Below are 72089 nucleotides of genomic sequence, written 5' to 3' on the forward strand. Positions count from 1 at the left end.
CCAAGACTTGTAAAAGTCTCACTACATGGCCAGGAATTCATATTTCAGACACACACAGCATGGTGGCTCTCAAGATAAGGCAAACACTTTGAAAGAGTTATTTCAATGGTTTTATTGCAGAATCCTTCAACGTCTACAACAAAAACATCTACTGGATAGTTCAACAACAACACAAGCAATTATGCATTTGCAATAAAATAAAAGTAATGGGTAGAGGTATTCAACAACTCAAGTGCTTGTGAAGGCCAAAAAAGTGGAGAGAGACAATGGAATACGCTAACTATAGGTGGACCAAGAGAATTTGATTTATGTCACAACATGTACAAGAGATCCCTAATGATTTAATAGATCCTTTACAAGTCACAAGTCAACATATCACCAGCTCCTATAGATATTGCAAAATAAAAAACTCTTTCATCGACAACTGCAGGGTCTTCAACAACAACTACCTCTTTTTTCTTCACCCCTTCTTCCTTACATTTTGTAGCTGGCACACTGGCATAAGAAAAATAAATATCCATATTTTTGGTGTTAAGAAATTGAAGCTTCAAGATTACATGGAGTTCTTCATTTTCAGATGCTTCTGAGTCATTGGGAGGTTCCTCAGTCCCCATAGAATCCTCGCCAAGAAATATATCCTTGGGCTCTGCAAAGTCCACATTTCTCTTCGAGGAACCTCTCAACAGCCGAGGTGGTATCTCTTCTGCTTCTTGTTGACCAAAGACAGTCTCTGGATCTATTCTTTGCCTCCTCCTTCTGTGAGATCTTAATCCTCACAAAAACATAATGCATGCAGTAATAGGTAAGTATTTTTACTAAGAAGGTTCACCAACATACCAACATACCATAGGCACACATATAAAAAGAAAAAGTAATGCATTCAAATAAAATGAGGTAGAAAATATATTACAAGGAAGGTGTTTTCAAAACTAGCAAGGTATTTGTCTCTTGTTTTGCTGGCATACATATGCTTTTAGAGGATTCTATGTGTGTGTGTGTGTGTAATCTCTTAGTTACTATCTCCCTCTACTATGCTCTACGGCATGAGCAAGAAAATCAACATGCAAGACAATCAATGGATTGTAAACGCATTGACGTGCACCATGGGACAAACAAGGGAACCTCCTCTATCTCTCAATATTTACTCCAACGGCGCGTTTAGAAGAGTACAACAACACTATGCGCATCCACGCGTGCCATGGGACAAAAATGAAAGCTCATAGATATCTATGACATACATAAGAAATCCTTATGCAAAATTGCAGCAGAACCATACATTTTTGTTACCTTTTCCTGGGCTTGGCATGGCGATCTTGCAGATATGAATACTTCAATGGTATATGGGGCACACTTCTAGCCTGGTATTTATCTTCCCTGTGGGAAGTACCTACAATCAAGCCTTCTTTATTTCTCTCTCTCTCTCTCTCTCTCTCTCTCTCATAATCTAAACAATCATGTAATCGTTCATGAACAGTATTTCAAGATTACATTCCTCACATGTGTGAAAGGTCTAATTATATGTAGTGGGCATTTAATGTGTCGTATAGTTTCAATAAAGAAGTCAATTTTTCACTTTATTGCGTGTACTATATTCTGGTGGCGTGCTTAGTCTAGCACATCAGAGAGAAAAAGAGAAAGGGAGAGATAGAGTATCCTGGAGAGAGAGAGAGAGAGAGAGAGAGAGAGAGAGAGAGAGAGAGAGAGAGAGAGAGAGAGAGAGAGAGAGAGAGAGAGAGAGATAAGTGGATAATCTATGGGAGGAGAAGCCGGGTTGGGGGGGGAGGAAGATGGAAAGATAGAGAACTCAATTATCTATAAGGAAGTAGCACTATGGCGCTCGGGGAAAACTCTTTTGATCACAAAAATCCACCCGTGCTCCATAGTGCTACTTCCTTTTATATATTTATATATATATATATATATATATATATATAATATATATATATATATATATATATATATATATATATATATATATATATATAGAGAGAGAGAGAGAGAGAGAGAGAGAGAGAGAGAGAGAGAGAGAGAGAGAGGCTATAGTATTACAAGGAAATGGCAAGAACTAAGGCGACTAATAGGAAGGTAGGCAAAGCTCTAGGTTTGGCTGGTAAAGCAAGGGGAAGGTCTACCAGTAAGAAGAAGAGACCTCAAAAGCCCTTGAAGATTTTGAAAGCTCCAAGGATAAAGAGGCTACAAAGACACATCAAGCTGTTTAAGGAAATTAGGAAGGCTCAAGAATGCATTGAGCTTCTTGTATCAAAGCTTCCATTTCAGAGACTAGTTAGGTCAATATGTGAAGAGGCATGTTTTAGCATGATGAGGGGAAAACCCATTGCAATGTTGGCACTTCAAGAGGCAGGAGAAGATTTTTTGCTTGAATACGTCAATGATATAACTATTGTTGCAACACATGCACACACGGTAACCATTATGGACAAGGACAATGAAACCTTGAAAATAGTAAGGTGGAGATATGATAAATTGCTTCAACCCAACGAGTTTATAGACAATAAAATGAAGGAAAATTTTCTTATTCCTTCATCAAGACCACAGTCGGAGGTGAAGATTATGGAGGTCACCTATGATGTGAATACGAGGGCCAGAGCTCAACAGGAAACCAACATGCAGAGGAGATGAAGAGACTAAAAGAGAAAGAAAAAGCAAAAAATTCTTTAGATGAGGAGACTGCGACACAAAGCACACTCCCATATGGACCCCCCCCCCCCCCCTCTCTCTCTCTCTCTCTCTCTAAAAAAATGACACCTAGCGGGCGTGATCGGGGACCCTCTATATATTAAGTTGCGGACCCGCAGGGAGAACTATTTTGCCTGAGTGGCCCACACCCAAGGGGTCTACATTTCAAAGATACCTATAGCTTGTGCGTTCAAGAGGTATTTTTAAAACCCCTCTTCAGACACACTTCATCACAAAGTAAAAGACCCCTCTTCCTTCATAAACCTACAACTTTTTATAAGTTTTCAATTTTAAAGCCCCTCTTGTACATGTAATTCTGTAACTGTTCGGTATATTAAAAACCCCTCCAAGTGAAATCGCGTGCTACACTTACATATTTTAAGGTGGACCTCTTGAGAGACCGCAGGGAAAACGTAAAAGCCCGATGGGCTTTTGTGGGTTTCTAGGTTTCTCTCAATCGGCTTGTTAGTGATCATGTTAAGTGTGGTTATGTAAATATGTTAATAAAACCCTATGATCACACAAAATTTAATGTAATTACGTAAATATTAAATCCCTGGAGCCTTCAATGATTCTATACATGTCCATAGAAGCTACTTTTACCAGGTCCAAAAACAAAGTTATATTCTTGAAGAAAGAGACACGACATCAATTGCCCAATCTCAAAAGAAGAAGAAAACACGAAGGAAGAGATCACAAAAAGCAGTGAAGTCAGCCAGTTCACCTCAGTTCAAAGACCAATATAGGGACTGGTGATGACCCCGTATATATGAACGACGCTGAAGAGGATTCTGATTCAGGTGAAACCATGGAGATCAAAACGACCACTAAGATAGAAACCAAAAGCAAATCACAATTGCACTAGAGGACCAAGCTAAAATGGCTTTTATAACCGAATTTGGAGTGTTCGCATTTCGTGTTATGGATTTTGGCTTAACCAATGCCCCTGCTACCTTTGAAGGATTAATAAACACTACTTTTAGAGGATATTTGAGGGAGTTTTGTGAAGCTTTCTTAGATGACTTTGTGTTTATTCCTCTTGGAACGAACATCTATCATGCTTACAAAAAGTGTTTGCGAAGTGCAGATTGTATTGCATCTCCTTAAACCCTTTCAAATGCCAATTTTGGGTTAAACATGGAGTCAATTTAGGACATATAGTGTCCAAAAGTGGGATTTCCACAGATGAAAGCAAAATTAAATCCTTGTGGAATTTCCACCAGCTACAAACTATAAAGGAGTTCAAAGGTTTATGGTCCATGTTGGTTATTACCGACGGTTTATTTTAAACTTTGTCGAGATAGCTCGTCCTTTGTACAAGATTCTTATTGAGTTCCACTGGACCACGGAGTGTGACCATGCTTATGAGTCATTGAAAAAGACCTTGACTGGCACTCCTATTCTATGAGTGCCCGATTAGGATGTAATTTTCCATGTGCATATTGATGCATCAAACTTTGCTATTGGGTGTGTTCTAGCTTAATGAGGAGAACATAAATTGGACTACCCCATTAGCTTTGCAAGTCATCAATTGAATGATGCCGAGAGAAACTACACCACTACAGAGAGGAAAGGTTTAGGTATGATTTATGCAGTGAAGAAATTTCGCTACTACCTTGTGTTTTCTATGTGGATCATCAGGCCTCGTTGTATCTATAAATAAACCTTGTTCCATGGGAAGAATTACATGATGGTTTTTAATTCTCCTTGAGTTTGATTTTACCATTGTGGTGAGACCTGGTAAAAGACATGTCATGGCGGATCATTTGTCTCACATACCCAATGGTGAATCCCCTACTGGAGTCGATGATGAATTGCCTGATACTTCTCTATTCCTAGTCCAAACCATACCTGAATGGAGTGAGAAGATTGTGAACTTTCTAGTTAATGGTTTTCCACCCAAAGAGCTTCGTAAGGACATAGCTCAAAAATTGTTAAAAGAATGTGAACCTTATTCTCTCATTGCAGCAACTCTCTACAAGCTAGGAAAGGATGATATTCTTAGACGTTGTGCCCGTGAGGATGAATATTTATACATACTGCAGGAAGCCCACATGGGTATAGGCGAAGGATATTTCTCAGGGGAACTAACAGCTAGAAAGGTGTTGCAATCAGGCTATTTGTGGCCTACCTTATTCAAAGATGCATCACTTTTTGCAAAAGGATGTGATGAATGCCAACATTACAAGATCACACAATGAAAGGATAAGATGCCCTTACATCCAGTTAAAGTGACTCAACCATTTGAAAAATGTTGGCCCAATTAGTCCAGCAGCTTGTAGCACTCAATCTCGGTATATTATCGTTGCTACTGACTATGTAACAAAGTGGACGGAATCCAGGACGACAAGTAAGGCTGATGCAAGGTCAACTGTCAAGTTTCTCTTTGAGAACATTATTACAGGATTTGGTTGTCCCTTTGAGATTGTGAGTGACAATGGCACTCATTTTATAAATGGAGTGATAAAAGAACTCACTACCAACTTCGTGATAGCTCACCATAACTCCACACCTTATTATCCACAAGGAAATGGCCAAGTTGAGAGCACCAACAAGACCTTAATCTCTATCTTGACCCAAATAGTGGAAGCTCATCGAACAGATTGGGATTTGAAGCTGACTTCAGCCCTATGGGCTTATCGTACTTCTTACAAAGTGGATATTAATTGTATACCATTCAAAATGGTATATGGTCAAGAACTAGTTATGCCATGGAAGTTTGTAGTTCCTAGTCTGCGTGTAGCTTCATAAGAAGGTTAGGATGGTAAACCTTTAGTTGAGCGCTTATATATCCTTGAAAGGATAGATGAAGAAAGGCAATTGGATGTGCAAAACACACTTGTGGAGAAAGATAGGAGAAAGAAATGGTTTGACCGTTATCTAAAGAACAAGGATATCAATGTTGGTGATAAAGTCCTTATGTATGGAGTGCGTAACAAGAAGAAAAAGTTGAAGTATGCGGGAAAAGGACCATATAGAGTATGTGAAATTACCCCACAAGGGACCATTTGTGTGGAGACTCTTGATGGAGTTGAAACCATTGGATTCCTCAATGGGAGCAAATTTAAAAGATACTATGATCCTTTAAGCCAAGAGGAACTACGTGCCATCCATAAAAAAAAGGCAGACAATGCACAAACACAATTGAAGAAGATACAAGCTCAAGATTAGGCTAAGAAGCGACAACAACGCATAAGCCGCCAACGAGAGGCTAACCTTGGAGTTACACATACATTCCACGTTGAAATCCACGAGGATTGGTTGGACTCTAACACACCTCTACGATACCCTATTGAGCTAAACAACACCTATGGAAAAGTACTATATAACGCCTTATTGGACACGGGTGCTAAGTATAATCTGTCATCATATGGAGTGTGGTGTCAATTGGGAAAGCCACATCTATCTCAAAGTATTATCCAAGTCAAGGATATCAACAAGAAAAAAAATGTGATTTTTGGAATTTGGCACACTTCTGTCAGTTATGAAAATGGGGTTGTAGCTCAAGACTTTTTGGTCATGCCTATGGGAAATATGGAGGGTAATATAGATCTAGGACGCACGTGGATGATAGCTACCAAATGCACGATTGATTGGGGGACAAGGGGTGTGACAACGCAGAAACCAACTCTTAGCCCTGCCACTCAAGCCATAGTCCCTGAGATATTGCCTCTTAAGGAAATAAAACCCAAAATATGGGAACTATGGAGGGTAATATAAATCTAGGACGCACGTGGATGATAGCTACCAAATGCATGATTGATTGGGGGACAAGGGGTGTGACAATGCCGAAACCAACTCTTAGCCCTGCCACTCAAGCCATAGTCCCTGAGATATTGCCTCTTAAGGAAATAAAACCCAAAATTGCATGTGCAAGAGGTTGAACCATATGTCCCCATAGCCCAACTCTCTAGAGTTTCAACTGATGTAGTTGAAATACACAAGATCCATCATAATATAACAAAGAAAACATACAAGTGGGTCCCTAAAGCTTCTTTAGCGACCATAGCTAGTGCTAAAAGACAGGATCCTGGTAAGAGACGTCCCACTCACCCCAAGAAATGTAAAGAAACGTTGCGTTGGATTCCTAAAAAACTATTGGAAGCCCAAGGCTACTATGAAGGAAATGATAAATTTGGGTGCCAAAACGTAAATTGTGCTCTTACTTGTCACCTGGCTCATGTGAGCCCAATCTTGTAGCTCCAAAACAAATCGACGATCACGGAAAGGAAAAAATCATAGAATGCTACACACCCGCTCCCAGCTAGTTTGGGTACCGAAGAAAGAACAATTTGTTCCACCTAGCTTAGCAACAGGAAAGTCAAAGGAAGATTCTTGCTCTTCATATAGTTCCTATACGGAAATAGAAGCTTCGTCACAACCTCCACTCGCCATTGTACATATCCATACAAACAAGGAATAATTTGCACCTCCCGTTGTAAGTTCACCACCTACAACAACGTTCCAAATAAAGTCATGGGAGAGTACCTTACCACACTTGAAACTAGATGAAATGCCTAGGGCGGACAAAAACTATTGGTCAAAGTCTTCACCCATAACAACTTGGAACAATTGGTTTCAAAAGGTGACGGCATCATTCCAAAAGGTATGATCTACCCAAGGAAGGGAAAGTGTTTGCTGACATCATCATTCACTTACTTCCCTCTCAGCCTTCCTCCCTGACCTCTCAATCTCCAATCTTAGGGAATGTATACATAAAGCCTTATACTCACAAAAGACAAAAAAAGATAACAAATAGTAAAACAGCAAGAGCAACTAGCAACCAGAGATCACCCTATCAGATCCTACACATAAGTCCAAATTCACCATGTCACATCAAGCAGCACACAAAAACAACTCTTATGTTATAAAGACCTAACCAAATCTATCTGTATTCTTAGAGATGGCTAGTTCACTAGAGGCATGTGCTTCTAGTTTTGATGAAAGGTACCCTTTTTATTTTTCTCAAGTGTTTCACATCTGCTACCCTGTACTTTCTAGCGAATGGGACTTGGTAGAGAGACTTACGTGTGAGAGAAATTTTGAGGAGTTAAAATGGCTGATACGTCTATGGATAACTAGTGATCCCTACCCAATAACCAATGTTTCTCTAGTGGCACATGATTATTATTTTGGACAAGATGGGTATCCACGCATAGCGAGGTTCTTGATTAACACGCTTGCGCAAGAGGATGATGAACAAGAAATAATAGAGACCGAGGAAGACTATGGCCTCATGAAAAATGATTTTATTTATCTAAATGATGAGGATAGAGACCTAGCCTTATGGATGCCACCCGGTTTATATAATATCCTCTTTCCTTGATTCTAAAAGGGACGACAGATAGGTAGGTTAGGGGGGGTTAATTTTATTTGCGAGTTAATCAATTCGTGTTTTTTTGCTACAAGTGATGCTTTTTCGAGTTTATAGAAGCATGGATTCCAGTCATATGTATGCTCTCTAAGGTGGCGTTGTGGTATGTTAAATAAGTACCGAGGGAAGGAGAGAGAAGAAGGATTAGACGGAGAGAGAAAAACATACTGTGGAAATAGAGAGGATCGGGGTGTGAGAGTACCGACAACGAGAGAGAGAGAGAGGAGAGAGAGAGAGAGAGAGAAGTGGGAGATGAGGGGGAGAGAGGAAAGATAGGTTCAAAATGAAAAAAGTCCGGCTAAAGTTTGGGCAAGAAGGTTCTCAAGCCGGTTCAAATTATTTCATTTAGTAACTTGGTATAGAATTGTTTATGTGTTGGTTTAATGTATATATTTTATAAATATCCTACATTTTAATTGAGATGAAAGTGGAGTTTTGTTGTGAAGAAGGAGTTGTGTGCACGTTTTCTACTCACATGTGTGTGTGTGTGTGTGTGTGTGTGGAGAGAGAGAGAGAGAGAGAGAGAGAGTGGGAGATGAGGGGGAGAGAGGAAAGATAGTTCAAAATGAAAAAAGTCCGGCTCAAGTTTGGGCAAGAAGGTTCTCAAGCCGGTTCAAATTATTTCATTTAGTATCTTGGTATAGAATTGTTTATGTGTTGGTTTAATTATATATTTTATAAATATCCCACATTTTAATTGAGATGAAAGTGGAGTTTTGTTGTGAAGAAGGAGGTTGTGTGTACGTTTTCTACTCACGTGTGTGTGTGTGTGTGTGTGTGTGTGAGAGAGAGAGAGAGAGAGAGAGAGAGAGAGAGAGAGAGAGAGAGAGAGAGAGATTTCCTGTTCATATGCGTGTGAAAAGGTTCCAAATCCGGGTCCACAAATAATGTTTTCCGAGCCCTTAGAGAGGCAGTTTGTGGTGGTTACTCATTGCACTATTATATGCCTATAGTATTCATAGAAGAATAATAATCATAGTGTTTCCCGAGCCCTTAGAGAGCAGTTAGTGTTGTCTACTCATTGCACTTTTAGATGCTTATAAATCTTATAGGGGAATAATAATCGTAGTGACAAATCATGCATATTTTATTGCACACCCCACTTGCACACCCCACTTTAAAAGTTAGTGGTGGAGTAGTAGACAATTATAATATTCATATTGACAAATCATGCATATATTATTGCACGTTCCAATTTAGCAGTTAGCATATGCTGCGTGGGACCCCTCATGTCACTAACACATGCCACTCTTCATCACTATCAATGCTTTTTGAGAGCATGGTGCTTTAGCCTATATATAAATGTTACAAGGCAAGCACCATATGCTGCACAAGTGAATCGGAGGTGCTAATCAAGAGAGATTTTTTCATTTTCCCTGTACTTATACAATGCCTATAGGATATGCTAGTACTGGTAATGAGGTAGTTGCAAAAATCCATGAAGAGCTTCACAAACTCCCCCCCAACGCACCCCTTGAAGAAAAGAAGACGTTTACACAAAGAGAGCGTGACACAAACAAGGCGATCCGGATGTTCAACCACCTTAATCGCACTCGCAACACCGGAGACCAGGAACTCAATGATGGCTTTGAGACAATGCGAGAAGCTCTGGGCAAGTGGGAGACATGGGGGTACATAGATAGCTCTCGAAGGGCCGCTTTACAGGCGGAGATTGACCATTTGCTTGTCTGCAAACGCACAATCAACCTGGTCGACATCTCTGGCTCTAATGTGGTAGAAGATTGAGGCAAGATTTAAATAATTATGCACTAAATAATATAGTTAAATAAATATGCACTAGCACATGATAAATTGTACTAGTGTGATGCAAGTTGTACTGTGTGTGTGTGTGTGTGTGTGCAGGTTTGATTCCCTACGTAATCATGTAAACAACTTATTTTAATTATATGATGCTTATTTTAACTATATGATGGTGTTCCACTCTTCAGTGCCTTGGCGAGAATAATTCATATGTCTCTGTCTGACTTATTATTATTGAAGTAGCTGTGATACTTTTAATCGGCCTGGTCTACTAACACATCTTCAAGATCTGTCATAATTTAGGGTATTGTTGATATCTTGTAGCTAAACTAAACCATCAAATGTAACTACAAGCTGTTTGAAAGCCAAAAATGTAAAGAAAATCTATGTGAGTTTTTTATATAATGCAAGAAAAAGATGAGCATGTCTTTAGTATTTACCCTACTTTTAGTAGAATATACTTTCCTGTCCATGTAGGTGTTGTTGCAAACAAGGATGAATGCCTAATAAGCCAATTTGAAACTAGGAATCTAAAAAATATTGATGGTTGTACTTGTTTGGGCGAAGACCTCAAAGTAATGAAACACGCATAGACTCTTGCATATAAAATAGTAATTAAGAACACTTTACTAAGTTGAAGAACTGCATACATACATAAACACACACGTATAAATAACTATATATATTGTATAAACAAGTACTTAAAAACACTTTACCGAGTTGAAGATCTCCTTACATACATAAACACACACATATAAATAAATAAATAAAAAAGATATTATATATATAATTTAAATATTATATATAAAACTATATATATTCTTAGACCGACAGTGTAAAGAAATACTGACAAGCAAATGAAATTTTGACAGCATAACAATGTGAAAAATAAAAATAAAACCATTCCATACTTGCTTCTGTGAAAGCTTGCCTAACTTTTGTTAAGCTTTCCTATTCTATACTTGCTTCCGTGAAGGTTGCCTAACTTTTGTGTATACATGAAACCATGATTATGTTTCTAAACATGAACAAAAAGCATGATTATATTCACAAGCAATCAAAATTTCGACAGCATAACGGCGCGAAAATACAAACAACAAAATTTTCCATTCCATACTTGAATTCCGTGAAGCTTGACTAACTTTTCTGTATACGTGAAATCATGATTATGTTTTCAAACATGAACAAAAAGCATGATGATATTGATAAGCAATCAAAATTTCGGTAGCATAACGGTATGAAAATTCAAACTAAAAAATTCCCATTCCATACTTGCTTCCGTGCAGCAACAAATGCTCACGGGAAGAAGAAATAACATAAGCAAAAAAGCATATGTTGGTATATTACTTTGGTAAATCCAAAGATCTCAACAAACTTCTATCTAGTATAATAAATATGAAATCATGGCTGAATTGATAAGGACGATCAACACCAACAACATGTCTTCAGTAATACCAAAAAAGTGGCACCCAAATACCATGGTCACACATCGTTCCATAAAAATCACAACTAGAAAAAATGATAGATAATACCAATGTTGATGTCAATCAAGGGCAATGTGATCCGGGCTCATATTGTTGCCAATCAGTCTCCTCATCACTATCTGCATCAACTGCTGAAATAGCACGTACACATGGAGCCTTGAAGCGTGAAAAATGTTGATGGAAGACCTCTGGATCACTATCTATGCAGAGACAGTGTCTAGACAACTCAACGCAAAAATTGCCCAAGCCACCACATCCAGAAAACATATCAACAATGTAGGTGTGCTCCGCAGTAAATGTCCGCACAAGCCAGCTAAAAAAAGCAAAAAATATGCGTATTTTTACTTTATGTAATATAGTCCAATAACCCATAGTAGGAAGCATATATTCTTACCGAAAGAAGTCAAGGCTACACTCGGCGGCACCTCTAAGAGCGTGTCCTCCAATGTACTCTCCGTCGACGTGCTCCACCAGTATTCCGGACTTGGCATCGAAAGAGTTGTTGTCCACGCTCTCTCCATCTCGTCGATCGTAGATAGGACGTTGACCCTTACGATAAAACAATCCTAGCAATAGTGTTTCCACCTAAAAATTACAACTAGAATGTGATCTAATTGAAGAAAACTACAAGCATGCTTTTCAATCAACAAATAAATTTACTTACTCTCTCAATCTCAATGGTCTTTCGCACATAACCATCGGGGATCAAAATAAGGATGGTGTGCATCATTTTGAATCCCATCTGGATGGCATGGCTAGACACAATGCCAAAGTGATCAGTGGAGCTTAGGGTGATGTACCACCCATTGTCTGCCACATACTTTGAAGCTATTACGGCCACTTTCTTACTTAATTTTCGAGAGAATTGATTCCATGGAGGGACCTGCATAATACGCATCGTTAATTTAATTAAAGTTCCAAAACTATCATAGACTGTCCATTGTGGTTTTGAAGGATGCATACCTCGTTCTCTGAAAAATTTTCAACTTTAAAGTTTGTTGGAAAATCCGCAAACAAAAGAGAGGCCACTTCATTGCTCTTTTCCCCATCAACATGGGCTGAATGAAGAAAATCCAAGATCCTGCATACGATCAAATAAATGTATTTCAAACATCATTCAACAACACACACCACACATAGTTAGTCTTTCTTTTCACATGTGTTTACCATTTCTCATCATCGAGAGAAATTTTGTAAACATCTAGCATGTTCCCAATAACGTTCACATCACAATCTATGGAAGGCACTGCATAATCAGAAAATAAAATATTTCATCAAGAATTGTTGAGTAGAAAGAAAGTGACAGCTAGATATCTATACAAGCAAGTTTACCTGTGGAGCCTTGAGCACCTTTTTGGTTCTTTTTGGGAGACTTATTGGGCTTCTTGGATCTAACAAAATCCAATCGTTTCTTTATAGAGGAGATTGTACTATTGTTTACTCTTTTCGAAGAGGTGGCTTTCTTGGAAGCTGAGCCAATCTCCTCAATACCATTTTCATTTCTTTCAAGAACGTGCTCTAAAGCAAACAAAAATATATTTCTCACAAACATAATCTAAATAGTATGAGCACTTTAACAATTTTGTAGTTTTTTAAATGCCAAAAATAACCTTTATTAAGTTCCCTTCATCACGTGGATAGGTGCCTCGAGTGTAATCTAGCCACCAAGGGCAATACTCAATTTCCCAAGCAATCAAACCATAATCTCTCACCATAGTGGATACATACACTCCTCACAAGAGAGTTCCCTCCAACTTTCAACAACAATTGGCAACTTCGTAAAGCTGAATTAGCATCTAATAAAATGCAGTTAACTTTATTTGAGCTCCTTTCCTAAGTGACTTTTTATTATACAAAACTCTAAGTAAAAAATAGAATGACAACCATAAAGATATCAATTGTATTACCTGAATAATACTCTCCTTGAAGATTCCATAAGCTCTGGAATTTTTTCATCCGACTCTTTTGTGTTGAGCTTACTCCAAAGCTCCACAAAAAGCTTTATCAATGTGGTCCCTCAATTGGTGATGAAACCATGCTTCAAAGCCCTCCGGCATTTCTTCAATCATTTTCCCTTTGATCCTCAAGCATTGCTTCAAGATACTTCCCCAATACACTCTTTTCGCAAGTACATTCTAAATTTAATTGGCACTAATATAACGCTCAGAGAAGTAACATCATCTACACGGCAATGCATCAAAGAGTGCAATATTTCCTTTTTTCTATAGAGCAAAACAATAAAAAAACCATAAATGCATTGATTCATTTGATGATTTCATGTGTTTTTTATCCAAAAATTATTACCTCTCTGGTGATATTTTAGAAGTTGCCAAAGAGTGGACTTTGTCTCTTGTAAGGCCCACTTGATCCTTTTCTCTTATCCAATTGAAGTTAAATAATAAAGAGAAGAACCCTTGGCCATTGGCGGGCGGGTTGGCAATGGCCAACATCTATGTTATATTAGCACGAGATCAAATCAAATCAATTTTTCAATCAAATATATCAAATTCAAATGACATGTCAACTTACAATTTAGTAGGAAATTCAAACATAAACGGGGAGAAGAGAAAGTGTTTACCTTATAAGCTCTTTCTTTGAATATTTTTTCTATTCTTCCTCGAGCAACAATTCCTTTTCTGGCAGTGAAATCGAGGGATCATTGATCTCTTGCATCTCTTTGATAAGAGACAAGTCAAAGTCTTCCTTTTGTAGAGCAAATGAAAAAAAAAAAGTAAGAATTTTACAAAATAATGTCAAGCTTTAGAAATTACATAAAAAGTGTACTTTAAGGCAAAAAAATTACCTTCTATATGAGCATTGCTAATAAAAGAGCAGGAGCGTTGTACCAACTCCTTTAGATGCCTTCTTCTCACAAGCAAGCTCTACCTCTATCCATCGAATCCAATCTTGGGGAAAGTCTTTCATTAAAGAATCTTTGCTTGCCACAGCCAGTTTTTGGAACAAGAAGATCTCCTGCCCAAAATTTGTGCTCAAAGTGGTTCTACCAATCCTAAAACCACAATATCTTAAATTAAATGGCAGTAGAATGACATCGATAAAGTAATAGCAATAACGTTCAAAACAACAAATGTGCTTACTCATTTTGAGAGCGCAAAGCTAGCATAAGCTCCCCCTCTGCACTTCTATCAACAAGACAAATTGACATTTCACAGAACAATGTCTCCACTTTATCATTGAAAATTCTACAACAACCAAAAAGAAAATTAGAAAGCATAGAGTAATACAAGTCAACTTTACATTAAACAAAAATGAAATCACTTACGTGTTTTTATTAAGCGCATCCAAGTTTTCAAACGGTGATTACCATCCCAAACGATAAATTTTTTTCCCCTTAAGTCTTCCCACTCAAGGGAAGGGAATTATCAAAATCATCGCTTATTTCTCGCCAAATAGGCCCCCATTCATCTTTGTCTAAGTCGGAAACATAATGTTGATCATGGCCTGGCTTCTTAAATGACACAAGAAATGGAGCTCCAAGCACACTATATCCAGACATCTCAAACCTTTTCACCAAGCCCTCAGTGCCTGGACCCACCGCTCTAATGGCTTCATTTTCCATCGAGGAGAGGAGTTTCCCCACCTCTCTTTACATAAAACCCTCTACAATCTCCTCTAATATTCGACCATGAACATCCTTTCCAAATACTGTTGGATGATCGGGAGTTTAGCAACAATTGTTGTTGCTTCAGACACGCTGTGAGCCACCAATTCACCTTGTGTAGCATGAATATCTATGAACACCTCTTCTTCATGCACATCACTCAATATATCCTCTTCTTCATGCACATCACCCAAAATATCTTTATTTCGATGGACATTGGAAGAAGCAATGGAAGATCGTGCATTGGCCCTATGCCCTGTAGTGCCAGATCTTAATGTGTATCCTACTCCTACAAGCAAAAAACAATAAGAACACAAATAGTTTAGTGAGTATGATGAGACAAAAGAAAAGAAAACAAATAGCTTAATGTATTTGAACTTACTTTGAGAGATACTTGTCCTGCCACGTTTAGATGGTGTACGAGCCATAATCTATTAACCACAAACAACAAAAATCTTCTTAGCAATGACAATACAAATATAAAATTCTAAATTTCGGCAGCATAACGGCGTAAAATGCAAACTAAAAAAAAAAACCATTCTCAACTTGCTCATGGCAAGGAAAAAAACAAATCCACTTTGACATTTGTATACCTCTTCTCTACAACGATCTGTTCTTACATCATTGTAATTGTTACTGTAAGTGTGTATGCAAGTGTGTTAAAGTGTGTGAATGCAAGTGTTTATATGTGTGTGTGTGTGTGTGGATGTATGCATGATTGTGTGTGTGAATGTAAGTGTAATATGTGTGTGTCTTTATGAATGATTGTGTATGTGTTTGTGCTATGTATGCAAGTGTGTTGATGTTGTGAATGCAAGTGTTTATATATGTGGGTGTATGTATGTATGTATGTGTGTATATGCAAGTGGATGTGTGCATGATTATGTGTGTGTGAATGTAAGTGTAATATGTGTGTGTATGCAAGTGTGTTGATGTTGTGAATAAAAGTGTTTATATATGTGTATGTGTGTATATGCTTGACAATACAAATATAAAATTCTAAATTTCGGCAGCATAACGGCGTAAAATGCAAATTACAAAAAAAACCATTCTCAACTTGCTCATGGCAAGGAAAAATACAAATCCACTTTGACATTTGTATACCTCTTCTCTACAACGACCTGTTCTTACATCATTGTAATTGGTACTCTAAGTGTATGCAAGTGTGTTGATGTGTGTGACTGCAAGTGTTTAGATGTGTGTGTGTGTGCAAGTGTTTTTGATGTGTGTGTATCACTGTGTGTGTGTGAGTGTGTGTGTGTGTGTGTGTGCGCTTACCTGAACACGCTCGCCCGATCCACCGGAGGAGGTCCAATGGAAGCTCCATTGGAGCTCCTCCATGCCTTGAAAGGCATGGTGAGAAAGCAGCGCACGCGTTGCCCTCTCACCATGCCTTTCAAGGCATGGGGGAGCTCCAATAGGAGCTCCATTGGACCTCCTCCGGTGGATCGGGCGAGCGTGCGCAGGTAAGCACGCACACACACACACACACACACACACACACACACACACACATCATTTGATAGAAAATCTACACACACACACACACACAGTACCTTGTCTTCTCTTGCTCCTTCTTCTTCACAGCAAAACTCCACTTTCTCTTCACTCCACTTTCATCTCCTTCTTCACAGAAAAACTTCACTTTCACTTCACTCCACTTCAATCTCAATTAAAACTCCATTTAAACTTCACTCCACTTTCATCTCAACTATTTTTTTTTCACACACACCATATATTACAAAAATGATATTGTGGTATAAACACTCACACACACACATTCATTCATTTATATATATATATATATATATATATATATATATATATATATATATATATATATATATATATATATATATATATATATATATATATATATATATATATATATATATATATATATATATATATATATATATATATGTATACACACACACAAAGATATACACAAAATGGATTCATATATATAGTTTTACTAAAAAAATACTATGTTTTTTACACACACACACACACAACCATATATTTAAAAAAATAATTGTATGTGTTTGTGTGTATAAAAAACGTAGCATTCTTAAAGTTAAGTCATGCACACACACACACACACACACACACACAAAATGTAAAAACTATGTGCACAGTTAAATATCTTATGTGCACATACACTCAACTTAAATATCTTAACTTAAAAAAATGCACATACACTCAACTTAAAAATATCTTAACTTAAACTATGTGCACATACACTTAACTTAAATATCTTAACTTAATAAAATGCTACGTTGTTTACACACACCCACAAAATCATTTATACACACGCACAGTAATGTATATAACTTAACTAAAATAATTATATATACACACTACCAAAAACACACACACATATATATAAAATGGCAAGATGGAATCATATATATAACTTAACTAAAAAAATTCCTACGTTTTTTATACAAAGTCAGTCATATAGAATGTTACGTTTTTTATACACACACTCCCACAATCATATATATATATATATATATATATATATATATATATATATATATATATATATATATATATATATATATATATATATATATATATATATATATATATACACACACACACACACACACACACATACACAAAAGATGAAGACACTATTAGACTGCATTAAATGCAGTCCTTGAACCACCATTTAGAAATTAATGGCCCCTCAAATTTGATGACATATTCCACTGCACATACATTCAGAACCGTCATATATTAAATGCACTTCTTCAATTATGATTTTCATTATTCTTTGAGCCGTCACAAGATCTTACGCAACTGTCTTTTCGTCTACCTACCAATCTTTCACTTTCATTAACCTTCACATCTTTCATTAACTTTCACCAGTTTCATTAACGTTAACTTTATCTTTAACTTTCATTAACCTTTACCACCTTCACTTAATCCACCACAGTTTTCTCGCATCTCCACCCTGTAATCTATTGCTTGAGAGAATATGTCCAACATGAAAGTAACAATAACTTGGAAGGTTGGTGGTCAAATAGTCAACCGCGACATTCAGTTGAAGGGTAACTCATTGTTGCTTAGTGCTTACTATTTGCAGAGTTTGCTGCCTCCATCTTGCCATTTTCAGTCACTATCTGCTCTTATTGAAAGTGATTGTGGCCTAACAAAAGTCTTGCTGCAACCACAGTGGGATATAGAAGGTCATCAGCATTTCTTAATAGATGGTTCTTTTTCGAGCTTGTTTGAAATGCTTCATTCAGACACATTTATACAGGTATCTGACAATGAGAAAGGAAATGACAAAGAGATATCTGAAGATGTTTTAATCATTGTGCATCTTGAAAGTAGTGGTGACGATATAGGACAGCTCAAAACTCATTCAATCGTCATTTGGATTCAACAAAATCCAGGGGCAAAAAAGTTAAATGATCTGTTAACATTATGTGGAGCTCCTTTGCAAGTTGCTGAACTTCCACAACATTATGATGGAAATTTGTGTTTTGAGTTACCTGCGACTCAGGATAAAACAAAACGAATGACAGGGATGGAACAACGCTTTGATGGTCACTTGTGGACTCGCCCATCTGTGACAACCATGGCAATAGCATGCACAATTCGTATAAGCCACTGTTTGGCATTCATGCAGTGTAATTATTCAACGTGTCCTCATTATATTAAGGAACAAGAATTCAATAGTAGAGATTTTCATGGATATTTGGACAGACAGGTGAAAAAGGACTACCTTGCAATGGAAGAGAATACAACAATAACTTGTCATTATTGTCAGAAGGTTGTTACTTGTGTTGCTGCTTGTCCCTGCAAAATCTATTATGTTTTGCCTAGAGATGGTACAATGTCGCGACTGGCAATACATGTTGGTAAACATTGTCATAGTGTTAAGGCAGGTACCTCTAGGGCTGCTATTTCAAGAGTGCGGAAACTCGTAGGTACAGTACTAAAAATAGAAAAGGGTGGCCCAAGAAAAATTCAAATGTTGGTGGCTCAACAACTTGTTCTTCACTCCTTGATTGGTGAGGAAGCTGAAGCTACATCCGATGTACAATTCAATGATGTTTTGGAAGAAATGATGCCACTGGTTCAAACCAAAGGGTAAGAAAACTCAATTTGGTTCCTTGAATTTGTTAATTTTTTAACTATTATAAATTTAGCCTTCTTGTGATGCATCGTGTAGGTTTTCTTCAATTGTTTCAAAGGAGAGAAAGAGTCAAGGTGCTGTTATTGGGGATGGATATGATAATATTTTATTGCTTCAAAAAAAGTGCATGTTTCCTTTTTTTCATGGGAGTAGATTTCCTGGACAGGGTGAAGAGGATGACAAGTGCTTCCTATTTAAAATGTCCACTAAAGGACCAGGTTCTGGGATTGATCTAGTAAATCGGATGAAAAGAACTGAAACTGGTGACTTGAGAAATGCGTGGGTACATTTTGATTTTACCCATAGAATAGATGGATGGGCAACAATGTCATGCTCAGTTTATGATCCAAGGTAATCTTTAAGTATTTAAATATCTCGTATTTTTTTATCATTAAGTAAAAGAAGATGTGTGAAAATGTTTATGTTGAATATCTTGCAGCATACGATCACTACAAATAATTGCTATATGTGAAACTAAAGAGGAGGATGCAAAGACTCAAGTTATTTTTTGGGAGAGCCTTAATTCAACAATGGAAAAGTACGGACATGGTGCAGCTGACTTTGTAGGTTTTATGTCTGATGAAGCTGGTGCAAATTGGAATGCTATTCGAACAGTCTTCAACGGCGGGCCAGATAATATCATGGAGGGACGTGAACGATCATGCCTATTTCATTGGGAGCAGAGTCTCCACAAATATGCTAAAAAGTGGATACCTCAACATCTAACAAATCAACACATTGATATGTGTGAGGACTGGAGAGCTTGTAAGACCATTGTGCTTGCATCTCAAAAGGCACTTTCAATTCAAAAGTGGTGGAGACAACATCTATCTACAGAGAGCATCACAAGAGTGAGCAGATGGTTTAAATGGTGGGAGCAACGAATTTCACACTGGGGAGGAATTGGAACAGATGTAAGTACCTTTATGACAATCTATATTTTTAGAAAAAATTCTTTTCATACATGAAATTTATAAATTTTAATTCATGTTTTTTTGCATTTCATAGGGTGGTCTAAGTCCGTGGGAGCGGGCACAAATTCCCAATGTTAATTTATCAGAAAGTGTACATGCCAGTTGGTTAGCAGGTGAAGGTGGAAAGGGAAAAATATCCTTGTATGATGCATGTGTAACAGATGTTATAAACTCATATATTCAATGTGCAAAGCGTTTGGGATATACTACTGGGCGTTATATAGGAACGGGTCCCACAATGGAGACCTTGCTTTCTCGAGTTGAATCTCAGCAAACTCCAACTCCAACCAACGTGGCCCATCTATTACACGAGGCTGTTGCAGGGACTCCCATGTATGCGCAACCAATTTTGCATGGAGACAAAGAAACAGTACAACGCAAAAAGAGGGGCAGAACAGGAACAAGTAGCTCCCATCGGCCGGAATATGTCATGGAATCTAAGCAACGAAACCATCGCGGTCGACCAAAAAAAATCAAGTTTGATACCCAAGGACTAGGTATTTCTAACATTCCGCTGCAAATTAGTGACAGTGATGATGATATTGGATCTCAAAAGAAACAACCATACCTTTGTCATCTAAAACAAACAATGTGTTTGAGAGTGATGTGCCACGCACTCAGTGGGCCCTCAGGAGAATGCCCATTCAAAGTCAAAGAAAATGTTTTGGAACAGTAGGGAGAAAAAATTGTGACAATATCTTGCATAGTCGCTCAATTGGTCTTGTTGCTCCATGTATATGGTCCGAAAGAATGTTCAAGGGTAAAACAATCGAGCAATGGTTATGGTTTTGTAATCATGATATTTTGCATACCCAATCAATCAAAAGACAAGTCAAAGATTTACCTCCTGCTCCAAATGTTTGGCCAGTAGCAAGAGGGACAGATATCTCCACACAGGAACTTGCCGTGCTGCATCAAAGTGGATTTCGGACAGAGAATTCAATGGTAAATCCACAACCTCTTGCTGGCGACTGCAAAGAAGGTGGTGGCAGCTCGAGGAAGAAAAAGTGGAGGCATGCAATCTCTAAAGAGGCCATGAAGAAATTGGAAGCATGTAATAGTATGACAATTATATTTTTGGATGAAGTGAAAAGGTCTCAAGAGCATGTAATTTTCCGAGTTCTCACTGAAAATAGTTATAAGATTCATATAAAACAGAGTCCAGCATGCACGTGTTCGGATTTTCAGAAGCAAGAGAATACCAACAAATCCTTTTTGGCATGCAAACATATGTACTATGTGTACACAAAAGTGCTCGGACTTGAACCTAAGGAGCACATGATTATTCATCAGCCAACCCTCTCACCAATGGACATCGCTTTTATTCTTGGACAACCAAGGATGATTTCTCCCTCCATTTAATTACAACTGGTTTGGTATGCTTCTTTCACTCAAATAGAATATTGATCTATGATATGAAAGTGTTTTTCTGTATTTATTTTGGTTTATTATACTTGTGATTATTTATCTTGAAAAAACATTGTTTATGCAGCAAAGGATTTCAAATTTCAAGCAAAAGATATGAAGCATCTTGCAAGCTATTTGGGAGCAAATTACTTGCCTTTTAGAGTGACCATTACATTTATGGCGACTATCCTTTTTTGTACTCTAATTTTGATCTTATCCTGTGATAGTTTTGCGAATGTACTTACATCCTCAAACTTATGTTGTTTCAAAAAGCAATTGCTTGGGAAAAATAGTATTGTCTCTATCTGGCATTATTTTTTACTTCATCACATTTATATATGCTGTGGATTATATTTAACTCTGAAATTAGTGTTGTCTCTATTCTGCATGATTTTTTACTTTATCGCATGTTTATATGCTGTGGATTATTTGACTCTGATCACATGCGTTGCGAGCATATTTGACTCTAATGGCATGAGTTGTGAAATGGTGATTTTATTTGTTTACATTTTTTCCGTCGTTATGCCCTCTCGGTCTCTCTCTCTCTCTCTTTCTCTGTGTAGTGATATACAACTCTATGATTTTACTTTCTCTCTCTAGAAGAGAAGTCACTCTCTCTCTCTCTCAAGGATTTATGATCTCTTCTTCCAATGGTAACTCGCATAAATACTATCTCTCTAGAATTTATACTTTCTCTCTCCGTCAACCACACATATATGGAGTCTTATGACGATTGAAAATTACATTAAATAGATACTTTATGCTATGACACATATTTGGTTAAAAAAACTCTAAAGATTGCTAAAATTGTAAAAAAAACTTGAAATGAAAAACTCGCAAATGTTAAATCCCCGATTAGGGGTATGGATTGTGCTTTGAGTTTGTTTTCTAGGAGTTTTAATTTTTTCACACTGACATGCCTCCTAGAGGTATAGTGCTTGTTGTTTGATATTGTTATGTAGGATTTTTATGGATTTCCATCTACATGGCTGAGGATATCTGCTTTGACGAAATGAGCAACTCCATACCTCCAGGTGTACTACTTTCATGATTCATGCTGGTGGATATGTATAATTGGCTGATTGTGATTTTTCATGGTTTGTTTGAGAGCAATAGTTATGTTTGTTATCTGCCATTATAGATGTATAAATTTGTCTTTGCTTAAGTTGATTGAACTAGAGTTTAATCTTATAGATGAGCCTTGAGATTAGGAGACCATGACTTTAGGTTAACTCATTTACTTGACCACTAGTTCTAGTTGATAAAATTATATGAGTGTTTGAGACCTTAGGAATGTTTTAGGCGTAGAGAAGCTTGCTCACTTAAACAACAAAAGACACTAGTGAGAATACCAAGGAAATGGAAACAAAAACATAAGTGCCACAAATGAAAATCTGACGTTGGAAGAGAAATCATGGCTTGATTTGGTACTTCACTCACATGTATTGTCTATGGTACTAGAGCCCTAGAGGTTCTCAGTGTGGGCGCTTTTCCTTAAGCAAAAAGCCTCTGACATACAAAATAAGCACACACGTCAAATGATTGTGAACCAAAGTAAAAGAAAAAAAAAAGACATTTAAAAGACTTCCATCGAGCTTACAGTTAAAATTTCAAGCTTTTTTTTGGAGTTGTGAGAGCTAGTTGGCTAGTCAAAGCTAAAAATCACAATTAGGGAATCTTGCATTTAGAAAAATATTCTTAGCTTAGCTAGTACTAGAGTAGTTGTCTTAACCTTAGTCATAGCTAACTAATTGATAAACTCACTCATAAGCCCAAAACTCTTGATTAATTAATTTCATCAAAGTGCAATTTATTTTTCCTTTGCAGTCTAGCATTTCATAAATCTTGCATTTACTCATTTCCACATGTATCTTACATTCCTCTCATGATTTATTGCCATATAATTCTGCTTGCATAAAACAGTGACTTTGCCTTGCAAATTCAAATCCAGATGCTCTATAACATGGACAAAACGGGCTTTCTTTGACTAGCTTCCGAGGGTGGAATCTAAAACAAGAAGGGGGGCATGTTACCACCAAGAAATCACCACCACCAAGAGACCACTTTTTATGTACCATGGGCCGGGCTTGTCGGACCCGCTAGTAGTGTATTATGTTATTGGCCGGGCTTGTCGGTCAGGTAGGAATGGTTAAGAGTGATCACCTATGAAAGACTCACTCTAAAATTGGAACCTATAATGTTTGGGTAAGATTGACTAAGTGTGGGCGCCCAAATGTGAACGGACAAGACCATATAAAAGTCAATCTAAACCTGAAATACCTCATTCTCTCATTTGTGTGATGCAAGAAGAGAGCTCTTGCTTTATCTGCTTCTCCGTCTCCTTTGTGTACTAGTGTGTGTGTGTGTGTGTGTGTGTGTGTGTGTGTGTGTGTGAGAGAGAGAGAGAGAGAGAGAGAGAGAGAGAGAGAGAGAGAGAGAGAGAGAGAGAGAGAGAGAGAGAGAGAGAGAGAGAGAGAGAGTGATCGAGCATTGCAGAGGTACGACGATGACGAGGCGGTTGAGCGCGGCGTAGTGGCGGCTCCCTCTTCTTCGTGGCAAGGAATCCTCCATGACAGCAAGCGTAGAGCGGTGAGTGACACACCATTGTCATCTCTTTGTAATATAGGCATGCACTGACAAGGCATCTACAGATCCATCCCCCCAGTCTCAAGAAGGATACAATCTCCAGATTCATACAAGATTTCTTTAGTCAACTTTTTCTTTATAGCTAACTCCATCGCAAATGGCCAGACATCTTCACCATCCTCACTCACGCCTTCAATAAATTATGATTCTTTGAGCGTGACTAGCCAGCCTTTAAGCCAAATGCTATTGCTTTAACCATTGTGATAGCATGACTGGTTGCCATGTCCGCAACTAGCGTTTTCATCCCTCCTTTGCCAAAGTTGGTTGCCAAGAGCTCTCCTATTTTACTATCTTTCTCTCTTTGAAGAAGACAAGATCTTTGCCCAAGGCATCTTTGAAACTTTTACAGTTCCTTTTGGAAGGTTTGCTGGCCTGTCACACCTTATGCACATATTTATAAATCCCTCTCTATTTTGAGGTCTTTGACTTGATGACTGTTCAGATGTTTGCCCTTTTTCTTCAAGCCTTCATAGATTCAATTTCAGCTCACATATGCCCTTCACAAGCTCTTCAAGCATAGGTCTGTCATCCTTAGAAGCTACAATAGCATGTTTTGGCTAATTTTGAAAAAAATCATAAATTGGAGTATCGTTGTTCACCATTATCTTGTCTCTTTTGTGCTGCCTTTTTTCCAATAGTGAGACTACATCATGTACATCATTCCACCTCGTCTTCAAACCTTGATATGTATCTTTGTTTTCCAAGAGAAACTTTAACTTTTCTTTGATTTCTTTGTCCGCTTCTTGTAGGAAAAGTTCTATCTTCTCCCTATCCAATGAAGCTTGTTCTGTTTGTGATACTTGAGCATAACGCCGCTCAAACTCTCTGAGAAGCTTTGTAGTAGAAATACCTTCTTTAAGCCTTGTGACCCAATCTAAGAAAGTTCCTCTAGTTACACTCTCAGTGTCCTCCATAAAGTAGTCTTCTTTTAGAGCAAGCTTGAATTCCTCCCAATTTCTTCCATGAGAATTTTGGATTGCCCTAATATGGTCTTTGATCTCTAGGACACAAACTAACTCAAAACTCAAAACCATGTCTTCCTCACACACTTGATTTAACTCCATTTCCTTCATATAATATTGTAGATACTTTGTGATATCCTTTCCATCAAGCTGGTCAATTCTCTTCATAATAGATTACAGTGCTTTAGTGGCGGAAATTTGGCTTCTTTCCACTACTTGTTGTTGCTGCATATACATGGAAAATTCTTGAAACATCTGCATGACTACAAGATCAAAGCACAATGCATGTGTCTTTGGGTTTTCATCCATGGCTAACAAAGTGTGTAGATCAATTTACAAACTCTCACCCAGCAGCTTCGCATCGGGTTGTGTGCGGTTTAGCTGGGAAGGTGTGAAACCTATGGCTGTGAGAGTTCATGATAAGAATCACAAACACTTTGTGAAAAATTGTTTATGGTGATCACCAACCCTCTTCCTAGATATGGTTTAAATTCTAAGAGTGTTCATGACAGAAAAGTCACAAAACCTCGTTCCTATCATGCTTGGAATGTGATTGTTTTCGTAGTCAAAATTATGATGAAAGAATCACCAAATCACATCCAATTTTACTTAAAAAGAGAAATTAAGAACACTAAACCTTTAGCCATGAAACCTCAATGATCATACAAGCACAAATCCCAATCAAAACCCAAACCTCTTTCATGGTATCATGTAGCCTCGCTCCAAATTACATAGTCGTAACATCACACAATTGAAAGGAATACACGAGCTTCCTTCATGGAGAACATTTTTTGATTTTTCAAAGATTTCAGAGCTTCTAAATTGAATTCCAAACACCATTTTCATAAGGGAAAACCCTAATTTACTCCCTCACAAGCTTACATACAAGATTGCAAAGAGCGAGATTGCACTACAAATAGATTGAGTAACCATGGAAGCAATTGCATAGTAGAAGAAAATTCCTGATTCTTTTTTTCCACCACAAAGTAGCCTTCTCTCTCTTCCCCACTGAATTTTCAGCCAATGTGTCAAATTTTTGGGCCGTTTTTCCTCTTTGGATCGAAACTAGGTCATTTTCAGATGATTTTTGACCCAAAAAAGACCATTTTTGATGCAAAAAAATCCAAACGAAATCTGAAAAAATCCCCAAATTTGTGGGATCGCTTGCATAAGCATAAAAAGTGTAGATATGTATCATTTATCATCAATATTCCATTTTGGATCACTTTTCATGCAATTTTGCGACGACACCTGTTAGTTGCTATTTTTGACAGTTTTTGTCTCCATCAATCTTTATACGTGAGATAAGTATGCCACCATGAAATTCTTGGAATATGTACATCATAAAATGAAATTAGACTTTTTATCAAGTAAGAAAACACGCAACAGTGCCACATCTAGGGCCATGACTCCCCAAATAGGCATGTACATAATAGCGACCGCAGTAGCCGCTCTAGCATATTTCACAATATGTACATGATTGTTTTTATTCCCATGCATCAAAAGGTGTAATCAAAGTGAAAGGGTCACGATGGATTTCTAAAACAATAAGAAAGTGAAAAAATCATGAGGTTGAGTTTAACTAGAATTATATAAGGTGAAGCAATGTTCAGGAATGTTTCTTTTATTAAGCGATTGAGTGTCCGCACAAAGAAGCAAACAAAAAATACTAGCAAAGTTTTTGAAATTTGTAAGATTTTTGAACTAAGTTTTGACATCATTGCACCAGTTTTTCTTCTCTTTACCATGGTTTATATATAAGTATATCTATATATATGTGTGTGTGTACATGTATAAATATTTCAATAAATAATTAAATTTATATATAATAAAAAGCATACATTAACATATATTATATATTTACTTATTTATATTTTGTGTGTGCATGTGTGTGTATGTATGTATAGACTTACTAGAATCATGCAAGAGAAGTCAAGCCATGTGAGGAAGTGAAATGAAAGGTGAAATAAAAATATTCATTTAATTCTTTAAAACCAAAATAATATTTAAGGTAAGTCTCAATCATCACTGAAAACAAAACCAATAACATTTAAGGCAAGTTTAAATCATCACTGAAAACATTGAAAGTATGCCTGACCCACCACATCTCTAAGGCTTCTTTTAGAAAGTAAAAAATGAGATGAATGTATGCATTTCACATTATGTACATGTCATAGCATGACAACACGCACACATGGTGCGCAAGCTTTAGTGTGGAGAGTTGGAGGCAAAAATTGGCAATGGATTATGGAAGGTTCACTCGTTGAGATAAAAGAGTAGTACAATGAGGTCAATGGGAACACACTTCATGTACTAGTACTATAGCTTGCTACTTGGGCAGGGAGTTAGGACTCAAGGGACTACAAAAGCGAGAAGGCCTCCGCATATATATATCTTGTTGGAATTAGGGTTGCAGAGAAACACACACAACTTGGAGAAGACGAAGGAAGCTCAAGACACACAATAGAGAGTGTGTTACTTAGTGTGCAATGGAAAGATAGATAGCCCTAGAGTGATGGGCGTATATACAATGCACGGGGGAAAAAACCTCCTAAAGAGGGAAAAAATGCCCCGATGGTCCTAGTGTGTTCACACACATCACTACCACATGTATATGGTAACAAATCCCCCCTGAAGTGATGCGGTGAACGAGAGGTGGCACATGAGTAAAGGGAAGTTCCATGCCCTGAGGACATGATCAATCCACAAAGGGGAGTAAGCCCAAAGCTTTGCGAAAAGCTTCAAGCTTCTCACGAGACAATGCCTTTGTGAAAAGATCTGCAAGGTTGTCCTGTGTTGGCACATAAGCCAAGCTAAACTCTCCTGCTAAGAGCCTCTCCCTGACATAGTGGTAATGCACCTCAATGTGCTTTGTGCGAGCATGAAAAACTAGGTTCCTTGCAACTGCCAATGCGCTCTGAGTGTCAGTGTAGATAGTGTTGGCAGTGTCCTATCCAACACCCAAATCAGCCATAAGGCGTCTAAGCCATACACACGCAACCGTAGCTATGAAGACTGCCCTCTACTCAGCCTCACAAATCGAAGTGGCCATAGTAGGTTGCTTGTTGCTCAACCATGATATACATGAACTGCCAAGCATGAAACAAAAAACACTTGTGGACACTCACGTGTCAAAACAACCAGCCCAATTTGAGTCCAAAAAAGCATGTAAGTTTGGAGGTAATGATCCCCCCTTGGGATAAAACAAGCCAAGATGTAAAGTGCCACTAAGGTAGCGGAAAATCCTCTTGACAGCGTGCCAATGCTTAGACCCTGGGCTATGCATAAATCTGCTGACCTGTGAGACTACAAACTGAATATCTAGCATCGTATTGCATACATAAATGAGGCAGCCAAAAACGTTTGGTAAAGAATGACATCAATAGGATCGCCAGCATCATGTAGACTCAAATTCAAACCTGTTTCCATGGGAGTGGCAATAGGTTTGCAATCCTCAAGTCCAAACTTACATAGCAATGTCTCTATGTAACTTTTCTGACACAAGGCAATACCACCACCACACTGCTTAAACTGTATACCCAAGTAATGATGCAACAACCCCAAATCTTGCATCTTGAAAGTAGCATTCAAATCAGCCTTAAATTCAGAAATATGTCTCTCATTTGGTCCAGTGATCAGCAAATCATCAACATAAAGAACCACAATGAGAAGTACATCACTATGCACAAGCTGCAACTTGCATGTGGCCCGAACTGAACCATCCTTTGGAAACTTAGAACGCTGCATCTTACCCAAAATACAGCCTTCACAAACATGTTGACAGGTGCTTCAAGAGGTGGCAAAGAAGCAACCATGTCAGATTTCTGCAAACGCAGCAAACTGGAAAAATTCAGATGACCAAAACATGCATGCCAAAGTTTTGCATCTGAAATAGCCCTTGAATCTGCAACAGCATTTGAAAACTTTTGTCCACACTTGTCATACAAAGTGAGCTTATACAGCCCACGGCACAAAAGGCCAGATGCAACAATTTCATCACCAAAACTGAGATCATGAACTGTACATCTGTCATCCACAAATTTGACTACAAGTCCAAGTCTAGCAAGTGCAGATACAGACAAGAGATTCTTCTTGATCCCAGGTACATAAAGTGCATCAACGAGTGTGAAATAACTGCCATTAGCAACAGTAAGCACAATCTTTCCAACTCCCTGAACTGGATAAGAGGCATTGTTGGCACAAGTGACTGAATTCCCATGAGGGACAAACTCGAGAGAGGTAAACAATTCACGATGTGAGGTAATGTGCTTTGTAGCACCACTGTTGAAATACCACACATGTGAATCTGCAGCAATTGACAAACAAGCATCATGGACAACATGATTGTAAGTGCACTCTACGCTAAAAGCCCATTCTGCATCAACATCAGCATCATAGTTTCCTTTCACAGAAGACTCAACAATGGCTGCATTTGTAGTGGAACCAGCATTTGCAGTGGAACCACCCTCTTTCTTCTTAGTCTCTTTGGCCTTCAATTAGGACACGACTTGATCAAGTGATCATTAGCTTTACAATAATGGCAACGCATCTTCTTTTTGCCCTTATCACCAGAATTTCCAGACAAATTGCTGCCAGCAAAAGCATTAGAAACATAATTTTTTCCACTCGCAGCAGAACCATAAGAAGTGGTTGCATTACTGTTACCACCCTTTCTTTGAGAAGCAATAAAAGCCTGTTCAACTGCATTGCTGTCTAGTCCTGTTTTTTCTAGAAAGTGACTCTTGCAATAGCAATGTGCATAATGCATCAAACTTGACAACTTCAGGATTTCCTTGGGTCATCAGTGTCCAAGTACTAGCAAAAGTCTGGTAGGAATCTGGTAAGGCATCAAGAACAGTCTGCACAAGGGAATTGTCTGAAATGACTTCTCCTGTAGAAACAAGTTTGTCATTGATATCCTTACACTAGCAAGGAAAGTGTCCATATCATCTTCCTCATGCATAATCTTTGACTCTAGCTCTTTACACAGCAAAGAAATTTTAGCCTCATTACGACTTGCATAAAGACCAGCCAAAATATCCCAAGCCTGTTTTGTAGATTTTGTTGAACGGATGTGAGGAACAATGGTGCGCTTCACAGACAACGCAATCAATGCATGAGCCTGCGCATCCTTAACATCCCAATGAGCTTGTGCTGCAGTAGGCAAAACAACTCTAATAGTAGCAATCCTTGCAGCAAGACCTGCAACATCCTCAACATTGCCTACATCCTCAGAACCAGGACGTACATCAATGCCCTGCACAATATTCCAGACGCCCTTTGACACAAGAACGTGTTGCATCATATAAGCCCACATAGCGTAATTGTCCCCATCCAACCTGTCCTCAGCAACAAACATCTTGAACACATCTGTGTTGTTGTTTTCAGCCATGGTAAATGCTGCACCTGATGTGAAAACTGCCCAAAAATAGGAGAAATGGAGCGGGAACAACCTGTGCTATATAGCACAACCCGTAGAAGACTATAAGGCAATTTTCATGAAGAAAATGACACTGACAGAAACTCTGCACAAAATGACAAAATAGCCTGTGCAGCATTGCTTGTAGTGGAAATGGAGGCCGAAATGAGCCCAAATCGAAAATATGAGCAGACCCAGCTCTAAGAGCTTGCCCGAAGTATTTGTCGACCTGCGAACGCTCACCAAAGCTCACTGAAGTCGGAGAAAGTGAGCATGCGTGTACTAGAGCAGCTGGCGACTAAGCCCGAGAGGATGCAACCTACTATGATACCAATGGTTGGAATTCGGGTTGCAGAGAAACACACACAGCCTGGAGAAGATGAAGGAAGCTCAAGACACACAATAGAGAGTGTGTTACTTAGTGTGCAATGGAAAGATAGATAGCCCTAGAGTGATGGGCGTATAGACAATGCTCGGGGGAAAAAACCTCCTAAAGAGGGAAAAAATGCCCCGGCGGTCCTAGTGTTCACACACATCACTACCACATGTATATGCTAACATCTCTCTCTCTCTCTCTCTCTCTCTCTCTCTCTCTATCTCTCTCTCTCTCTCTCTCTCTCTCTCTCTCTCTCTCTCTCTCTCTCTCTCTCTCTCTCTCTCTCTCTCTCTCTCTTTGGCACGCGCACGCGCACACACATGGAAAAACATGTGCGATTGTTTCTATTTAGTAGCAAGATAGAGAGAAGCTATAGGAGGCAAATTATGATGAGCCAAGGCAAGGCAGATCACGTAGCCTGCTCTCCCTCTCTCTTTGGTGCCATGTGTGGCGCAAAAACAAGAGGTTGCTTGCATTGCCTCTTCTCTGACTATACAAATTTTTCTTCTCTCATTTCCTTGTGGCCCAACTCCAACGGCCTCAATGGTAATGTGTGTGTGTGTGTGTGTGTGTGTGTGTGTGTGTGAGAGAGAGAGAGAGAGAGAGAGAGAGAGAGAGAGAGAGAGAGAGAGAGAGAGAGAGAGAGAGAGAGAGAGAGAGAGAGAGAGAGGTTTTCACTCTTTCTCAACAGCTGCACGGCCAATTTAGTCTAAGATCATAATAATTTGGTGTAGGAGTCTCTAGCCTAAAGTTTACAATGTTGATAGCTTTGGTCTCCAATTGCATGTGCAAGGAGGCCCCTGACAAGATGAATCAAAAGGGAGAAAAAAAATATTAAGAGCTAGCCCTAGCCCTAGTGATGGCATGACAATCTAACAACACCACCGCTCCCCCTACCATTGCATCGGTGAGATGGTCTCCCAGGTCATCTTACCACCAATATGCCCTGACGCCGGACCCCCTAATATTTGGGCCTCGGGAGGGCTTCCCCACTTGATGGTGCACAATAACTCCTTTGCATCCCACGTCGGGGGAGTTAACAGCCTGACGCACGAACTCTTATCTGACCACAACTTAACCGCGCTCTTGAGTGGATGCAATTTTCCTCTCCCCCCGACAGCGTGAGCAGACTCGAAGCAGCACGGCAAGCTCACCATGATGCAGGTTTTTTCACCCAGACATCTCCTGCCCACACAGTAGTAGGGTTTCATCCTACGCCTGTTGAGGGCTTTACCTCTCTGACCGCCCCTGTAGCTCCCACAGACCCTAACCAGGGAGAAGGTGGAAGAACTTCTTCATGAGGCTTTGGACAAGCTACAATGTAAGCCTCTTGTTATTCTCCCTGCTTCACAAGTTTGCAAAACTCAAGACAACCTAGAAAACAGAGCATTGATAACGCTGCTAGCTGGGCCTTGCCCACGTGCGAAAGTCCTGAGAGGGTGGGTTAAGAACCACTAGGGTCGCCTAGGTGCAGAGGTGGAGACCATCCAGGCGCTCCCAAAAAGCCAGTACGTGTGTGTATTCAGAAACTCAGAAATGGCCTTCAGGGTGCTTAGCACCGGCCAGTGGCTATTAAGAACTTCTAGCCTGTGCTTATTCAAATGGCACAAAGAGTACAACGTAGAAAGAGATGCCCTCACCAATTTCCCTGTGTGGGTGGAGTTTTTGAACCTTCCTTTGCAATTCCATAACCACCTTCGGGTCATAGGGGCTCAATTAGGGATTGTTCTAGGGGGAAGACCTAGGGGAGAGTACATCCCTGTATGGAACCCACAGGTGCTCATAGAGATGGATACCTCTGTAGAACTCCCCCAGGAGATGGTAGTGGCTCTAGATGATGGAGAGTTCTTTGCACAACCACTGGTTTATAAATACCTTCCTAATGCATGTTTCCACTGCGGTGTAAAAGGACACTTTGTCAGAGATTTCCCTGTTAAGAACCCTCAATCTACTCCAAAACCCCCCACCCCTGTTGACAAAGAGAGAAACAAAAATAACAAAGGCCCTGCTAGGCCCCCCTCCCAACCATCTAGGACTGGAGCTCCCCCCCTGAAAAGACTGCTAATGTAAAAAGCAGACCCAGGGCACCCAACCACTATGCTATCCTGGCCTCCCTCACCGAGTGGGAAGAACTAGATGTGGCCGACTCCATAGGACAAGAATTGGGAGAGATGACGACACAATGTCCCGCCTAGAGGCACAAGTCAACAAGGTGGATAGAGACACCTCTATTGACCTCAACAAGGCCTCCCCTATCCCATGAAACAAGGAAAATGTGGCCCCCAAACCAAAGGGAACTTCGGAGACAGGCCCTTTGCCCATGGAGGTGTAGAAGGACAACAAGAGGGCCCTCAACTCGGCAATTCAGGCATCTCCTCAGACTTAGAAAAAAAGCCGTAAGGATCATAGAAACCCTAGATGAAATTCCTTTGTCGGAACATCAAAGGGTTATCTGACCCTTACAATGCCAAGAAAATCAAAGCATGGATTGCTAACTATCTTATAGATGTAATAGGACTGTAGGAGATGAAGACTACGGGGATTGAACTAGAACAAAGGCTTCGTACCATATCCTGCGAGCACAGTTGGAGTATCTCCTCTCACTCGAGAGGCTTGAGAGAAACCACCCTTGGAATTCCCCAAAGCTGGAGGATTAATCATAATTTTTCCTCTATTGGTGAGTACTGGTTAGCCGTGGCTATTGAAGCCCCCCTTCACTGCACTTTGGTTTTGGTCGATGCAGGAGGGTCCGCCAGAGAAAGGATGGCCTTATGGAAACAACTTAGCCTCTTACAAGGGCAGGTCATCATGTTCGGAGACTTCAACATGGTAGAAGCTCTAGAGGACAGGTATCAACTTAAAGGGCAAACAATGGCAGCATCTGAAAGGAAGGAGTGGGACCTCCTCAAAGCAAAGCTTGAGCTATGGGATGCTGGGATGCCTGGGAAATTCACCTGGAAGAACTACTCCAAAGGGGAGAACTCTAGGAAAGCAAGGCTGGATAGATGTCTTATCAATGTCCCTCTAGCCAAGAACTTCAACCATATTAAAGCCAAGCCCAGGCTAACCTCGTGTGCATCGGAACATTACCCCTTAGTCATTACTATTGATGACAAGTGCAATAAAATTCGCAATCACTGGTTCCACATTGACCCCTCCCTCTTTCAACTAGAAGAAGTTCAAGAAAGTGTCAAGGCCATTTGGATGCAAGAATTCTCCAAAGGTTTCACTCGAGCTAAATCTTGGGTGGCGGCCATTGCTAAAACCCAACTCACTCTCATTAACTATAGGAAACAAGTCACAAAGATCCGTAGTAACAGGAAAGATAGCATTTACAACACACTAATCAACCTGGAATCCTCCGACAAAGAAGACGTTGAAACTCAAGACAAAATAGCTACTCTAAGGCAGCAATTACGTTTAGAGGAAGATCTCAACACAACAAACTTCTTCAGGGAATGGGGGATAAGGAAGATTGACAAACCTACCAAAGAAATGTTCAAGCTCCTCAGAAAGAAAAACCAAAGGGAAACCATCCCTCTCCTATAGGGTCCCAACGGCAAAGCATCATCGGAGGCTGACAACTTGGAAATCGCTAGATCTCACTTCTCGGACATGCTCAGCCCCTCAGAAAAACTGTCAGATGCTATCTCTGATGCTAGAGTGCATATAAAGAACTGTAGGAAAAAGGTCATCCCTCCTCTAGTTGTGCCCCATATAGACATCGACCTCTCGATTTGGGAAATCAAATGAGCTATTGACTACTCAAAACCAAGAAAACACCAAGATTGGATGGCCTACTGGCTGAATTCTATCAAGCATCCAAGGAAGTAATGGCACGCATCTTGGTTCTTGTCTGGGAAGAAGCAGTGTCCTATGGTGCCCTCCCTATTCAGATCAATAAGAGGGTCATCAAGCTACTGCACAAAAAAGGGTCGAAAGAAGAACTCTCTAACTGGGACCACTAACTATGCTCAATTCTGCATACAAAGTCTTCGCTAAAGCATTTGCCATTAGACTATCGACAACACTTGCTGAATGGATTTCTTCAAAGAAAAAGGGCTTCATCAAAGGCATAAGAATCATGGAAGCTATCATCACAATGTGGGAAGGGATTGAGCACGCGAAGGATTCATGACAGGATTAGGTTTTTGTCAAAGTTGATTTCGACAAAGCATATGATAGACTGGAATGGTCCTTTCTGATTGAATGTATTAACTTGATGGGCTTTGGAACGAAGGTGGTCAGGTTTGTTAAACTCTTCTGGGAAATGCCAAAGCTAGAGTTTCACTCAACAACTCTCTCTCTGACTCGTTTTCCCTTAACCGGTTGGTCAAACGAGGCCCACTGGCCCCTCTCCTCTTTTCCACAGCATCCAACTCACTAAACTGGCTAACCAAAGCCAAAGTGGCTCATGGTAGCATCAAGGTAATCTCCCTTCCCAATGGCAGGCAACAATTCCTCATGCAGTTTGCGGATGACACTAATGGCTTCCTCCACAATGACGAAGAATCCCTTGACTAGATTTCAGTATGCTTTTCTCTAGCTTAAGATCTAAGCAGTGTTTATTGTCCAAGTTTTGCCCAGCTTGTAACCCGCTTGATATGCCTCCAAAGAAACATTTATGGTATCAAAGAGTTCATCAACCAAGATAAATCCACCATAATTAACTATTGTTTCCTCTATAATCTGGCTCTCTTTTTTTACGGTTCTTTGGCATTTTCCTCGATTTGTGCTTTTAGTTTCTATTTTCTTCATGAAGTTCTATGCCTTTGTGTTCTCCTCAATTGAGGTGGCTTCTTGCTTTTATTATAGCCCTCATAACAGTCTATTTTTGGAGCTTGGCTTCAGGTCTCATCACGACCTGGGAATGTTTACATATTTTTTGCACGTCATCTGGCTCCAAAATCAACCACTCCAAAACTGGCATCAAAGCTTCACACTCCCCCCTCCCTAGTTGGATCATCGAGCAAGGCTGCTCTGTTCTACAAGACGGAGTTATCTTCCATCTGCTAGGAATTCCATTTGGGTTTAAAGTCACCATGAAGCAGAGGTGGCATTGGGTCCTGGAGAAATTTTGAGCCAAAATGAATCGATGGTGGCTGGGCTTCCAAGCTAATCTAGCAGGCAAGGCTCTAGTCATCAAGCATTACATTACCAGCTATGTGCTCTACTTCCTTTCCTGCTGGAGACCCCCCCGATGATCACTTAAAAGACTTTATCAGGGTCTCCAAGAATTTCCTCTGGACAGGTGACCCTCTCATGAAGGGATAGCCAAAGTCAAGTGGGAGTTTTGCTGTCTCCCTAAGGATCAAGGAGCGCTAGGATTAACCAACATCATAGACTAGGGACAAGCTAGCAGTAAAGCTCATTCTTAGAGCCCTCAACCAACTTAAAGAGGAATGGGCCTCCCTACTATTTCGGCATCTAGATAAGTTCCAACTTAAAGGAATCCAAGGGGTCACCAACATCCCATGGTGTACCCTTTTCTTTGGCCCGATCAAAGTAATTGCAAAGGGCTCTGACCTCCTCAAATCGATTTGGAAGGCATGGAATAGGTAAAGACCTAGCGTGAAAGTCAATTGGGAATCAAAACATAGCCTCGGCATCAGAGCCCAGGAATCATTATGGTGGTCGTTCCCCCCAAGGACCCCTCTCTCCCAAGCTCAGGGTAGGACAGCTAGACGTATCCACTACAAAGGAATAACCTCCTGGAAGGACCTTTGGCACACAATAGAATCAAGATGGCTTACACACTCTAAATTCCTCAGGCACCATCAACTGAAACTGTGGGAGCTAACACTACTAGATACAAGAAAAGCTTTATTTCTAAAAGGTATGGAGTGGTCCCTCTCACCCGCGTATGACCCTTCCCCCAAGGCTCTCTACTGGGACAATGGCAGTGCTCTCCATCACCCGCCAAATCTCCCCCCCAACTTATAGGCCCCTGTGCACACCACCCGTGACACCACCCCTCAACAAAAAATGGAAGCTAAGCTTGACAAAGAAACAATGGAAGTTCAAGTTCTAGAATATTTGGAGCAAAGAAATCCCGGCAAAACACTTAGTACTTCTTTGGCTCATCCTGCACAAAGCAGTATGGATAGGCTGAGGGCTGCTGGAATGGGCCAAGGAACCTGCAAAAGGTGCTCCCAAATTTAAGAAGACATCCCCCATCTCTTCTTGAACTGCCCAGCCAACTATAATATTTTGTTCCCCTTATGTAATGCCCTGGACTCCACCCCCAGTTGGAAACAATTTTTGCTTGGTGATTCAGTTTCAATATTTTTAGTTATTTGGAACAGGATCAGAGGAGATTTTTTTTTGGTTAATTTGGCTTGAAAGGAATGATAGCATATTTAACAATGCTTGCCAGACTAAAAGTCTGAGGATACTCTTTTCTCACTTCTCTTTGCAGGCCAACCAACTCAAACTAGACCAATGTAGAATTTATGAGGCTAATCAAAAAGTCCTAACAGACTGCATGGGATTCTACAACAGTGCAAACATAAACAAGCAACAGGAGGTCCTACTTGACGGCTCCTACACATACCTACAACAGATGATAGATGACTGTAGAGCAGAAGAAGAAAAGCTAAGGCGGCAGCACTCCAATAGTCTGCGGGTCATAGCACACCTCCAGGAAGTCCTCAGCTCACTGCCTAATAGAAATAGTTGGTGAATGAGAGTGATTGATTGTATTAAGCAACTAGGATATGCCAACCATAGCAGATGTAATTTTGAACAAAGAAGTACCTCCCTATGTGTATCGAACAGTATCTCCTTACTTGTACCTTGCTAGTTTTGTAACCTCCTCCAGAAGATTGTAACCTGGTTTCTTTTCTAATTTACACTCCCAACGCTTTTTATGGAGGGGGAAAAAAAGTTTACAATGTTTGGACCTTTTAAGCTCGTTTTATATCCTAAAAGACTTCTTTTATGGGGGTTTGTTTTTAGCAGTAAGAGAGAGTCTTGGTAGACATGATGAAATTGAGAGTCTTTGTTTTCAGCAGTTTGAAAGTTTGACGGTGTATGTCATGTGAGAAAATTGAAATCTTATGTATTCACAATGTGATTCATTGAGATTGATGTCAAAACCGTATGCAATAATTAGAGGCCTTAACAATTTGGTGGTAGCATTGTATAAAATCTACTCGCTTTGTATCGTTTTAATAGAGCGAATCTTCCCAGATCCCCCCTTCTTGACTTTTCGGTCAAAGCCATCCTGGCCCTTAGCAGGGACCCCCACCCCCCCTCGCGATGCAAACATCATGCACAACTTCACATCAAACATGGCGCACATCACCCCGTGGCCCTACCCGCCCTTTGTCAGTCTGCTTGTGCTCGATTGCAATTCCACCCACACTGGCAAAGGCAATGAGGAACACACACACACACACAACCATTGTGTTGAAGAGAGAGAGAGAGAGAGAGAGAGAGAGAGAGAGAGAGAGAGAGAGAGAAAGACTCCCCTGGTGCATCAGCCCCTATTGTCCCTCATCGTGCTTCGCTTTGACCTGCAACACGTCCGTTTGCGCATCAAAGACAAACGGTTCCCAAAAAATCTCCTTGTCACATGGCCTTCGCCACCTCCCTTGCCACGTTTCCCCCCCCTCCCCCCAAAGCTTTTATCCACAAAGCTTCAAAGAACATCCGAGAGAGAGAGAAAGAGAGAGAGAGAGAGAGAGAGAAGAATAATGTCGCAAGACACTATCCCAAGAGACCTTAAATATCTATTCCTTAACTACACGTAGAAAGAAAGATTTCCTTTTGAGCCCCACGTTTCTTAGTTAATTTGCAAAGTATCTTCTATGATTCAGCTTAATTCAAATGTTTGCACTACCTATTCTACATTGTGGCTCAATCCCAAGGAAATATTGTCAAATATCAAAAAATTATTAGCAAAGCTCAAAAGCTAGGGGAAGAACCCCCTTCGTGAGCTTCTTGGTCCACCTTTAATAAAACCTCCTTGATTCTTCCTCCCAACACTATCATTACCTCCTTCCACAACAACCTCCAATAGTATATTTCAAGTTTCCACCTTGCAACCCGCTCAGAAGGCATGGGGGAGGGCATGGGGGAGAGAGTAAGAGAGAGAACTTAGAGCTGAGAAAATATGCAACTCATGAGAGCAGGTGATTCCCTTAGGCCAGAATGAATGAGGTATTGAGGCTGTAGTGCATCTTGTAGTTCGTTATCATTCATGAGTCATGAGTGACAATATTTAGTTGCTCCTTGCTAACGGAATCCTTGGATGAAAAAATTTTGAGCACATACACCTAAGCAATACAAAACCTAACCTGATCGCTCTTCATCACAAAGAAATCAAGTGTGTGCGTGAATTTAATATAGTTTGTTTATCGCTCTCTCACTCCGTACCCTAGAGAACTTCCCCCAACCAATCTCAATCTCTCTCTCTCTCTCTCTCTCTCTCTCTCTCTCTCTCTCTCTCTCTCTCTGAGTCTATGTGTATGTGTGTCAATTTCAACATCATCCCCTTTGTCCTATAGCTTGACAGAGCAAGTGTATGTTTGTGTGACAGCCGGCTCGTCTAGTCCCATAAAAAATAGAGCTGAACTTGTTACTTTTGTGTGAGGGCCTGCGAAATCAAAGACAGTTGCACCCTGCAAAATCAAAGACAATTGCACCCTGCGAAGTTGCCCATAGCGAGGCTTCCCATTGCTTACTTCCAGTGATACATCCTGTAGCGAAAGCAAAGACATTTGTAGCCTGCAATACTTGCTGCAATACTTCAATTCTTGTAGCAAAAGAAAAGACCAAGCATGTCTTTTACCCTGCGAGGTTGCCCATAGCACTATCGTCATCCAGTGTCACCTACCCTCCTGAATGTATCATGAACCTCTCTCTAGCCATCCGCGCCGGCGCTGATCACTAGAGGGAGATGGATTGCACCCTGTGGAGCTGCCTTGGTCACACGTAGGAATATCATCGTCCAGCTTTTCCCACCTTCCAAAATGAAAATTGAACCTTAAAAAAACTCTCTCTAGCCATACGCGCCGGTGTGGATGGCTAAATGGAGTTAGGACTTTATTAAGAGCTGACTCGTGCCTAGGGGGATTAGCAATAGTGGGGAAATGATCACCAGTTGCACCTGGAAAAAAATTATGGGCACCCACTATTGGGCACTGACAACGTTAGTGGGGATGTTGTGGTATTTAGTCAACACTATGCATGATGGTTATATTGTCTTGTGGGTGACTACCATGGGTCTATAACTTGCACTTTCCTTCAAGGGTGAATCTTGGCTTAAATTGGATTCATCTAGGTATACTTTTTAGTCGTATAGCAGACATGCAGACTTCACATTGTGAAGTTTTTGTTCGAGTTACGACCAGTTGATATTGTGCTAATTCTTTCTATCTTTTGTGGTGCGTATGCCCTATCAACTACCTCATTTTTGTGCTATTTTTTTAATATTTATGCTTCTTTTAGTGGTAGGCTTCATTATGGCTGGGCGTGCCCTTGATCTCCGGAGTCATGACATAAACTCAGTACACTAAACTTTGTGTTGATGTATGCTCATGTGTGTGTGCGTGGGGTGTGTGTTGTGATGGGGAGCATATGTTAGTACCTAGTTCTACACCCACTATTGGGCAGTGGTGACGTTAGTGGGGATGTCGTGGTATTTAGTCACTACTATGCATGATGGAGTTGATGGTTATATTGTCTTGTGGGTGACTACCATGGGTCTATACCTTGCACTTTCCTTCAATGGTGAATCTGGGCTTATCCTGGATTCATCTAGGTATATATGACTCAGCGGGTGCATTCATATTGTACGTGCCACAACGCCCCAACATCAACATTCCTTTTTACAATAGCCTTGCATTTAGCCTGTTGTTGTAACGTCTAGATATAAAAGAAAGTGTCAGCTTTTGAAGCAACAAATGAGATACGAGCTAGTGGTTATGTGATTTGCAACTACAGGTGAGGGTTAGAGATGAAAACCTTGTCTTTATTTTGCACCAAAAAGTACCAAACTTGCTTCTATTATGAGGGAAAAGGCGTCCCTCTAGTGGGTCTCAAAATTAAGTGCCTTTTTTTGAACCACTGGAAGCTTGCCACCTTGATTGAGGGTATGAAGTTCTAGGTAGTCTAGACCCCCCTAAATTTATTGCATGCATAGCCATTTGGACCCCTCTCTCTCTCTCTGTCTCTCTCTCTATCTCTCTCTCTCTCCAGCAAACCGGGCCATCTCCAATGGCTAAAGAGAGATTGGCCTTCAACCTAGCTACCCTTTCTTGCTCTTAATCTACTTGTTTTGAATAGCATGTACTGAGTTCAAGACTCATTGGATAAATATTTCCCTTGGGATTGTTTGTACCACATGAGAGCTTCACTTTCCTTCTCTCTCTCTCTCTCTCTCTCTCTAGATACACACACACACACACGTGTGTGTGTGTGCATACATATGTATATATACATATATAATAGGCATGGTTAGATATAGGTGCAAAGGAAAAATAAAAACCAATGTACTTGACAATGGAGCACTATGAACATCACCATACAAAAAGAAATATATCATGACGTGAAAATTAACATAATTAGAAAGCTAGAGTTAAGCTAGATGTTTATAGATGCATACAAACATTTTCTCGGGTTTGTCTTTGCTCGGAAAAACTCGCTCGGTGCATGATAAGACTCATGAGAACTCACTAGAGGGTATCCTATGACCTCAAAGATACTAAGTCTTTTGTTATTAATTTTTTGATGTCATTTTTGGGCTTGTTTTGGAAACATTTGTGCTAATATAATGTCATAAATTAGAAGGGTTTCTTCTCATATTGCTTAGTTCCCTTTGGGCCTTTGGATTCAAAGGGAGACATGGACTATGTTAAAAATAATAATGGATCTCTTACCAAGTGGAACCTTGGAGATGATGATGAAGTGCTAGATACAATAAACATGACAAAATTGGGTGTAGCATTATGACCTCTAGAATCCCATAGAAACTACTCAATATCTAGCCAAATTTGTATTTTATAATTAGATACGGTTACTACCTACAAAATACACAAAATTGGCCTAAGAAACTAGCAATATTGGGAAAGCTATACTTGCTACACTAAAATGTCTAGTATTCTTTAACAATCAGAAAACTCAACCATCATTATATACTATGCTATAAAGTGTCATGTTACCATTCTAGTGTCTAAGTAACATTGATAATATAATTGTTTGATGCTCCCATCATTTTCTTCTTAGTACTTGTTTTATTTGAGGTGTTGAAAACTACCAAAATGATGCTGACAATTGATAGTGCTAACAAAATGGTGTTTGTTGAACACCCTCTATTTTGGAGATACTATACTAGTACTTTGTTGTACATGAAGTATAGACTATAAAGTTTATAAAATGAGTTATTGGAAATATTTGTGTACAACTCATACAGATTTGGTGTAATCAATTCATAGGCCGCTTATTAGTCACATCAATGATTTTTTTAAACACCTCTTTTTTTGAGGCACTACATCTACAAGTTGTAAAGCATGTATTGAAGTTTTGAGAGACCATATCTAAAAGATTTGTTGAAGTTTTAAAACATGTATTGATAAAAATGTGGCATGCTAATATAGATTATTCGGCACAAACATATATTGTTTGACAGTAAATGACACTATAGGTGCCATAGATGACAAGGTATGGTCTTTGGGCCATAGGATACTCCACAATATTCTTTAGGTTTTTTAATTATCAGTACATACTATAGTGTAGTTTTGATACTTGATATTTTTTTAAAACTGGGACCAACTATTTTTTGTACTTGAGACTAAGGTGACCAATTTTATGATAAGAGTTGTTGGTGCTCTTCGTGTCTAGATATTATATTTTTGGTTGGAATAATCAATATATGTGTTGCTTAGTAGAATCCATATTTATGAGCTTTATGTTTTTAAAAGAGTTTCTTTGATACAAATCCTTTTCCAAAAATCCATATCAGAAATCTTCTTATACATATTAAAATAGAAAATAAAATCTTGATGCTAGAATTATAACATCTTCTCTAAAGGAAGAAACCTTTGAGCTTAAAAAAAGTAGAATAGCGTGATCCTAATATGCCAATTTAGCATTTGAGAAACTAGATTTTCCCAATTTATCTAAATTGATCTAAATACAAGAAAAATGGTTTAATTATTCAAAAAAAGAGAGGATGCAGATCCATTGGATGCACAACAAAGTGAAGAAAATAATGGATTTAATGTGTCATAAAATCTAATATTTGGCTTTACCCAAATGATTTTCTCATGATAAATTGAGCATTTAATATGGGGAAATAAAAGGGAAACAAGAGCTAGAACATTGGTATAAGTTTTTAGGCCAAGCTCAATATAGGGTTCACAAGGAGTTGGTCTACCATTAGGAGAAACTTGGACCCAATTTTGGGCCCTGTAAAAAACACCAACTCAGCATAGAGAGAGGTAATTATGAAAAATGCAAAAGTTTTTTTTTTGGAATTCTATTTCTCATAGTACATACATAAAAGTTTGCTCAATCACATTAATGCATGCTCGTACAAAATGCTTTCCAAGAGCCCAACTTAAGTGTACACAAAAATCCATATCTGTGAATCTTAATGAGTGATGTGATGTGCAATGAAAGAAAACACATAAGAGTTGTTTTCAAAATACAAAAATAATACCATGGATGCATCCGAAACGTCCAAAAATCTTAGGATAGCTCTTTAAAACGCTGAAATCTGACGTCTCTAGCTCAAGAGATAGCATTTTTAAGCTTAGGGCCTCATGAGATAAGTACCAAGCGAATAGAGGCCTTTGAGGCGTCTCAAGGGCCTCTATTCGCTTGGTACTTGTCTCATGAGGCCCTAAGCTTAAAAATGCTATATCTTGAGCTAGAGACGTCAGATTTCAGCGTTTTAAAGAGCTATCCTAAGATTTTTGGCGTTTTGGATGCATTCGTGGTCTTAAAAAATGCCATATCTTAATCCTAGGGCCTCGTAAGGTCAGAACCAAGCAAATAGAGGTCTCAAAGACCCCTCAAGGGCCTCTATTTGCTTGGTTCTGACTCCTTCATAATCTTAAATAATACCTATCAATCACTATCCAGTACGATCTGTTCGAATTTAAATTGTAAGTACTTCATAAAAAGGTGATTGATACTTGTGCGAGATGCACAAGTACAAGTACTTCACTTTATAGGATAGCAACAGCGGGTCATAAAAAGGCGTTTAATGCTTGTGCAAGATGTCATTATCAAGCGCCTTACTTTTCTGATGATACTGACAATTTCACCAAAATGGTTTTCATGGACATTTTCAAAATGAGAAAAAAGGTTTTTCAACGTAACGTTAAATTTCTTCCTATTGGCTAAGGAGCATTCTCTCACTAGAGCTAAAAGCCCCAAAAATGAGTCCATTTCTTTCCTAATGCAAATAACAATGCTTGTATAATGGAGGGGAGACCGACTCCACATAAATCTAGTCCTCACTTGTTGTCAAGTTCTCTAAACTTTTTATGTTGAAAAATTATTATTCATGCCAAATTAACTAAGTATAATGGTTATGTTGCTATAACTAAATTTCAAGTTTACCCCCTATTCTCAAATTTGGCTCTTAAAATTGCTCACTATAGTCTCTTAATTCTGCTATTCTCAATGTTCATAGTCCATTTACACTAAATTGGTATCAGAGCTATTGGTTTCTCTTTTCTTGCTTAAGAATAGAGGTCCTTAAGTTGTCCATGAAAGGTTGGACTTGTTCATTGCAATAGGTAAGTGGGACAAAGCTCTATTATCTTGGTTGAAAAGGACTTAGTTCGAGGTACACCATTGGGAACTATAGTCGTAATAATGGAGTCTCTTGGAGCTTGCCTTTATCTTAACCATTATTGAGCTACTAGCTCAACAAGAACCATAATCAGCCGAGAAATATTAGACCCTCTATGTGGGACATGTGTCTAACCTCACTCGTATCTTATTGCAGACATAGCAAGAACCACAAATATAATTGTCAATCCATGGGACGAAGCTGACTCAACAAGTGCATAGAGGCTATAAGAGGTTGTCAATCCCTTGGAAAACAACAGAAAACTTGCATCTAACTCAAGCTACACTCAAATGACAGAAATCACCAAAAGCTAGTGGCTAATCGACAAACAATTCACAACCATTACAGCATCAGACATTACAAAACTTCTAGGACATGTTTATAATACCTAAGCACACATGCTTATTGTCTCAAATATCACTTTAGGTCAAGTGCAAAAATTGTGATTATTAACAACAGAAGTGAGTTTTTGAAGTAGTCTTTTTCGACCCAGAATGCATCTAAATGCTTAGCAATGATGCCCCAATACAACGTCTATATTTATTTTATGATTTATAATCTTGAATTCCTACTCATGATGAAATTAGGCCGTGGGTCTGTGACGCCAAAAGCTACGGATTACCATGAAATGCTTACGTCAACACGTAGAGCTCTTACATGCGATTGCAACGCAACAGACAGAACTGCAATGTGACCACCAGGAAGGGAGTAGGAAGCACAAGAAGGAGAGAAGTGAGCACCATTAGCTCATGTTTTGTTTCTATTATCCAAAGCTTACAAAATACTTATAGAAATTGGCTTTTATACCTTAGCCAAGGTTTTTGTGGTGAAAACTAAAAATCTGGGAGCTCTAACTAAAGATAGGTTGATACAATCTAGAAGCTTGTAGCCCCGGCTCATCAGTTACACTATTTATCTGGAAAGTAGGAGTTACAAAATTCCTGATTTATCAAAATAATAAATGTTTTTACAATAAAAGCTCCAAAAAATGTTATCCAAGTTTAGCTTGCTGCTAACATTCCCCCCCCCCTCGACTGTGTCGTCCCTTGACACAACTTCATGAATTGAAGTAGTCTTTGGGTTGACGGGGCTGGCGAGGCGGTCTTTAAGCGCATGTAGGGCTCTGTCATAACTGATTTGTCTTTCTTTGTCAGGCACTTGCAAAAATTGCATGGTGAATTTGTTTTTAAGTTCAATGGTTGAATAGACAACAATTCGTGAGGTGAGGTTGCTGATCACTATCCCAAATATCTTCCTCTACCATGTGAAGAAACCTATATGGAATTCCTTTTCAAATGCCAACATATTGCTCGATGGTAGAAACATACATCTGGCGTAGAAGTCGTAAAGGACTTCTTTCGAAGGCGACAGTGTCCACTTAAATCTAATCATAGACCTTTGTTTCCTTCGAGGCAAGACATTCATGGTGCTCCTGCTTGCTCAGGCTCGTGAAAAGTTTGAATGCAAGTGAGCAACATTATGCAGATCTTACAAAGCATTTCACATGAGAGGTCAGGGAGGCTGTTGAAGAAGGTCATGGCGCTCGTTAGGGTTTTCACTATGTATTCTTTCACTGTTGGTCCTTGCTCTGGAGCTGGTAGTTGTGGGTAATTTAGCCATATTGGCCTCTTCTTCCTTAGTGCACTGTGTGACTGCCATGTCCTTACCCTTGGTACAAGACATAATGAAGGGTCCTTTTGTAGGTCTACAGGTAATCTTGTGAACAAAATTAGGTATCTAGAGTTCTTGTTCAACTAGTTCCTTCTCCATTTTGGGTGGATATTATATGAGCCTTCTGCAAGCATATCCTTGTAAAGTCTTTGCTTTACCTGCAGTAGCTCCACCTTTATCAATGGGTATGATAGTGATTGATGATGCCATTGAGCATTGATTTGGTTTGGAAGTGAGCTCAGTTACATTTACTGAGTGGAGAACTCTCAACTCCCAATCCATTGTTGCTTTCCATTCAGCATGTGCTTTTTCAACAATATTCTCTTTCAGTGCATCTTTCTCAGCTTTAGAAAGCTGGACCATTGGCACTTGCTCCGCTTTAGTGATTGGTACTTGAAAATATGACTCTCCTGCTAGCCCTTCTGATGGTTGTGTTTCCATATCAGCAAAGAAACTGATGGTATGTAGATGGTTGGCTGTTCAGAGGTTCCTACCTCCTCCCACGTTTCTGTTTGTCCCTCTCTTAGTAGCTGGTTGACTCTCTTCAATTCTTCTATTTCTTTGAGCAATTTCTCTTCTCTTTGAACCCGCATCAATAGGTCTTGTCTTTGCATTTGTTCCAACTTTAGCTCAAGTTCAAGATCTTTGTTCCTCTTTCCTAAAATCTTGTAGACTTCATCTGTTCCCTTGATTGAGGCTACAACAAGGTTTTCTCTTATCTGTCTTAGAAATGCCGCTTGATCATTGATTCGTTGCTCGGAGTATAGCAAAGAGGCATTAGCTACATCTAGCTGCACTTGGCTCTTTTGTACTAATAGACTAGTGTGGCTAAAAGTTCATTGGTTACTTCTATCAGTTGTTAATCTTTGCTTTTGCATGCATCAGATAACTTTGTCAGGAGCTCTCCCAGCTCTTTTTGATGTTTCTTCTTTGCAATTTGGTGTATTGCTGCTTCATTTTTTAGCTCTTTAATCTATCCTTGAGGATCTTCAATGATGTTCATTTTGTCTTCTAGATCCCCTTGTAGAGCATCAATCACTTGCTCCACCTCTTTAGCCTGGGCATTGCGGCTAAGTGTTGTTGTTCTCATCATGTCTTTCATCACCTGCATTTGCTTTACATACTCATTTACTTGCATGATGACTTCATCAATGGTTTCCCAGTCTTCAAGCTCTACCTGGGGTTGTTTAGAAGTGTGGGGTATTCTGATTTGTGACTATTTTGTTGGTGCACTGGCTTTTGCTTGTGCCTTGGCTGCTTCTGCTTGGGCTGTTGTAGAGGAAGGTCCTGCTGCACTTGTTTCGGCTTCCTTGGGTTGTTCAAAATTTGCTTCTTCCTATTGCTCATGCTCTTTTTCCTTTGCTGCATTATCTTCCTTAGATTTATCCATTGGTGAAGGCCTTGGACTCGGCATGGGCTGATCTTCTAGCACTTTTGGAGCACCCAAATATGTGATCTTTCCCTTTTTCTTTGTGCCCTTCAGTGTTGTAAGCACGTACTGCACGTGATCTATTGCTTGCCTGGTCGACTTTAATACTTGAGTGAAAGCAGTCGCAACAACTGCATGGGTTGGAGTTGTCTACCATGGCGGTCTCTTTGAGAGGAAGTGGAAATGTTGATGGTAGAGGCGAGCTGGTTACTTGCCTTTGGATGAGATCAGAAAACATGGCAACAACAATATCCTTAGTAAAAGTACCTGCTGTCTTTCTATCTCTTGCCCGCATAGTCATACCTTCTATTGGAAGCTTCAGTGCTTCAACCAGTATTTCTTTAGTGATCATCACTTCAACCTTTTGCCCCTATTGATCTGTGATTTGGGCCGACCCATCTTCCTTGATTGAGGATAGCAATTCACATGCCTTTTGGAATTCCACTTCGCATGGTTCCTGGTCATAAAAATCTCGAAGCCCCAACCTTATATTGGCTTCCTTGGTGTATGGCTTTACCGCTACATCATAAACCTCCTTAGGTAGAATTTGCAATTCTACATGGTGTCCTTCCTCACTCTTGAATCTACCAGTGAAGACCGTTCCGTTGTGTTCTTTGAGTTTCTCTTTAGACAAGTAGGTTTCCTTTGCTATTTTTACTGAGCTTGGATCTAACTGGTACGGTGGAAACTCCTGCAACGGGACACCCTTTTTTTTGCCTTCTTAGCCACTTGCATTGCTCATGTTAAGTGAATACAGTGTTAAAGTTAGAAAATTTTACAAATTTTGCTTTGAAATGCCATGAGTTTTAATTGTTGGCAAATGATGTCCATTTTACTTCAAATCAATTTTGGAGCATGCATAGATATATAAAAACATGTAGAGATAAAAAAATCATGCAGTTCAAGCAAAAATTACAACAAAAGTAAATAATCATGATTATTTACAACTAGGGATTTTTTCCAACTTTCTACATTTTTGACATCACAGGCTTGGAACATATGGCATTTAGGTACTTTGAGTGAAGTGTGGGCTCATTTGAGTGCACTAGGTGGAAATGGTGCTAAATTTAGGCTTTAAGACTGTGAAACAATAGACATAAAGAGATTTTGAGTTTTTGAAATCCAAACTTGCTGAAACTTGATTAGTGGGCTTGGGACATCATGTTCTTTGGTCCCATAAGGTCAAAGTTGCAAATTGCATCCATTTTGGCAAAAAAGTAAATAATCATAATTATTAACTTTTTCATCAATTTGTACATTTTTTGTTGCAACTTGATTCTAGGCATGATGTAGAGTCTGTGTGTGAGATATGGGGTGATTTGGATCAAAAAATGTGACAGTTAACTCAAAAATTGGATTGAAAAGACTTTGGTGCATTTTTTGACAAATTCAGAGTTTTTCTTGATCATTTTGGTTCATACTTGACATGTGGCATGTAATAGATGTGTATAAGTGATATGTGAAGTGAAGAGATCAATTTCAAGCCAAACAAGCACAAAAGTAAATATTCACGATTATTTATAGGAGTCACCTTGTTTGCAAGAATTGACAATTTGATGACCTAAACATCTTTAATACATCTAAAACAAGTCCTAAAATGAATTTGGTAAAGTTCGGTCGTGTTGGCATCACTTTATTCTCTTGTCAACTCTGAAACCACTAATTTTTGTGACTACTTGGCATGTAGAGTTGGCTAGTCACTTTTGAAGCTATGGACTTCTTCACTACATATATAGTCCTAAAGCTACTCATTTAGTTTTGGCCCATTCGGAGCAAGTTTGACTTCATATGTCAAATTTGATGCTTTGTAGTCTTTAAGATGTTTTCTGTTGTTTGAGAGCTTGCCTTGACTGTTTCCATGAAACCATCTAGGTACATTGTGTATAGACCTCGTCTATAAGCTCCCCGTGGAGTCAGAATCCATTCTGGCATATAGCAAAAACCTAGATTATTTACTTGGGACCCCCTTGACCCCTGTCAAATGATCATCTGGTGATATGGAAGTGTTCTATTATATAGGGGCATGCTACAGTTCAATTCTTGTCCAACTCGGTTGAGCTGATAGGCCGCTATGGTCAATTTTGTGTCGTAGGACTTCGTGCATAGCTGGGTTTCTAGGGTTTTTTTTTTGAGCTTAGACTTGTTACCCGGCCATACAGAAATATTTGTTGATAAGTTTAGAACTTACCCCTCATGTCTTGTGTGAGACGGTGCTATAAATGGACGACTGTAGACTCCAAAAATCGTGCGCGAAGAAGGCAGAAAGCTCTCTCCTCTAAGAGTGACTAATGGAAATGAGGTGATTTTGGGCTACTTGGATATCTATACTCGGAGTTCCCAACCTATTTTTCCCCAGATTCCCTATTAGTCCTACTAGGCCATGAAATCTATGTTAGACTCAAAAATTTCCTCAATTGGATTTCGTTAGCTCATTCTGAAGAATTTGCAAAAGTAGGCCTTGGCGGCCTAATTTAGGCTTCCCGCTTCCATTTGTTGATTCAATTTAAAATTTTTGTGCCTGTCCACCTTGTTCTTCTTTTCCTCAGTGTATCTTCAATTTCTCCATTTGAGCTCATCTTCTATTTACTATTAATTTTTGACCTGTATATTGAAAAAATCAAAGAAAATAATAAAATGTACTAAAAAAGAAAATGAAAAATCAACAATTAAGAAAATCCATTGAGAAACATTGCTTTATTGTTTTTTGGTGAATTTCTCCATTTTTAAGCTCCAATATTAGAAAAAATGATAAAATAAGTAAAAAAAACTATTTTTTGGTATATTTGTTGATAGTGTATACACTATTTACACTCATCGGGGAGATGTTATCGATTAGAATTCCCTTGTTGATTGATTTTTTAAGGGCATTATTAGATAATTTTACAACAAATCACACGTTAACATCCAACTTTTTTCTCCCTCTTTAAACATTGCCCTTAATTACTTAGTTCCCTTCCACCCCTCCTAAATGGCGTACTTCGGGATGACTGTGTGCATGGGTTGAAAAATTGTGTCTATGCATAGACTTAGTTTGCTCTACCATGCTTTGAAGATCAATGCAATTCAAACCATTACACTGTGCAAGAGTTGGGTTTTGAGCAATTAACTCAAGGGTTTCTATGGTCGAGGTTTCTTGTTGTTGTTTCCCAAAGAGCGAATCTTGTAGCTTGTGTGCTCTTTGCTTTATTGTGTTGTCAAGATGCTTGGACATGCTGATTCCTTGAGTTGTTGGTATCAATTATGACGACTGTTGAGCTTTAACTCACCACTGGTATGTTGGTTTTTCATTGATGAATTGTTGTGGTTGAGTGTTTTGAGACTTAAATCTCCACTGCTGCATCGGTTTTACAGTTTGTGGAGAAGATAAGTGCTCCTTTTTCTTCCAAATCTATCTTGTGTTAGGTTCCCGGCTCGAAGATAATCTTCTTTGTGTCTTTAAATTTGGAACCTTCTTCGGTACGGTAGATGATGTCTTGGGCACCCAAATTTGAGACGGCTTGTCCTTGAGTTGTGATTTTGGTACCCAAATATGCATTACTCCTTGCATGCTACTTGTAGAATTAGCTTGTCTAGAGGATGAAGAAGACTAATTGCTTTGTGGTTTCTTTTGTTGGTAACCTTTTTTTCATTCCTCTTTGCTTGGTGCAATTGGAACGATGAGTTGTCCTCCTTTAGGTGATAGCTTGAGTTGATTGGTATCCCAATCTAATACTGCCTTGTATGTCTGCATCCATGAGAGTCTAAGAATCATTGTGTCATTCATGTGTTCATCTGTTAAGCATACAAAGTGATGAGGGGATGAAGATCCATATACTATCACATTTAAGTTGACTACTCCCAATGCCAGTGTTGGGTTCTTGTTGCATCCTTTAATAGACGATATTCCCGATATCAAAGACTGATTTGTTGCTTTCTTGTACCTAGAATAACTGACTGCATTTACTCCAGCTCCTTTATCAACCAATGCATTTGTGCTATGATTGTTCAACTGTAATTTGATACAAAGGTCCATTCCATCTAACCATTCATCATCTGTGGACACTGCATCCTTTTGCAATTTCCATAGTCTTTCATCTGGTTCCAAGGTGTTTATGGGAAAAGGAGTTTGTTGATTTTTGAAAGCAGCCTTCCTTTTGACTACCCAAAGTCAAGCTTCTTCTTGGGCTTCATCAATGATCTGCTATTGTTTCATCTTTTTTTGCTTTGCTGCATGCATCTTTTCTAGCAATTCATTGGTTAGTGGAAAATTTTACTTCTTTAAACGGCATCCACTAATCCAATTAGCCATTGGCTCACCATCTAGAGTGGACAACTTAACTGCTCCACTTGGAGATACATCTTCAATGATAAACAGTCCGTTTCCCTTTTTCTTAAACTTGGGGATGTGTTGTTTAAGGGAGTAGACTAAAACTAAGTCCCTTTTTTTGAAGATTTTTGTGACTAGATGAGAATCAAAACACTGTTTTTGTTTCCTCTATTGTGCATAGATGTGAGCTACAACTGTTAGCTTTTGATCATCAATCTTTTCTAAATCTTCAAGCCTCTCTGACAATTCATGTCTGCTCCACTTAGGATCCTTAACTACCCTTAGTGTCGGCAATAGAAATTATGTTGGCAGTATGGCATTTGAAACCTTCACCAAATCTTGAATGCTTACACTTGAATGAAAGAGCAGAGTAAGAGGAACACAATGCAAGAAACAATACTGAATTTGGGTTACCGTTGCCACATAAGCGATGATTACAAGTTGGAGCAAAGAGGTAGCTCTCTGTACGTAACGCAGTAGTCCCTTATCTTCAAAAAATGATCTCCCTTTTCCCACTAACCTTAGTGTATTGTATACCTAGGGCTTTCTAAAGTGGCCAGCGGCCAACTTCTCATGGACCTTTACATACATCACTGGAAAAATTACATCTTTGAATCAGACTTGACATAAACGATTGACATTAGGCTTTTACAGGGTTTGATGTATTAAACATCGGAAAAATAATGTGACCACATCAAAACTTTGGCCGGATGACCCAACGGGCACCTTGGCTAGGTGGGCACTTGTGTGTTGTTATCACCTCCAAACACTCCCCCCTTCCTAGCTTGTGTCGTCCCTTGACACGACCTTGTGCAGTCTTGTCATAGGGTTGTCTTCAGCTTTGTCTTCAAGGTTGATCTTCATCTTGGGAAGCACGTTGTCGTTGATGACGCTCCCCCCTTCCTTGAGTGATGCATAGCTGTCATGTTGTTGATACATGATTTGAGCTTTGATTATCGAGGCAACGGTTTCTTCTTGTTGTGCATTCGCCTCTTGGTTGTCAATCTTAGCCGCCGTAAAGATGGATGTTGAAGTGTTTGATCGTGTAGAGCTGATCCTCCTTGTTGCGTGGACTTTATGATAGATATTCTCTCAAGGTCCACTGCAATTTGAGTTGTCTGCAATAGGTCACCAATGTTGAAGCACTGTGTGAGCTATTTTTGATTGTTGTGGATAGCTCGCTTGCTAAATTTCTCATTGCTTGATGTTGTAGTCCATTCTTTGACTTGCCATTGTTGGATGGAGCTTTGTTGTCACCCTTGAAGATAAAAGATGCTCTTGATAAGCATATGGAGACGTGTTGTTTTTGCTCCAAGTTGTTGTTGATTGATTTGGGTAGCCCTTTCCTTATTGTTGACGTAGAAGGAATATATACAAGAAGTTGATGTGATGAGTGTGGATTAAGGTCTTAAAACCTGGATGACCAAAGGGAAAAAACCCGGTGGGAAAAAAGTGCCTTTGGTATATGCTCTTATTGGAGTTGAGCATTTGGACTGGAAGTACCTGTCATGCAAGGTGAGTGCTTGGGAGAACAAAGGAAGAGTGCCTAATGTAAGTGCCAATTATGGGACACTCTATATGCTTATGAGAAGTTTTCAAACAAAAGCATGTAGTGTAAAAGATGGAGTTGATGGGTGCTTCAAGGAACAAATGTAGCACATGTGTCATCAAAGAACGTTTCAATAGCTTGCACGTTTCCAAGAAGGTTTTTCGATGTAGAAGCTTCTCCACTCATTCCTCACTATGCATAGTGTGTGATTGTCTTTTAGACTCTCTTCTTCACTATACCAAACTTAAAATACATAGACTTGGACTCTTATGCTCACCTATACCAGCATGAGCGACACAACATAAATATGCTCAACTCCTCCACCTTGAGCAGTACCTAGAATAGCTAAGACTCTTAGACAACAGAGAATATTACTTGAAGCTTTGGGACTAATGCCTTGCTCATTTAGTGGCTCAGCTGCCCGACTCTTGACTTTTATGCCATGTATTTTTAATGGCGACTTGGGCTTACCTGTTCATGGCCTGAAACCCAATTCCATAAGTTCTTGAGATTAAGGACTCTATCATTGTGTTGGTCTTTGGATGCCACCATTTTGTCAAGTAGGTTGGTATATTTTGGCTCCTCTTGACTTGCTTGTTGTATGTTGATACTTCTTTGTAAAACAAGTCCTTCAGCTCTGATAGGGCTTGATGTAGCCTTTGCATTAATTTCCATGAGAAGCGATTGTCGAGATGTGTGGGTTCTCTGTGATTGAGTTTCCACTAGCAATTTTGGAACCCATCTTGTTTTTGGTCCTTGTGTGACCGTCTTTGGCATTTTATCTTCTTCTACAATTTGATGGACACTAGGCTTTGGTATCCAAACCTGATGATTTCCGTTATAAAAGCCTTGCTTTTGTAATTGATGACAAGGTATCCATCTGTAGATTGCAGCAGCCTTGGTTGTAATTGGTCTCCATTGGCTCTTTGTTGTTGTTGATTGTCTTTGTGTGGGGTCCTTTGCTACTTGGTTGGTCTTAGTGGCTCTAGGTTGAGCAACTACTTTGGGTAACCATATGTGGGTGTTACCTTCATAGAATCCTTGTGCTTCAAGTAGCTTGAGGGGAACCATCCGCTGCTGCATCTGTTTGTGTTGGGTAGCTTCATTGAAGTTTGACTTTGGTACCCATACTTGTTGTGTTGCTTTCTTGGAAGGTATTTTCTTCTATCCTTTTTTGTTGTTCTTTCTCCTGCTTGAGTTGTTTTTATTCCGTTGATAGCTTGGTTCGCTCATTGTAGAACTTCTTTCTTGAGGTGAGTACATCCAGGTTGTTACTTTAGGCTTTTTGGCCCAAACATTAATGTTTCCTTGGAAGTATCCTTGAGCAATGATTGACTCATTTGATGCTAACCACCCTGTCACCTTTTGTTGTTGTGGTTGAACCCGTGTTTCATGTATCCAAACTGGGTCTTTGACTTGGATGTGCTCTTTGGATACCAACACTTGGTTGACATTCTTCGGCTTCTTCTGGATGCTTTTTTGTGATGGAAACTTCGGTTGATAGACTTTTTGCTTTGGTTTCCATTGCATTGTTGATGGTGTGGCTCTTGATGTAGAGGCTTCGTGGGAAATTTGATGGAAGCTCGTTGAAGGTAAAGCCGTCTGGCGAGGTTGATATACTTAAATGTTTACCTTTGCTTTACCTTTTTTTGTGATGGTTGGCGATTTCTTCTCTGCATGGATTTGAGAAGCTTCATGGAGTCTCACCGTTGTTGTTGTTGAAGCTTTTGATTGTTGTCGAAAGAAGAAGTTCCTCCATCTTTCTGTCAGGACCAGAGACTCTTTGATATGATGGGAGTTGATTATGTGGAAAGTATCTTTATACTCCCCGGTATTCAATTTGAGCACAGCTTCTGCCACTCCAAAGCTAGGAATCGGCATTTTTGAACTTGTGTAAACTGTTTCTTCTAGCTCATTGATTGGTGGCTTTCCCATCATGATCCACGTTCCATAAGTCGTTAGATTCTTTGTTGCTTCTGGATTTATCACAGCTAAACATGTGATTTTGAGTCCTGTTTCTCCGCGTATGCTGAATTTGATCGCCATAGGAGACAATCGATGTTCTCTGTCCTTGTTCTTGTCTTGATCTTGCACTTGTTGAAGATTTGTTGTTGAACTTGGAATCTTTTCTCCTTCATTTGCTTTCATTTGCACTTTTTCTGGAGTTTGCTTCTTTGAAATAGATTTTGTTGATTCTGCAGGTATGTCAATGATAACATATTCTCGTTGTTGCTCTGCTTTCTTCATGTGCACCTTGGCATCATGCTCCATGACGTAGCTATTTGTTTCACCTTTTCTGGCTTCACACTCACAAATCTCGTTAGCTTCCTTCAACACCTTTATTGTAAATACGAGAGTTATATCATACCCTTCCTCATCACAAAATTTAGTCGGGGTCACCTCATTCACACACACATCCAAGGTTGCCAATATTTGAGTCCATCCAAATGGCTCAAATAACTCCTCTGGAAAGGGTTCCGGTATGTAAGCTTCATCGTCCATTGATCTTTCTAGGATGCAATCCTCCTTCACTGAGCTTCCACACTTCGAAGCACCACACATCCAAAGTTCTTGTTTGGTTTGTAGCCACGCAGGTATCTCTTTCCCATTGACTATAGTAGAGTCAATTTCTTCTATAGGAGTTCTATTCACATCTCTATAGCTATGGTCTTTTATGCTTATTTTTGTGGTGACCTTTTTATGTCTCAAGTAGATATAGTCATAGCCCCAATCTTGAACCATCTTAAGTTGACGCATGAAAGGCCTTCCTAAAATGATATCAAAATTGTTCCCTTTTCCAAAATCTACTATTGCAAATGTATGTTCATATTCAATTCCACAAGAAGTCACAATAATTTGCTCTAGGATACCCAGAGCTTTTTCCGTGTATCCATCTGCAAGTTGCAGCTTCGTTCTAGTTTTCCTAAGCGCTGGTCTACCCCATTCTTTCCAAATGTATTTTGTGGCTATGGCTACTCCAGCCCCACTATCAAGTATAGCCAATGTTTTAACTCCTTTGTATTCCACAGGTAAGGTGGTGTTTCCTTCTTCTCCTTCGCAATATTCCCCCATCTTGTTTATTGGCACAGGTTTAGCGTTTTCACTTTCTTGTTGAGTTTTGTTTGATTGTTCATTTGAGGGTAGATCTTGAAGAGGTATCTTTAATCCCATCTTCCCCAAATTGTTGCCTACTTCATCCCATACATGTGGTCTAATCTTAAGCAGTTCAGATAGAGTAATGGTGCACTGTATTGGAGCTCACATCAACTCTTGCATACTCTTTGTATCCATCATCTTGGATATGGCTTTCCTCTGAGATGGAACCACTCTAGTCTCTCAGCCTGCCTCATGTTCTCCTATGTATGAGGGTAAGGTCTTCAAGGACTCTGGTTTGCTTTCAATTGAAACTTCCATCCCTGCATCTCCATTTAGAGATTGAATGTCTCCCTGATAGACTTCATTCCCTGTATTGACCTCAATTATGGGTGCAGATTGGAAAGTCGCACTTCCATCTTTTGCGCTTCTAATTGCTTCCCACAATTCATTTGGCCATGGCTCATCTATCTCTGGGATAGGTGCCATGAATTGTGATCTTGACCTTGCATCATTAGTGGTGTTGGCCACTACTTGATCATCTAGTTGAATTTGTAGGTTGTTGGTTTCTTGTGTTGCAGTCTTTGCTTGGATATCCTTTTGTGATTCCAGCTCAATGTTTCTTTGAGTTAATGTTTCAACAACCTTTGCCTTAGGCATTTCAAATCCAACACTCTTTGGTTTTGTTTCTGGAGGTGGAATTGGTGGTTCAGGCTCCATCATTGCCTGTGCAGTTTTTACCAATTCCTTACACATTTTCAACCTCTCAGTCTCTACCTCAGCATGAGGATATTTCATCCCTCGTTGCTCTAGGGTTTGGTTGGGTTTCAATGTAGCCTCATATGCTTCCAGTGCAACATCTAATGGCTCTAGGAATTTTTCTACCAACACAGATCCTCCCGAAGACGCCTTCCTTGGATTCTTATCGCTCACCACTGTTTTTTTTTCCCGTTCTTGTTTTAACTGCTCCTTTGTCTCTTGTAATTCTGTTTCTAGTGCACTTTGATTTGTAATTGTTTTTGCTTTAATTCTGTCTCTTTTGGCTTTCCAGGATTTTCTCCCAGTCCTCACTGACACACTAGTTGTTTCCCCTTGTTTGGGTTGTTGATCTTTCTCCTCATTAGCTTGGTCCTCAGCATTTTCTTTTGCTTGGGCTCTAGTCACTACCTTCACAGGAATTTTGGGTTCTGCCTCTGATCCACTTGGATAGGGTAACACTCCCACAACATTCATTGTTGTTTTCCCCTGTTTGTTTGGGTGTTTTGGACAATTTGGAACAATGTGTGTAATGGCACACTCCGAACAATATCCAATTATCTCTACACGAGAACAATTCTTGGCCCAATGTTACCTCCACACTTGTAGCATGGTCCATCTTGTTGAGTCACTGGTGGTGCATTTGATGGTTGTTCTTGCTTAGCCAGAACGGTCTCTGGTCTATGCTCTTGATTGGCTATGAACATCAGAGTGTCCCCATTCAATGAATAGAGTTTTCTCATAGGTTCTTGCCCTAGCTTAGGTTGTGATACCTCAGCTCTTTGTAAAGCCCTTGATACAACCCTATTTTGAAATAATGGATGATTTGATAATGGAATTTTTTTTTCTATTTGACGTCCAAATAGTATCCCCCTCGTGTAGGTTTGATTATAGTAGCACTCACTCATCTCATGATTGGTCCATTTTTGCTCAATAGCACACCATTTTATTCGTTGTGCTACTTGCACTACTAGCTCATCTAGGTTGGTCATTAATTGAGACATAACCACTTGCCTTGTGTTGGTTTCACTAGATGCTAAAGGAGCATTATCCATAGTGATCTTTGTATCACCAATTTCCTCGCCAAAAGCTTTACAATTGTCAACTAGGTATAACGCTTCTCTCGTGACTTGTTCAAAGGAAGTACATCCTTTTAAGTGCAAATCTTTCTTGAGAGTTTCATTTATCAAACCCTCTATGAAGAGAATTGATAATCTTTCATCCTGTGGTAACTCGCGTTTCAGACATCTCTCTATATATTGTTTGAAACGTAGCGATGCTTCCTTCACTCTCTCATCTTCTTTTTGCTTGAATGCATAGATTTGGGACACTGTGTTATGCTTGATTCCCCTTTTAGAGAAATCCACAAAAAATTCTTGCAACAGGTGTTCAACGTTTGAGAAGGCATTTTTGTCCAACGGTTGGAACCAATTCAATGCTATCCCTTCCAAGGTTAAGCCAAATCCCTCATATTGTGTATGAAAATAAAATACTTGTTCGGCTCTTAACACTTGTTTGAACAAGGATGCATGTACGTATGGATCCCTTAATCCATCATACTTCTTCTTGACACATTTGGCCAATTGATATGGTCTCATTGGTTTTGGTTCAACCATGTATCTTAGCGTATTGGGGTCTCTCACAAAGACATCCTTGGTTCCTTCTTCTCGTCTTGGAGAAAACCCTGGTGGAATCCCCTTTGATATGCGCTCTGGCATCGTTTTTGGCTGAAAGTAAGTAGGAATCGGAGTACCCTTGTATATGTATCTCTCTAACTCACTTGGGCTGATAAGTTTGTACTCTCGTCCATACTTATCTACCATTAGAACTTGCACTCCTTGGTCATCTATGTATGTGAAGGCATAGAGGTTCTTGTAGTCTGTCAACTCTTCAATGATGGAATTTAAACATCTATAGAAGTTGTTTTGATCCCCAATAGGTAACTTATAAAGGCCATCATAAGTGTAATCCGTTAGAACTCTCGTGGCTTCATTGGTTTTGATGAACCTCACGTTGGGTTTGTTGATTAGAGGATGCTTCTCCTCTAAGTCTCCAGCAATTTCCACTTTTGCTCTTTCAAACTCCCGCATTTTAGTTGATTGGTTTGGCTTCCAGTGAGCTACATGATCACTTGACAAATATCCATGAGCCCTGCCTTGAGGTTTGGCTTGATATGATTGATAAGCCTCATGGTCTTGTCTCAACCCTCTTGTTATAGGTGTTGCAGTATTTATGGTTGTTTGTGTAGGTGGCATAGCTCTGAGTTGAGTGGGAAACCCTAATGATGGATGAGTTGTCATGATTAAGCCTCACTCAATACTCTCAAGATGGTCCTTGATAAGAACACCTTGGCTTAGTGCACACAATCCCTTTTTGCCCCTGGTCAAGTCTCTAAAAAGTCAGGAATTTGTGACTTTTTTGGTCTCTGGACACTGGTTTTGGGGTATCCTAAAAGTTTGAATTAGAAAACCTAGAAAAATTCAGCTCTAAAACCAAAAGCTTTCTTCCTAGCTATACCTGACTCAATTTGGAGTTGTCTATCAAAAGTTAGAGCACTTTTGGTGAACTGCTCCTGAAACAACACTCAAAACAATCTTAGGACCAGAACACAGGAACTTTGGCTTGTATCTTGGCTTCCAGAGGGTATTTTTCACTCAAACTTGAGATTTGGGATGTACACAAGTAGGTCTACAAACTTATGAAGTCAGATACCCCCACTATGTAGAGGTACACCGATCGCGATTGTTGACCCCATGTCACAAATTTGGAAGGTTTTTGCACAATACCTAGCCCTTGATGTCTTGATACCAAGTGTCTTTGTATTTTTGAATTTGGAGATGTTTTGACCAATGAAAACCCAAATTCCAGGTGGTTTTGCGGTTATTGGCCTGATTGTGTAACTGGGACTTTTGACCACTTTCTTTTGCTTTTTTGACCTTGCTCCTTTTGGAAAATATGTTGCACTAGCTGTAAGCTACCTACTCATAAATTTTCAGTCCAAAATGTCACTGGGGTACACCGATCGCGATCGTAGTTCCATCTCCTTTTTGCATGAAATTTTAGGAGTTGATAGACATGGGTATGAATAGTCTATTCCCAAACCCACTTTGCATTTGGATCACAAAAACTTGAATTTTCTCAAAATTTTGGTCTGAAGGATCAGTGATCAGTGTTTGCCCTATTTGACAACTGTCTTTTGGTTTTTTGACCCTGGTTCTTTTGAGAAAGTTGTTTGTCTAGTTATCAGCTACCTACTCACAAATTTTCAACTCAAAATGTCAGTATGGTACACCGATCGCGATCGTACTTTTGAGCCCAAATTGGATGAAACTTGTGGATATGGTAGACAATGATGTGTACAGTCTACTCCCCAAATCTTTTTGAATTTGGAGAAGAAAAAGTCATGTTTTCACCAGATCTTGGTCTGCTGCAGTGGTTTCCTAACTGTCTGCTGTTTTTGGCTATTTTGGTCACTTTTTTGAAATTTGAAAACTCCTGCTATCTTATATAACCTAAGTGTATGTGTGGGTAAAGTCTGGTCAAAATCTGGCACTGAGGTATATCGATCGCGATCGTACTTTGGAGCCCAAATTGGATGAAACTTCAGTAGCTTGTTCACTAGGCTATTTTAAGACTACCTGCCAAATCTTTTTGAATTTGGACTCAAAAAAGTCAAGAATTTACAGTTTCTTGGTTTGAAGTGCCTGATTTTCTAAATCTGTCAATTTGACTTGATTTTGGTGTTTGTTTTGGGATTTGAAAGCTATCTGGGGTTGTCCTGTGTACAGGCTATCCCTCTGCATGGTTTCTTTCCACTCTTGATGTGTTTTGTTCTACTGAAGTCAATTTCTATGCCAGTTTAGCAGTTTTTTACTCGGATCTGTATTCAGTGGTTTTGACCTGTTTTTTGTGGTTTTTGACCCTAGGTCCTTTAGACTTTTATGTTTGTATACACCTGAGGATCCCACAGATGAAATCTGGTCAAAATCTGGGACTGAGGTACACCGATCGCGATCGTAGTTCTGAGCCCAAATTAGACCAAATTTGGCATGCTTGTAGACACTGATGTTTTAAGGCTATCCCCCAAGTATTTTTGCATTTGGATCACCAAAAGTCAAAATTTTGCAGTTTCTGGGTCTGTTCGGCTGGTTTTGTCCAAGTGGCCTGATTTCCTTGATTTTTGATGTTTTTGGGTGTGGTTGCTTTAGACAAACTTGTTTAGAATCTTATCAGGAAGGCACATGTCAAATATTGTACAGTTCTGACACTGAGGTACACCGATTGCGATCGTAGTACAGAGGCCAAATCTGATGAAATTTTGTCTGCTCCCTTTGACAAGTGTTTCCCAGTGTTTGGTGCTACCACTTTGTGATTTGAATCAATTTCAGCTCTGTTTGGTCAGATTTTCAAAATTTCAGAGTCTTATGGCCTTTTTGCCAAAGTTATGGTTTTCAGGTTTCTCGACTCTAACTTTTACCCCAAATCTGACTGGAATGTGATTTACTTATCCTACTCCTAAGTACAAAAATGAAAGAACATAAGAAAATGAATCAAACAAAACAAACAGTATAAAAAACGGATGATAGATCAGTACTCAATCGATACAAAGAAATTTGAAGAGAAAAAATGCTTAAAGCAACCTCACTCACAACTCCTTATATCTCTCAAGAGTAGATCTAGCCAGTCTCCTGACCCTAGACTCCACTAAGCACTAAACCCCTGTCTAGATGCTTCACTGAAATGTAAATGGAATGGAAATTATCTTTTGAAACAATAAGAAAACTCTGAATACGCACTCGGTCACTCATCACCTAAGATTCATTCCCCGGCAATGGCGCCAATGTTTGCGGGTCGCTGCGACGGACGTCCATAGCATAGCTCTCAAGCATCAACATAAAATTATCGATACAGGGGAAGCGACTCGGATGAGGCATGGAAACTCACTAGGGTTTCAATCCTAATGGAGTGAACTCGAAGAGATGCAACTACTAACTCTACAAGCAAATCGATCGCACTAAAGCCAAGTAATCTGCCTATGTCCTTCTACACAGCTCTACAGTCATCACGCCCGTTCACCATGCAAATCATATCGGAATCGCACGAAACTTGAAGGGAAGCTACAGGGGACTATCAGGAACATATCCTATCATTGTCACAGCATTCTGGAGAGGTACAACGATCGCGATCGTTCGTCCCACAGTACGCAAAAACAGTAAACGAATGATCCTAAAGGGTCGTTTTTAGGTCCCTAAAGCCTCTCCTAGGGTCAAAACAACATAAAATACGCATATAAACACTCAAAACAACGATTTAAGGCCTAAACGGACGCGTTTGAAACCTTCACCGAATCTTGAATGCTTACACTTGAATGAAAGAGCAGAGTAAGAGGAACACAATGCAAGAAACAATACTGAATTTGGGTTACCGTAGCCACAGAAGCGATGATTACAAGTTGGAGCAAAGAGGTAGCTCTCTGTATGTAACGCAGTAGTCCCTTATCTTCAAAAAATGATCTCCCTTTTCCCACTAACCTTAGTGTATTATATACCTAGGGCTTTCTAAAGTGGCCGGCGGCCAACTTCTCATGGACCTTTACATACATCACTGGAAAAATTACATCTTTGACTCAGACTTGACATAGACGATTAACATTAGGCTTTTACAGGGTTTGATGTATTAAACATCGGAAAAATAATGTGACCACATCAAAACTTTGGCCGGATGACCCAACGGGCGCCTTGGCTAGGTGGGCACTTGTGTGTTGTTATCACCTCCAAACATCTGTCCACTTGGTCAAATAGTCCGTAGCTACAATGATATATTGAGATTGAGTTCTATAAGCTGGTGGTTGTATTGGCCCAACAAATTCTATACCCCTTTTTGGCAAAATCTCTAGCCCCTATCATTGGTCTTAAAGGCATGCTATCTACATGGGTTGGAATTTTTTCTCGCTGCCAACATGCATCACACCTTCGAACATATTCTTTGGCATTTGCAAAAAGTGTTGGCCACCATATGCCTGCCATTGAGATTTCTCTAGTGCTGGTTTCACTAGAAAAGTGACCTCCAGCTAATCCAGCATGTACTTGTTCTATAATGGGAATATATTTGACTTCACTTGCACAAAGACACAAATGTTGATCCTTTCCTCTTTGATACAACTAGTTTCAATTTCTCTTTGGCGGCATTTACTCATTTCCTATCAGGAAATGTTCATCTTGATAAGTAAGTAACTAGATAGTTACTCCACTTAGGAACGAGTGATATTTGGAACTATGTCTCATGAGGTATGGGTGCTTGTTTCTGGCATTGAGGACCTTTTTTTACAAATGAGTGAACATCACTCGTCATGGTTGGTCAAAATACTCCAAGTCTCAAGATCCGTTGCATAGTTTGGTCTTCTGCAAAGTGAAGTCCTACTATGGTACTATGTGCTTGACTTAGGTATTGGGTTTTCTCTTCATGATTAATACACAAAAGCCATATTCCATCCCTATTTCTTTCGTATAACCTTCCAGCTAGTAATTGATACATAACCAATTGTCCAATTAATCTGGTTGTAATAGAAAGTGGTATTTTCAAATACACTTGAGCTATGGTCATCAATGATACCATATCTTTTTACCAACGGGGTATCATATCTACAAAGAATAGATATGCATCTGGTAGATCATTGTCAACGCTTTTGGTGGTTATTATAAAATAATCCTCGATAAATGATCTACTCTTTGGTGTGTGGTGCCCTGTTTTACAACTATATTGAAATCAAATTCTAATAGAATAATGAACCATTCACTATTCTTCTTGTTTTGTATGGATTGTTGACCAAGTACAATAAGGCTTGGTGGTCCACAAAGAACACATATTTGTTGGCTAATAGGTAATGTTTATACTTTTTTATGGCATATATCATTCTTAATCCTTCTCTTTTGGTGGTTGTATAGTTTTTCTCTGTCATATTCAACTGTCGACAACTAGCATAAGAAATAGGAAAGTCAATTTTCTCATCTCCTGGTTGAGCAAATATACACCCAATGGCAAAACTGAAAGCATCAACATGTATATAGAATATCTTATTCCAATCTGGTGCTTTCAATATTGGGGCTGAAGTGAGAGATTTCTTAAGCTTCATGAAGGAGTCTTCACACTCATCAGTCCATTCAAAGAGTGTAATCAAGCTATACATGGGTTTTGCAATTATAACGTACATGTAAATGAATCATTGATAATATCCACAATGTCCCATGAAAGCTTGAACCCCTTTGACTGTTGTTGGTCTAGGCAATTTGACAATAACATGAATTTTATCCATATCAGTAGCTATGCCATTTCTAAACACTATATGTCCAAGAATTTTTCCTTGTCTGCCAAAAAATGTGCAGTTTTCAGGATTTAAGCATATCCTATAAAGTCTATATTTTTCAAATACCTTTTGAGGTGTTCAAAATGGTCACGTCGGATTGACAAATGTACACATAGATCATCCATATATACTTCCAAGAAATTCCAAAGATATTCTTTAAAATCATGGTTTATCAATCTTAGAAAGGTGGCAAGAGCATTAGTTAACCCAAAAGGCATAACCCGATAGGCAAAAATACCCCATTTAGTTGCAAAGGCAGTTTTATGCTGATCTTTGGGATCAACCAAAAGTTTCTTGTATCCCAAAAATCCATCTAAAAAGCTTTAAGATTCTTTTCTTTCACCTCGTTCTAAAACATGCTCAGTGATTGGAAGAGGAAAGTTGTCTCTAATGGTGGCTGCATTCAATTTCTTGAGATTTACACACACTCTTAATTGTCCATTTTTCTTGGGTACTACCACAATTAGAGACACCCAATCTGTGTGTTCAGTTTCATAAACGAATTTGGCTTCCTTTAGCTTTTATATCTCTTCTTTGATCTTTCTGGAAAATGTTTGATTCTAAGTATATGGTTTTTGTCTGCTTGGTTTTTTATCATCTCTCATAGGTATGGTATGTTGACAGATTTCTGGATCAACATCCTTGAGATCCTTATAAGACCAAGCAAAGATATCTTGGTGTTCTTTCAGTAAGTTTAACAAAAGCTCTTATTCTTCTTCTTCTTCCGTCATGCCGTTTGCAATGTAGGCAAGTCTAGGCTCTTCTCCTGGTTTGGCTAGATCTATCTTCTTTACATTTTCAGGTCCTTCGTAGGACTCACCCTGTTTTCTTAGTTCCCTGGCAGGTTATTTGACTATGATCTTTCGGTCTTGGAGAGTATATTTCTTGTAATGGGATGGAACACTCATTACATATTTACCTTCCTCATATGTGGTTTCCATTTTTGTGGTATACATCTGAGTCCTTTAGAGCTTCCTTCAACTCTTTATACTTGTTTTTTCATTCAACGCATGTCATGGTTGAATCCTTGTCCTGGTATTTAGGTTTTGCTTGAGTTGTCTTTCTCATTTTTAAAAAATATTTCTTGCTTTTCATCCGAAGGATATCTACCCGTGATTTTGTCTTTGACACAATCTTGTGCATCTATCTGCATCAAAAAATGCATTCTACTAGAGACTAAGGGCATGGGTTTAGATTTCAAGTTTTTGGCGTCTCTTTTTTCTCTATACCATTTTTGTCTTCTTGGTTTCTGGTTTGGAAAGTCAAAAAACTTTTCCTCCCATCCTTTCATGAGTAGTTTAGCTCTTACATGTTCTTTTTCCGACCCCAAATCATTTGAGGTAGCTGAATGTTCTTCTAACTCGTTTGTTGCATCATAGTACAGGTCTAAAAAGACTTGTTGAGCTTTCATTAAGCCCTTGGGTTCTTGAATTTCATCTTCAATGTGAAGGGTTGAGATCATTTGTATGGAAATTATGTCATAGCCGTCCTCATGGAAAAATTGAGTAGGCATAGACATATTTATACACACATTCATTGCTGCTAAACTTTGAGTCCACTCAAATGGCTCAAATAAATGCTCCAAAAAGGGTTTAGGTACATAGGCTTCATCTGGGCAATCCCTTTCTAAGATATATTCTTCTCATTTAAGCTCCCGTTTTCTGAGGCTCCACACATTCAAATAGGTGTGTCTTTGTTTAACCAAGATGAAAGCTTTGTTTCAACAAAGCGACTGAGTCATATTCTTGTATGGGCGTTTTCATGACATTTCTATAAGTGTGATCTTTTATATTAACCCTTGTTATTGATCCCACTTGCTTCAAGTACAGGTAATTATTTCCCCAATCCTGGATGAGTTATACTTGTCGCATGAAAGTTCTTCCCAAGATGATTTCATAATTTTCTTTCCAAAGTCCACTATTGCAAAAGTATGTTGATAATCAATTCCACAAAAACTAACTATCACTTTTTCAAGCAATCCTAAGGGTTTTTTGATGTGTCCATCAATCAATTTCAATTTCATTCGAGTTTGTCTAATGGTTGGTTTTCCCCATGATTCACATACTGCTTTCATGGCTATGGCTATGCCTGCCCCACTATCTAGTATTGCGGGGGTTTCTAATCACCGAGAAAAAAAAACCGAGCGAAGATAAATTCAAGCAAATTGATACAAGATCAATAATGGTGAAATAAAAAAGTTATGCCATGCACATTACTTTCACTACCACAAATCTTTCACTACCACAAATCTGACACTTAATTTGACAAAAAATGAGATTTTAGAACCATTATGAAAATTGAATACTCGAGACACAAGCAAGCAATCTCTTCATACTCGAAACATATAATTCAATTACATGTGGCATACCTAGCCTCCTCTCAAAAAATTACCCACCAAAAATTTGGCACCTTGATGTTGCAATAAAGTCAACATACAACCTTTTAAGACTACAATGCTATCCGAGAACCTCTTAAAGCATGAAACAACTCCACTTTTGTAAACAAGCAAAAACAAGTGCCTAAAACAAGCGAGAACAAGTGTACTCTCTCTCTCTCTCTCTCTCTCTCTCTCTCTCTCTCTCTCACCAGCTTCATAGTGCAGCACCCTTGAGCGGCCCTCCCTTTCCTCTTGCCAGCTTGACACTAAAATGGTGGAGGAAAGGAGAGCAATTAGTTGTGGATGCACCCACTGCAACTACATTGATGACATATGTAGTGGCAATGATGAAGTGATGTGCCCATTCTTTTTACCAAACTTGACTAACAGTTAATCCATGTTTTGATCTACTAAGAACACAAGAGAAGGGCCCATTCTATGAGGCTCATGTGAAACAAATAGATGTTTATTTGTTGCTAAATGCTTAGTTGTGAAGAAAGCTGAGTTCTAATGTCTTCTTTACTCAAACAAATTTATAGACAATGACATTCTTTAATGGAAACTTGCAAGTGGAATTGGGGCTTGCCTGGATAGACAAGACCATGAAAGGGGAGAAATCAACCAAGGAAGCATAAAAGGTTGTTAACTCTTTTCAGAATGGCTGCATCACATTGAGAGCATTCCTGTAGAAGTTAATACTTGTGAAGAAAACTGGATTTCTATGCTTGAGAGAGAAATTGATAGTCATAGTTATAGTGAAAAATCTGAGTGAAACGAAAAACCATTTCATAGAATTTAGCAGGTGCTTGTACAAGCAAGTTAAATTGATTAAGAGGTTAACATTTCTAGTTGTCATAAATTTGATGAATGTCTTCTAGATTTGTGAACATAGGTGTTGACATGCATGAGGTCTTAGACAATATTTTAAGGGAGGAGTCCAAGATAAAAGCAAAGCGACAAGGTATTTTGACAAGAGGTAGTTGTGGAAAGCTCCGGTTTACTAGTTACCAAAAGTTCTCATGTCGCTTAAGTTCCCTGACAACCTGTGCAACATTGGCTTCTAAGCTACCTCTTAATCCTTTGAGACCTTTTAATTGCAAATTTAAGGATAAAATAACACTTGAAGAGGTGCCTTGCAGGGACCTCCAAAAGACTGCTTGATCTGATCATTTTGCTTCTAGAACCACTTTTGGTGAGGACAATTTCTTGCCTAATGAGTCTATTGTGATCATTAAACAAAATCGATACGACCTTGAGCTGATTGCAAGTTCTTTTTCACAGAAAAGGCCCAAGTCTCAAGTGCATTTGCCTGCACAATGCAGAGGTAAAGTCATGAAGCGACAATATCTTAACAGCTCCTATATTGTGCGTGCTCTCACTACTGAAAACACCCAAGGTCATAGGATATCCAGGCCTGCCTCTCTCACATAATGGCAATTCAAAGCTTCCAAAGCCTGCCAGGATCCTTTGCACCAACATGTAAACAAGAACAACCAACACAGGAGCATAGTTGTTTCTCCTATACACTGGCTTATGTGGCTGCAATCCAATGCCCCAATCCCTTCAACCATAGAAGAAAAAAGCCGTCTCAATATTGCTCGTCATCACATTGTAGGTGTCGTTGTACTTTCATCCATTGTAAACACCTCAACATCATGCTGCCTCGCCCAAGAGGCGCACAATTGAATTATATGCCGGTGGCACTGCTTTCTTTGCTGTGGCACCGCATGCTACAATAGATCCCTGGTTTGCTTGACATTTTTTAAAGGGGAAATTTTCAAAAGACCCCGAGTCTTATTTGTGGAAATTCCCAAAATACCCCTTAAATATCAAAATTTACCAAAATACCATTATATCTATTTTGGTTGGATTGTTTAAAGTTTATACTCTTTATTCCATTTTGACAATTGAGATTTGTTTTAATCGAGCGCTTAGCATGTAATTTGTCACAAATTACCTCGTAAAAAAAGGCAGTTATGTCTAAAAAAAACTAAGCAATACATCTCCAAGGCTTACATAACCAACTCAAATTCTAGTTTTAGCATCTTGTATTGATAGAAAATCAATCTTCTTATTAAAAGCTATGAATGTTTTTATCTTTGGAAACCTTTATCTCGCAACCAGGGGTATTTTGGGAATTTTAGAAAATTTGAAGGGCATTTTGGGAATTTATGACAAAATATTGGGGGTGTTTTGGGAATTCTTAAAATTAGAGGGGTATTTCACCCTATCTGCCTGACCCTACTCTTCTGCTGCAACCGCTTAAAGAAAAAGAGATGACCCCTCCCTGGTTTGTTGCTGCAATCAGTCCGCGCCGGAGTGGGAGGGTAGCCTCGTTTATAATTGACATGGAGTCAAACTCGTGGGATCGACGGCAAGGGCGCGCGATTTGGGCCATCGGATCTCTGCAGCAGGGGGGCAGGGTTTATGTACAACTGCAGTCACATTACCTGCAGTGATGCACGATAGGCGGGTTGGATAGAGTGAGAAGTGTGGCGGGGGAGGTCCGGGGTTCAAGGCGCGACGGTCGACTGGGAACCCTAACTTTTTGTTCGTGTGGATCTTTAATCGATGGTGGATCTCTCCAGCACCGTCGATTCCTCGAGTTGGCCCCGTGTCCTTTATGGACGAGGGGATGGTAGGCCTCGTCACTAAATGACACCTCCCCAGGGAGGTGGGATCAATGGCTCACAGTAGGCGTCGTGAGGCGGGTGCAATCTGGGCCGTTCGATCGACATTTGAACTAGGTGTGAACTAAGAGTGAACTCGGAGATATGTGCACCACACGAAATTTGGTGTGAACTCGACGTGAACACAGTGTGAACTGGGGAGGGCCTGCACACCACATCATATTTGGTGTGAACTCAGTGCGAACTCGGTGTGAACTAGGTGTAAACTTGTCCGTGATGCCGTGATATATAAACGTATCCCACACACACCTTCCAACGAGTGTGCGTTAGCCTAGTGGTTAGAGTCAATCTCGTGGGGGAAAGGGTAGTGGGTTCAAGTCCCGGTTCCGTGAAAGTGGGAATCTTTTGCATTCCGTAGGCAATCCAACGGTCACGATCAACTGGTGATCGTGATCCATTGATCCCACCTCCCAAATAGAGGTGTCAATTAGTAACGAGGGAGGGTAGGGTGATTTTTTAAAAGAAAACGTGCTACTTTGGTCTTCATGGTGGCGGCTGTAAGGTCCTTGACCCCGACCAAAACAACACCATTGTACCATGAAATGAATATAATGAAAAAATTTATTATTTTTAGCAGTTTTCCAAATTCTGTCAGTACCATGATGTTTAGAATGTTTTAAAGCTTCAAAATGTGGATTAAAATAATTTTTCTAAAAAAATTCCAAATATAGTAAGTTTTTGGTCACCCGACCTGTCTAGTTTTGACCGTCTCGAAAAACTGCACCCGTACCTCGAATTTGAAAAAATGCATTTTCGGACCCCGGGGGCTGCTAAATATGGCAGGTAATCGGACCGGTATGCCTTAGTTAGAGCTTAGTATAGCAATTTACGGCATTAAATTCTGACTCGTATGGGCCATTTTAGCCTAAAACCAATTTTTCCCAAAGTTGTCCGGGGAGGCACCGGGGCTTGAGGCAGTGTGGGAGCAGGTTCCAGGCCACTCTGAGCCAGCTTTAGCAGCTAGGTTCCAGGCCACTCTGAGCCAGCTTTAGCAGCTAGGGGGCGCCCTCTTGCCTTGTGGGACTTGTAGGGAAGTTTCCAAGCTAGAGAGTGGGTATGAGAGCAAGTTAAACTGACCAACTAGACTCTTGGTGGGTAGGCAATTAGACTTGCAATGCATTAAATGAGTGCTCACTCAGATACTTATAGCAACCCAGATCGATTTTCAGCCTTGAGGAGCCTATTTAAAGGTGTGCTCACACACACACATGATGCATGGTTTTTAGGATCCCTTCTGAAGATGCAATAAAGGCACAGTCAGTTGTTGGGGAGATGAGGATACTCTAGTCCAAGGGATCTCGAAAGAGAAGAAAAATCTACTTCACAAGCACCAAAGAGTAAAAAGTGCCATGGACAGAAGATACGTGGGAATGAGCTCTTATGCATGCCTACAACCTATATCTTACAGAATAGCCCATTCTAGGTGTGAATTTCTAGTGAAATTTACACGAGGATGTTCGTGTGGACTCACATCACAACATACTCCGTTTTCACTTTTTTTACCGACATAAATAATTTTTACCACAGTAAATATTTTTTACCTACAGTAAATATTTTTCACCTACATGGTAAATACAAATCACTTTTTACCTACAGTAACTTTTTTTACCCATGGTAAATATTTTTTACTGCATCATAAGTATTTGGTAGGTAACAGTTCACCGTTACTAGAAGCAGTGATTGGGCATCAACAATGCAGTTACAGGAGGAGAAAAGGAGAAAATCTTATGGTAAAGGTGAGTCAACAAGGATAAAGACTTTTGAGTTGAAAAAAGACATGCTAATTTTTTCAAAGAACACATGTCAAAAGAAGCCATGGTTGAGGATTTTTTGAGAATTTGATATTCAGGAGGACCCAGCAGGTCCCCCCCTGACATGTGCAGAACCTCCAGTTTCAACAGCCACCTTACCTGCTCTTAAATGTTGGTCAAGGTCTTATCCCCATGTGTCACAATAAAAAAAATCAGCATTTACCCTCCCCTCTCACATCACTCTAGAGAATATCTTGATGGTGACATATCAGGTGACCTCAATCTGTTGACCACCCTAAGCAAAAAGTAACCCCAATCAGCGGATTTAAGCATGTTTATCCCTAATCCTAAACCCTCTCAGAAACCTATATAAGGAGGCCTTCTCTCACTCAAAACCAAGACTTCACCCCCTTCACCAAGCA

The sequence above is a fragment of the Adiantum capillus-veneris genome, chromosome 1, assembly GCF_014529385.1.
Source record: "Adiantum capillus-veneris isolate H3 chromosome 1, ASM1452938v2, whole genome shotgun sequence".
NCBI lineage: Eukaryota > Viridiplantae > Streptophyta > Polypodiopsida > Polypodiales > Pteridaceae > Adiantum > Adiantum capillus-veneris.